Source organism: Coffea arabica, chromosome 8c (assembly GCF_036785885.1).
Source record: "Coffea arabica cultivar ET-39 chromosome 8c, Coffea Arabica ET-39 HiFi, whole genome shotgun sequence".
NCBI lineage: Eukaryota > Viridiplantae > Streptophyta > Magnoliopsida > Gentianales > Rubiaceae > Coffea > Coffea arabica.
The window spans coordinates 3,814,142-3,885,967 of NC_092325.1; the positions used below are offsets into that span (position 1 = coordinate 3,814,142).

At 34.0% G+C, this 71,826-nt stretch overlaps 5 protein-coding genes and 2 non-coding genes across 10 annotated transcripts in view; 4 read left to right on the forward strand and 3 right to left on the reverse strand.

The window, feature by feature from the left end:
* Window positions 1-17,047: 17,047 nt before the first annotated feature.
* On the forward strand, window positions 17,048-22,657 carry LOC113706921 (uncharacterized). 4 transcript variants are annotated; one of them, XM_027228988.2, is made up of 5 exons: window positions 17,048-17,434; window positions 17,725-17,783; window positions 18,595-19,196; window positions 20,544-20,658; window positions 22,311-22,657. In XM_027228988.2, exons 1-5 carry the CDS (start codon window positions 17,354-17,356, stop codon window positions 22,351-22,353), a joined length of 900 nt encoding a protein of 299 aa, XP_027084789.1. In that variant the 5' UTR covers window positions 17,048-17,353; the 3' UTR covers window positions 22,354-22,657. The 4 variants fall into 4 exon arrangements, with proteins under 4 accessions (XP_027084789.1, XP_027084788.1, XP_027084790.1 ...); XM_027228987.2 differs by lacking the exon at window positions 22,311-22,657 and adding an exon at window positions 21,720-22,183; XM_027228989.2 differs by lacking the exon at window positions 22,311-22,657 and adding an exon at window positions 21,774-22,183.
* Window positions 22,658-22,944: 287 nt separating this feature from the next.
* LOC113706920 (uncharacterized protein At1g32220, chloroplastic-like) lies at window positions 22,945-28,462 on the reverse strand. The gene is made up of 7 exons (XM_027228986.2): window positions 28,126-28,462; window positions 26,401-26,503; window positions 26,217-26,305; window positions 25,986-26,041; window positions 25,010-25,156; window positions 23,597-23,722; window positions 22,945-23,448 (listed from the first exon to the last, which is right to left on the reverse strand). Exons 1-7 carry the CDS (start codon window positions 28,263-28,265, stop codon window positions 23,168-23,170), a joined length of 942 nt encoding a protein of 313 aa, XP_027084787.1. The 5' UTR covers window positions 28,266-28,462; the 3' UTR covers window positions 22,945-23,167.
* A 4,528-nt stretch (window positions 28,463-32,990) lies between these two features.
* On the reverse strand, window positions 32,991-33,064 carry TRNAI-AAU (transfer RNA isoleucine (anticodon AAU)). Its single transcript has one exon. It is a non-coding gene; the product is annotated as a tRNA-Ile (tRNA).
* A 116-nt stretch (window positions 33,065-33,180) lies between these two features.
* TRNAI-AAU (transfer RNA isoleucine (anticodon AAU)) lies at window positions 33,181-33,254 on the reverse strand. Its single transcript has one exon. It is a non-coding gene; the product is annotated as a tRNA-Ile (tRNA).
* An 84-nt stretch (window positions 33,255-33,338) lies between these two features.
* On the forward strand, window positions 33,339-36,151 carry LOC113706400 (dolichyl-diphosphooligosaccharide--protein glycosyltransferase subunit DAD1). The gene is made up of 5 exons (XM_072063969.1): window positions 33,339-33,530; window positions 33,630-33,677; window positions 35,106-35,193; window positions 35,458-35,501; window positions 35,914-36,151. The coding sequence occupies exons 1-5, from the start codon at window positions 33,444-33,446 to the stop codon at window positions 35,995-35,997; spliced, it is 351 nt and encodes a 116-aa protein (XP_071920070.1). The 5' UTR covers window positions 33,339-33,443; the 3' UTR covers window positions 35,998-36,151.
* Window positions 36,152-40,058: 3,907 nt separating this feature from the next.
* On the forward strand, window positions 40,059-54,921 carry LOC113706399 (glycerol-3-phosphate acyltransferase ATS12, chloroplastic). Its single transcript, XM_027228305.2, has 14 exons — window positions 40,059-40,192; window positions 43,429-43,718; window positions 45,917-46,014; window positions 46,861-46,947; window positions 47,031-47,128; window positions 49,208-49,265; window positions 50,772-50,873; window positions 50,973-51,034; window positions 51,128-51,238; window positions 52,179-52,257; window positions 53,157-53,276; window positions 53,348-53,455; window positions 54,129-54,305; window positions 54,531-54,921. The coding sequence occupies exons 2-13, from the start codon at window positions 43,574-43,576 to the stop codon at window positions 54,261-54,263; spliced, it is 1,203 nt and encodes a 400-aa protein (XP_027084106.1). The 5' UTR covers window positions 40,059-40,192; window positions 43,429-43,573; the 3' UTR covers window positions 54,264-54,305; window positions 54,531-54,921.
* Window positions 54,922-69,096: 14,175 nt separating this feature from the next.
* LOC113705292 (uncharacterized) overlaps window positions 69,097-71,826 on the forward strand; it is a 7,099-nt gene continuing 4,369 nt past the window's right edge. The window contains exons 1-2 of the mRNA XM_027227098.2: window positions 69,097-70,091; window positions 71,512-71,548. Of these exons, the coding sequence (XP_027082899.1) occupies window positions 69,766-70,091; window positions 71,512-71,548 (363 nt within the window). The 5' untranslated portion in view covers window positions 69,097-69,765. The remainder of the gene's footprint in view (window positions 70,092-71,511; window positions 71,549-71,826) is intronic.

The following is a 71,826-nucleotide window of genomic DNA, read 5'->3' on the forward strand; positions in this document are numbered from 1 at the left end:
ATAACTCCTTATGATTTTCAAAATATACACATAATCTCCTTGTGATTAATAAATAATTTTCAACTTTAGATAGGGATATTTTTGATATTTTAGATGACTCTGTTATGGATTGCAAATTTCGTTATTTTGACACTTTAATTCAAACCATGAGAGGGTTATGTATAGCTTTTAAAATTATAGGGGAGTTATGTACAAAAATACAAAATATAGGGGGGTAAAGTGTAATTTATCCAAAAAGTTATCCTTAAAACAATGCAGTGAAAAATTGTGTGCTAAATCTGTTCTTTGTCCCTTGAAAATATGGACGCGGGGCTGGGGCGAACTGCCTGGGAGAGAGACAACCGTCCAGGCCCCTCGTCCTGAAAATATTCGTGGTTGCTGAAAAGGTTCTGCGCCTGGTAGTTCCTAATGATCTGAGACAACCGTCCAGGACGAGGGTCCTGAAAATATTCGTGGTTGCTGAAAAGGTTCTGCGCCTAGTAGTTCCTAAGGATCTGAGACAACCGTCAGGCCCCTCGTCCTGATGTGTAACTAGCAGTAGCCATTAATAAAATTGGTATACCAAAATTCATTTTTCGAAGTTAGTTAGCTGATGTGGCAAAGTCGCGGTGAGTTTGAAACTCACAACCGCCTGTACTATTGGTTCTTTAATATTGAAAAAGTATATTGCAGTGTCATACATTACAAAGTGATCCAAACCTCATAAGCAGCTATTACCACTGTTTTTAAACTCGGATCGGACCGTCAGATTCAACCGATCGAATTAGAAACTAGCCAATTATCCAGTTCAAATCGTCTTAAAAAATCGCATATAAAAAATTTGATCAAATCCGATCAAAAATCAAGTTATTGGATTTGACTAGAAAACAAGTAAGACCAGTAAAACTCGATTTTATACATTTTTTTGGTTGTATTTTTTCCTGTTGCTGATTTCTTTTTCTTTTTCCAAAAATTTTCTTCATCTTTAAAGCCTTAATTTGATCCCTCCAACAATCTGGTAATATGTATTGGAAATCACAAGCAAAAAGTTCAAAGAGAAAATAACAAAAAAGGAAGAGAGAAGAAAGATCTATGACTGTATCTTCATTATCATCTTCTAAGGATTTAGATCTAAATGAAAAAGAAGAAAGAAAGAAATTAACAAAAAGAATGAAAATAAAGGAAGAGAGAAGGAATCTTGCCTATTTGAAGAAAAGAAACAAAAAAGAAAATCATAAAAATGAAAGGAAAAAAAAAGAATGCAGAGAATGAAACCTTCTAGTAATTTGGTGATGATGCATGCTGGTGATCTGATGATGTCGTGTTTTTTCTTTTTCCTTTTTAATTTGGAGAATTTCTGTTTTCTAATAACATTGGTTGAAGTTGATTGGAAAAAGCAAAAAAAAAAAAAAAAATGGAAATACTGATTGAAGGTTGAAGAGAAGAAGAAAAAGAAGAAAGACGCCTGGTGCATGAGGAGGAATTAATGGAGTCAAAGTATGGGGGATAGGTGTTTGGACCGAATGAAGAGCAGTAAAACAAAAGATAAGGCCACAACTGCCTTCCAAGTCTAAAACTTTTCTAATTGTGTGTTTTGACCCTTTTATGTTTGGAACAATTACAATTATGCTTGCAAATTTCTTTTATAATTCTTGTGTGCAACTTTAGCTTTTGCTCTTTGTACAAATAAGTTTCAATTTTGTCTAAAACTTATCATGAATTGCATTTGAACATTATAAACATTAACAAATTAATTTAAAATTTGATTGTTCAATTTTTATTTAAATTTCGTATTAAGTATTTGGTATTGATTTGTCATTTTGTTCAATTTGTAACTCAATTGTGTTTTAAAAATTTGATGTGATGCAAGGACTATGAGGTGAAAGCGTACCTAATTAATATATTAATTGTATTTTCTATATTTTTTATTTTAAAAAATTAATATATATTTATGGCATCATAATGATATCATCTAATTTTTAATACTGCTCCAACCCTATCGAACCCATTAATCCCTAATCTCTGAGTTCAACCCAATCGCTTGCCGGTCCGAGTTTCAAAACATAGACTATTACCCCCTACTTCTTCGATTCTTCCTAAACCCCCTTTCATATCCAACGCCTCCATCTTCTTCTCCAACCGAGCAACCTCTATTTCTCCTTTCGACCATACATGAACAATAAACCAAGAGATCGGATCAGATGAAGGGAAAAGAGTTCATAAGAAAACTCACCCGCTCTGATGAATCTACCAACAATGAAACCCAACTTCAAAAAATAATCCGATCACTCCTACCCACTCAAGCTTAATGCATGTCAGCAGAAATTCACAATCATCATCCTTTTGTTTTCTTTTCTTTTTTGGTCATCCTTTCTTTATGTTGTTCAGATATAGTAAAAAATTATGAATTTTTTAAAGAAAAATAAAGATGAAAAAAAATCAACCAAGGACCAACAAATTACAAGCATGATCCTGGACTATGGAGTCAATGGAACATCCAGCTGGGTTGTGGACTTGTGGTGGTATTGGTAAAAAGGTATATCGAGAATTGTAAAAGAAAGTATTGAAGTAGAAGTACTAAGGACCGGTGTAAAAGAAAGTTGAGTTACTTTGGGTCGAAAATGAAAATTACTTAAATTTAACTAGCTCATACGCTGCCCATTTTGCTCAAAATACTTTGGACTGTAGTGATTAGTCCGTGATCCCTCTCAGAACTAGTATTAGGGATGGCAATGGGACGGGGTTGGGGTGGGGGAGGGGTTGCCTATTAATTCCCCCCGACCCCCGCCCCGTCCCCCACCTCCCACTCCCTCCGCCTCGTCCCGCTTCCCCCGCGGGGGCACCCGCACGGTTAATAAAATTTTATTATAGTTAAATTTTAATAAATAATCAAATACTAAAAATCAACACATCATCAAGTTATTATTCATTGTAATTTTACAATTGAAACTCATAAAAACAATCAAACAAAAGTTATTTGAATACAATCCAATATGATGAAATAAATACAACTAAAATAGTTAAGTTTTCACTTTTGGTACAAATACAATCACTAATTCATTATTGTGTTTGTGTTTTTTTTTTTTTTGAGAAAAAAGTGTTATTCTATTAAGTGTAATTAGAAATTAGTATAAATGTATTAGTAAATTTAGTATAACTAATTAATAAATTCTATTAGTAGACATGTCTAATTATTCGTATAATTGATAATATCAATTATATTACATACACTAATATACATTATATAATACATCTAACTAATAATATCATTATCATAAGTTTATAACTAATTAAATTACATATTATATATAATTATATATATAATTTTTTTTTGCAGGTGGCGGGGCGGGGGATGGGACGGGGGTATACTCCCCCGCTACCCCCGCCCCCGCCCCTTTTCTAAACGGGGGGAAAAAATTTCCCCCCGCCCCCGCCCCATCCCCGACCCCAACCCCCGTCCCGAGAGCCCCCCGTGCGGGCAACCGCCCCCATTGCCACCCCTAACTAGTATTGCAACCCGTGCTAATGCACGGATTTACATTTAATATAATAACAATAGTAAATAAATTATTTATATTAATTACATAAAAAAAGGTTTAAAAAATTAAAAGAGTGATATTTTAGTGCCTAATTTATATTATATTTATGTACATTATCTAAAACTTTAGCGTATACTAAAAATATGAACAAAGGTCACAAAAATATTTAAAGAAATAGTAAAAGCACACCAAACAAAAATTGTTACCCTTTCCTTTCATATTTTCCCTTTTTGCGTCACTTTCTGTCAACATTCCCCTACTTTTCATTACCCTTTTCCACACCTTTCTAGTCCAAACTTCCCATATCCCTCCAACTCTTCTCTCTCCCACAAACTCTACTTTTCTTTCACCCTATCCTACTTCTATTAAATTGTGTAATTTCTTACCCAATTTCGCAACATTTTTTCCTCCTATCCTGTTACTCTTTTCACCCATATATAATTGTAAATAATGACCAATTTTTCAACTTGTTCTTCAACAAATGAGTATGGGTATGCAATTTTATTAACTTCAAATGGATAAGCTAATTAAACTCATTAATTAGTGGCTATTAAATAGATAGATTGAGACTGCCTATTTAGGCCTAATTAAATTAGACATAGATTCAAGTTAATTAGTAAGTAAATTTAAATAACTACAAATTCAATAATTATATTCTACATTTTGCAAAGGCATATTTAATGTTCTTTTCCTATTCTTTAATTTTTTTTAATTTTTGTTAAATTTTATCTTACTTCCTTCCTCCATTTCATCAAAGTTTCAATTAACTCATTAAGTGTTAATTGATCTCTTACATTCACACCTAAATTATTTTTAAATTTTTATAGAGTGATAAAATTGAAACTCCTTAGGATCATTATTGTTGGTTCTTTTGTGTAATTTTTTTTATTTTTAGGTAAAAATTTATTTATTAATGTAATGTGTTCTTATTTTTGTTGATTGCAATGATATTTTATTTTGTTGCTCAAAGAATATGGGAGAAAAATAAAAATAAATAAAATTTGTAGTGGATTGTAAAGATAACCAAAACCATGTAAAACTATATCAGTTTAACCCATATAAATCGCCTATTTTGATAGTTTTATCCCAACCTACAACTACAGCTTCCCAACCCTATACTCCTATCTTTATATTCCTTTTATTATTTAGGATTCATTACCTTACTTTTACCCTTCCTAACCCTACACTCAAATTTTTATATTCCTTTTATTATTTAGAATTCATTACCTCAATTTTCAAGTGTTTTTTTTCAAATAAAGAGTTAGAATTATAGTCATCAAGAAAAAGTAATTGGGTATAATTTTGATGAAATACTACAATTTTTTGTGACGATCACCCAAGATAATTGTTTAAACAAATATTTATTTTAAAATTTTTGATAAACACTCCAAAAACAGCAATCTAAATGCCCCTTTCATTAATTTAAAATTCATATAAAATTTTGTTTAATGTGCACTTTCATTATATGCAAAATTATCCAGATGAAGTTTTGCGCATATCAAAAATTATCTAGATGACGTTGTATGTTAGAATGTTTATTTCATTGGTTGGAATAATCATCTAATTGGATAAGTTTAAGGCCAAAAATTAATTTAGTTGCAATAGGTAAAATGGTTAAAAAATGGTTATAATTGGATATGTTATCTAAATGTTTGACAAATCTTCATATATACTTGGAAGGAAAGTGCTAAAAATATTACTATATAAATGATTAATAAATGGGACTAATCACATTATTCCTCAGATTTGACAAATCAATCTTTATTAATCAAGGAATAAAATGGGTTCAAGTGATAAAGTTGTAATGGGATGAATGATTTTAATATGGGACTTATGAAATTATCCAAATTTATTTTCTTTACTTATGGAAGGAAAAAGGGGTTAAAGTTTGAAAATAAACTATGAACGATTTATTAAGCACTCATTTGAAGTGGGATTTTTTTTAAAAAAAATTTTAAATTTGAATTGTCATAGGATTAGTTGTAAACCACTATTTCAAACTTTTTAATTGAATTTATGTATTAAAATAAATGAAAAATCTAGAAAAAAAAGTATAGGAGATTTGGAAACCATTCAAGAGACCTTCACCAAAACCTCCCATGCAATACATATAGATATAGATTACGGACCGTCATGTATGTATTTTCCTTTCCCTTTTGTAATCTTTCTGCTACTCTCTGAAATAATCCAATGTGTTCAGCCATTTCCTTCGACATTTGTTCTTCACCAATAATTCAACTTTCTGGGAAATTGGCTTTTGAGGCCCTTACTGCCTTCCTGCTGATCAGGTTCTATGTCCCTCAAGGATAATATCAGTTCTTGCATCAGGTTGTGCACCACTGATGATTGTCAATCTTCTTTCTTAATATGATTTTCTAATAAAATCCTCAATGATTGAAATTTTAATTCTACATGTTTTACAGTGGATTTGAAATGTGATACTCTTAATCAGTTTCTCTTCCACTATGCAATTAAGGATCTCTTCTTCTTTCCTTGTTGTTTCCGGGACACAAAGCCCATTTAGTCAAAATAAAAAAACAGCTTTGGTCAGAACTTTCGTATATTTGTCTTTATGAAGCTCCATAAAATCAAATTGCTCCCTTCTTTTCAACACCTTCGCCACTTTCGGCACCAAGCATGCCATTGTCCCTTTAAACTTGGTCGGCCACTGCAGAGAAAAATTATCAGAATATTGCATCACCAGATATTCGGACTTTCTTTCACCAGCTATTTTTTGGATATAGTAGTAAAATGTTAGTTTTTAATCATTTTGTATTGGAACAATTATCACATATATGTGTCAATATGTGTGTGTATACGTGTGTGTGTGTGTGTGTTTGTTGAGTTTCGAGTTTCGAAATTTTAGGATTCTTTTACCAAATCTTATCGAATTATCCGTTAGTTACTCCTCATCATTAATATCAAGCCCTAATTGATTATTCATCGATCGTCTAATCAAATTAATCATCGGATCGAATACCTATGGGTATTGAATTTTACCCTATCCATTGTCATCCCTAAATTCTTATGTTGAAAAACTATGAACTCTACGTGACACTTTGGTTGTCTTATTCCCAGGGTAAGGGCTCACGGCTAAGACCAACTCCAGAATCTGCGATTGCTGCTTGCCATTCTTATCTATCGCTGCTTCCTATGCTTGAAAGCGTGTGGACTAGTTTTTCTCTATAGGAATCAGAGGAATGATCGAACCATTAGCTTGCTTTTTATTATTATTATTTTTTCAAATGGTGAGCGGGTGATTCGAAGATCCCATCGTGCAGTGTCCAATTCATCAACCGATCATTCCTGTGATGGTATGGTGGCTGTCTAGTGATGCCTAAGGCTAATGGTGATCCGGTGATCGAACGGCGACTGTCGTACAGAACAGGAAAAAGGTTAACATTTTTGAACAAGCTACCTAGTGATGGCATAGTCTTAAATTATTGTAAAGTCTACAGCGAGCCCTTTGCTTTGACTTTCAAGTTTTTTTTGTCTTCAGAACATTTTAATTTTAGGAGGACTACAGTAGTACACATGCTTCAACCATCCTGATGGTGATGATGATCTGGCGATGGCTGATCTCAAGTATTTAAATATGTTCTTGGATATATCCAAAATGGTTTGGGATGACGATCAGGCGATGGCTAATCTCAGGTGTTTAAATATGTGCTTGGATCCAAAATGGTTTACCTCAATCAAGTTGAACTCGAGGACAATTGCAGTTGATAAAGCCAAAATCCATCATATATATTTTGTTCTTTATTAAACTGTAGGAACCTGCTATTCACATAGAGAAAATGAAGACAAAGCAGAAATGACTCAAAATCGTGGTAACAATCAAGAATGACGAAACTACTGCCTACATCATGTTTGTTTTAATCAACGAGCAACACAAAACGGCAGACCACTCCAAATGGTCAGTTCAGTCTCAAATCTGCCATGGAGTTAATCTGCTCAAGTAGAGATCCGGAAAGTATCGGCTAGTAACAGGGGCGGGACACTTTCTTTGGCTGGAAGGCAATCTTTTCAAGAAAACAATAGTACAGGATGAGTCTCCTCCTTTCTGTGAATACATTTTAAGGAAGACACTTAAATTTGGTTTCGGGCTTTTTACTATAAATTTTTCTTATATTGTAATTCTTTTGCATTAAAGTGCTCTTATTTTTTTTTATTTTCAAAATTGTATTTAAAAGTTATTTTTTTGCAAATACAACATTATTTAACTCAGACATCTAACAATCTTAATAAAAATAATCCAAAAAAACATAAACACGCTTTACCTTCAATGTTTATGGGATGTAGAACATGATGCAATTAAAATTACTTTAATCTAGTTATTAAAAATATGGACACATATTGACGTTAAGATTGACATAATAATTGAACAACTCATGATTTACTCCTATGCAAGCAACAAGTCACAAGACTTACAGATGTTCTATAATTGAACCCAAATTCAAAGTAATACAAAACCTAAAAGGAAAAAAATTTATACAGAATCGATAATCTGATAGTACTGGAGTGAATTGCAAAAAAACAAAACAAAACAAAACGTACAATATTGCTATAATTGCAACAAAAATTACGTGAAAGATGAGAACTTGAATCTCATTGTATCCCAAATTTAATCAAAGTTTATGATCACTCCAAAAACTGTAAGCAAAGATTATTTGATATAAAACATAATGGAAAAAAAACCAGGAAAAGAAAAGAAAAAAGCAGGAAAAAACTTATTGGTAGTGATGAAGAAATGGCAAAAGCGACACAGAGAAGAATATTATACAAAAGGTTTTGAACCACATTCTGCAAAGGTCTCAAGAAAATGAAGAGAAATTATAAAATAAGAAAGATGTAGAGAGAACCGAATGCGGGAATTGGAGGGGAAATGAGAGAGAAAAAAACTCATTAATAAGAAAAAGGAAGAAAAAGAGTAATCAATGGACAATGGACCCCAACAAAATTAATGGGAATATATAAGGTTCACTAATTGAGAGTAATGTTGGTATTTAAATAAAAATTGTTTTGGCATAAAAATAGCTCTGGCAGCATCCCAGCCTTTCTATATCCCACGAATTTTTTGCCATTTGCGGGCCAAAATCTTTGCACTTTGCTAAATCAAATTTGTTCAATTTCTGCTTCAACACCCTTTTGTAATCAGCCCTAGGGTTCCATAATGGCCTTTGATTGTTGGTTGTTATGGAAGGAAAGAAACAAGCTCCTGTTTGACCCCTAAGTCCATTCAAACAACTTAACTCGAGTCACAATGCCCGAACTCGGCCCGTTTGGCCCAAAAAGCTCACTGAGTCCAAGTTTTAATTGGGCTGAACAGAATTTGGATTTAAATATTAAGTTCGAACTAAATATGAACCGAGTTTGAATCATACTAAATTCAGGCTCAATTAAAGCTTAGCCCATATATGAGTATAATTATATATGTAAAAAATGTATAATAATATCTATAATTTATGATTATATATATTACAGCATAAAATGTTAATAATTTATATTAAATTTGTATTAATTCATAATTATAAAAAATATATTATGTATTTATTATGAGTTTGAGTTAAGCCCGACTTGAGCCCGAAACTTATATAATAGTGTGAGCTAAGTTTAAGTCTTTTAATATGAGTTAAATCCCAAAAGGTCAAAAGTCCAAAAATTCATATAATTTGTGAGCCAAGTTTGAGATTATGAAAGCTCGATTCAAAAAGCCCAATTGACATCACTAACTGTAACTAAATTTCTAAACTTGGGTTCTACCGATGGAAGGATCTTTTGGCACAAAGAGCATGTTTCAGTATTTAGGGAACCCCTTCCATTTTCCTTCAAGCTCAACACTGATGGAGCTTCTTTTGGGAATCTGGCCCAGAAGGAGCAGGAGTCATTCGAAATCGTCGTGGGGAAGGGACAAGCGGTTGTAGTAGAAGGCTGGACTTGGCTACAAATACTGTTGCTGTACCATTGGCACTATGGGCAGTAAGAGAAGGGCTTCAGCTGGCTGAGTCCCTAAATATCAGCCAGCTCCATCTATTGATGGTTGCAAAAGTTATTGTTGACATGCTTTCTAATGGATTTTGTGAAGCTCACACGAACCTTCTTATTCTAAATGATGGCAGGACTGTACGCAGAGTTTCCCAGCAACTACCCGTGTCTTCGGAAGCTATGCAGACTTTTTGGCCAAAATTGGGCGCAGAAGCTGTAGAAGACTTTCTTTTATTTCCTTGTAAACCTGTGGCCATTTCCAAACTTGTTGAAAATGGTTCTAGGGGCTTTTGCATGCCTCTTTTTGTAAACTGTCTTTAATTTAAGGTAATGCTTAATCTTTTGTACCAAAAAAAAAAAAAAGCAAGTACAACAGGGGAAATGTGCAATAGTAACACATGTTTTTGCGCACTTTTCCCCTATGTAGGTAGTGATTTCATGGTAAAAGTTTGAATATCGAACATATAGATAGACTATTAGGTGAGAGGGGAAAAAATTAATGCATTGAATTTTGTTGAAAAATTTTGCAGATTGCATCAAATACTTGAAAAATACCATAATCAAAATAATGATTGTGTATGGTCTCATGGAACAAGTTGATGGAGTCGATACTTGGATCCGATCCTATTATTTGAGAGGGAGCATTGTTTACATGGCAAGAAAAGATGTAATACTTAGACTCTTTAAGTGGTTATGTATGTAATAGATCATCTCAATATCAAGGTAATATAGTTCGGAGGGAACAACTTTTCGACTTCATTTGTCTTGAAGATCAAGACTGCAATTCTTTGCAAGATTGTCAGAAAGAACTAATATACCTGTGCAAGATTGTCAGCCCCAACTCAAATTGAATCTGAGAACCAGAAAACTGGATTTATTCTTTCTTGTCCTCGTCCAGCCATCATCTTATAAGCAATGCAAAAGAAGTGCAAGTGATCAAATAGTTTTCAAATCTTCATAATATTACATGTCATGGTTAAGTAAATCGACAAAATAAACTTCTATGGAGATGATGGTCGTTGTAGCATCCTTGGTAGCCAGTATCATCCTCAAAGGCTTCGCTAGGGCAGTGGCAGAGCTAGAAACCGATAACGAGTGAGGGCAATAACCAATAAAGTAAATGACACAAAGTTGAATGGAAAACAACTGTTTGCCCAAAGATTATTTTTAATTAGTTTTCAAGTCTTCGGAGTTCCTTCTTCTTCATGTGGTGTTTTTACTATTAAAAAAAGGATGAAGCTGAGTGATTTTCATTTGTTAGGGGAGGCAACATTGAGGTTGAGTTCGAATTTGATAAAATTGAGTCGTGACCGAGTTCAATTAATTCAAAGTTCGACTCAATTCGACTCGCTTGCTGTGATAGTTTAGATAGTGCAAATGTGAGTTATTCTTGGGACCAACTTACAGCTCGACTTAAATGAGATGTAATGTTAAGGGTCCCTTTGATTATTGGACAAGGTATGCTTAAACAAATTTATCAGGTAATAGCGTTGATAAATGACCTCTCCATTTTCATCATTAAAGGTCGAAAACTGTAATCAATCCAGATTCTATCCAGAAGAAGAAGATACAAATGATGCTGGGATACCTTCCCAAGAAATTGTTTACGTACATACTTAACTTATTTAGCTAAGCAATGAGCAACTCAATTTGTCTATTCCTAAAACCAATCAAAGCGCTTCTCTGATAATATGCAAATATTATCATGGTACAATGGGAGGGAATATAAATAGAGTAAATCTTATATATATTGACAGTGTATACACTATTACTGTTAGGTTCATGACATGTATGTAAAACTTGAATTTTAAATTCAAAATTTGCATAATTATCGTCCATTCAACACTGACAGTGTGTACACTGTAGATATAAAAAAAAATTAATCCTTATAAATAGAAAATTTTGGATTAAAAAAAAAATTCGTGTGTCAAGAGGCGGCTCAGTAACAGGCTAACAGCAGTACCTTATTTAAAACTAATAATCCTATCGGACTGGGACTTTTAGACTCAGAAAGTAGCTTCTTTTGCTGCCAAAATTTGGGCCAACGGAGGATTTGTAATGAACTTAATCAATTATGGTACCATAAAAAAAATGACCGAAGGTAATTAAAATTGAGCACAGGGCAAGTCAAATTTTACTGCCTTCCCCACTCGTCCTCGGGCATGCGATCCCTCTGAATTGCCTTGTGAAAAGCCTCCAAAAAATTTCAATTATAGATTAAAACTCATTGTTGGATCAAAATATACTTCAAACATTTCAATGAAAAAGCTAATGGGTTTGTCTACAAGAAATTGACAAAATATTTTCAAAAAAAAGTTTTAAGAAGTGAAAATATTCACGAAGCTATTATAAAAAATTCAAAAAAAATCCTCAAATTAATAAGACAAAAAATAGGTAAAGGGGAAAAAGTTTATAGTAGTAATAGTTTAGAGGAACCTTAGGTAATTTACCAAAAGTGTAATCGACTAATTTATGCCCCTTTCCTAAAAAAAAAAGAAAAGACTAATTTATACACTTCGTTAGCTGCCAAATAGAGCGCAAAAATTTTCTATACGATATTTACATCCTATAATTTATTATAGCCAAAAAGTCATGAAGAAAAAGAAAATCAAAAAACAAATTGACATATGAATGACCACTTAACTTTTGTACACTTTTGCAAGAAATTAAAAAAAAATTTCTTGGAATAATAATTTTTCTTGAAAAAACTTTTGTATTCTCTTCCTTGACAAAAAATGACTGTGGCAACATAATATGAGATGGTGCAAGTTTAATAAAAGATAACTTGGAACACTGCTTAATAGTAAGTTTACAATCAGTTGCTATGCCTAGGCAATATTATGGCATGGGAAAATTGTTCAAAACGTCTGTCACATTTTACAAGATGATTTTTTTCGTCCCTTACTTTTAAAAGTGTAATTTTATATCCCTTACAAATTCACATTGATCAAATTTAATCCCTATTTAGGTTTCGACTAATTTTTAACCGGAATCTACCACGTACCTTGCATGTGATCATTTTTTAAGAGCAAAATTGTCAAATCAAATTTTACATAATCCTATTCATAATCCCTCATATTTCACAAGATGAATTTTTTCGTCCATAACATTTTACAAAATAAATTATTTCGTCCCTTACATTTCACAAAATTAATTTTTTCATCTCTCATATTTTTCAAAAGGGATAATTGCAGAAACCTCCCCTGAGATTTCTGATATTTGCACTGACCTCCCCTCTAGGTTTTGAAATTGCATTCACCTCCCTGAACAGTAACAATTCGTTGCAGAAACCTCCCTGACAGCTTTTGTAGAAGTGAGATAAGAAATTTCTTCCAATTTTGCCCTCTTCTTGCTTGACAATTATTATTTGTTTGACAATTGCTTAACTAATTATCTGATTAATTATTAACTAATTAACTAATTATCTAATTAATTAATTAACTAATTAACTAATTTCTATTTATCTAATTAACTGCTTAACTAATTAATTAATTAACTAAAGCTGTTGTCTGTCCGAAACTAACAAACTATTTGCATGTTAAACTAATTAACTAATTAATTGCTTAACTAATCAACTAATTAACTAACTAACTAATTAACAGACTATTTGCATGTTAAACTATATGCAGTATGCATTACCTATTTAAAGTATCGGCTCTTTATAGGTATTTTACTTTCAAACATTTAATTTATGATAAAAACATCAATGTTTGTAAGTAAAATTCAAAAAGTGTTACAGTAATATTCTTACAAAAAGGGAGGGGCATAAGGCCATAAATTAAATATTTGAAAGTAAGAATATTGATATTTTTTGTAACACTTTTTGAATTTTACTTACAAACATTGATATTTTTATCATAAATTAGATGTTTGAAAGTAAAACACCTATAAAGAGCCGATGTTTTAAATAGGTAATGCGTACTGCATATAGTTTAACATGCAAATAATTTGTTAATTAGTTAAGCAGTTAATTAGTTAATTAGTTTAACATGCAAATAGTTTGTTAGTTTCGGACAAACAATAGCTTTAGTTAATTAGATAAATAGAAATTAGTTAATTAGTTAAGCAGTTAATTAGTTAATTAGTTTAACATGCAAATAATTTGTTAGTTTCGGATAGACAACAGCTTTAGTTAATTAGATAATTAGTTAATTAGTTAATTAGATAAACAGAAATTAGTTAATTAGATAATTAGTTAGTTAATTAGTTAAGTAGTTAATTAGTTAATTAGTTTAACATGCAAATAGTTTGTTAGTTTCGGACAGACAACAGCTTTAGTTAATTAGTTAATTAGTTTAACATGCAAATAGTTTGTTAGTTTCGGATAGACAACAGTTTTAGTTAATTAGTTAATTAGATAATTAGATAATTAGTTAATTAGATAGATAAAAATTAGTTAATTAATTAATTGGATAATTAGTTAGTTAATTAGTTAAGCAGTTAATTAGTTAATTAGTTTAACATGCAAATAGTTTGTTAGTTTAGGATAGACAATAGCTTTAGTTAATTAGTTAAGCAGTTAATTAGTTAATTAGTTTAACATGAAAATAGTTTATTAGTTTTGGATAGACAACAACTTTAGTTAATTAGATAATTAGTTAATTAGATAAACAAAAATTAGTTAATTAGTTAATTAATTAATTAGATAATTAGGTAGTTAATTAGTTAATTAGTTAATTAGATAAATAGAGATTAGTTAATTAGATAAACAAAAATTAGTTAATTAGTTAATTAATTAATTAGATAATTAGTTAATAGTTAATTAGTTTAATTATGCAGAAATAGTTTGATTAGTTAATAACTATTAACAATTAGATAATTAGATAATTAGATAATTAGTTATTAATTAATTAGATTATTAGTTATTTAGTTAATTAGTTAAACTATGCAGAAATAGTTAATTTAGTGTAATTTTTATTAACAAATGTTTTGTTGGGTTTGATGAAAGTACTCATCACATTCATTTGGTAAAATTAAATCATGTCAGGGGTACTTTAGTAAATTGACCCACTTTTGCCTATTAAATTGCCTCCAACTTTTGATAGGGGAGGTCAGTGCTATTTCAAAATTGATAGGGGAGGTCAATGCTATTACTATAAAAGTCAGGGGAGGTTTCTGCAATTATCCCTTTTCAAAATGATTTTTTTCATCTCTCATTGATCATGTGTATGAATAGTTTTTTTCTTTAAATCCATGTATATATCTATTTGATTTCACCTGAACAATACGAATAGCATAAAATATATATTTATTTGATTTCATTTAAACAGGTTAATCGTAATTGTACATATGCTATTCAACATATATATACAGGGGTTTAAAACTAATAATTTTGTTTTAAACCACATATATATATATATATATATATATATATATATATATATATATATATATATATATTTCTAGATGATTTCACCATATGAACCTATTCAATATTTGTGACCTTTCTCTTTTGGTAATAATTTATTTATTGAGTTGTATAATAACGTCATCTAATTAATGGATCCTAACTTAAATTCTATAGTCATGCTAATAAATTGTAATTTAAATTTGAAATTTTTACTCACCACCTTTAAGACCAACAGTTGAATTATTTGCCTTGTGATTGTCTTCAAATTTGAAAGTGTCAAGCACTTACTTTTTTTTTATCATACTTTTCCTTTGTTTATTTTTTCTGTCCAAATTTAATTCGATATAAACGCTCGCTAATGTTTAAGATTAAATGTTTTCTTTGTTTTCAATTTTCGAGTAAGGAAATGAATATAAGTGAAAAACTAATAATTTTTTTTTAAAATTCATGTATATATCTATTTGATTTCACCTGAATAATATGAATAGCATATAATATATCTCTATTTGATTTCAAATAAAGATATATTATGTGCTATTCGTACTATTTAGGTGAAATCAAACATATATATACATGTGTTTAAAAAAATTATTCGCACACAAGATCAATAGGGATGAAAAAATCCAATTTGAAAAATGTGAAGCATGAAAAAATTCATTTTGTAAAATATAAGGGACTATGAATCGAATTATGTAAAATTTGATTTGACAATTTTGCTCTTAAAAAATGATCACATGCAAGGCACGTGGTGGATTCCAATAAAAAATTAGTCGGAAACCTAGATAGAGATCAAATATGACCAATGTAACTTTGTAAGGGACGTAAAATTACACTTTTAAAAGTGAGGGACGAAAAAAGTTATTTTGTAAAATGTAAATGACGTTTTGAACGATTTTCCCTTATGGCATATTCACCAAATTACAAACACAATTATTAGTTTACAAAAACATGCAAAATAAATAGGTTATACGTGCAAAATTGGGCTGAAAGATAGATAGACCTAACTTGGTATTCTACTGTCTATACTAAAAATTTTGGATTAAAAATTTAAGAGTTAAGTATAAACTTTTTTAGGATTAGTGTCACTTACTGCTATTAAAAAGTGGTTGAAAACCAAAATTTAAATCTTTAAACTGAGAGAGAAAAAAATCCTTCCATTCGACTTTGATAGTTTTATTTTCCTTTTTCATCCGTTCCAAATTATAGTTCACTTTTCAAATATAATTAATTTGTAATTTCTCTAAAAATACCCTTATTTAATATACTTTATTATCAGTTATAATTTACTTTATTCTTTAATTGTTTGGATTTATTCCTTGAATGGTGCAACTTTCCATTGTGTTATTGTTGTAATTAATGTATAGGTATAGTTATTAGTCATACTTCTAATACTAATGTAAGAGTATTTTATGAAACTAGTAAGCTAAATTTACTCTTCAACAAAGTTAATTAATTTTTTTTAAATTGTGTGAAAAAAAACCAATACTATCAAAATGAGATGAAGGAGTATAAATTGTGGTTCTTCAATCGAACTCTATCCATATTTTAAAATATGCATTTATGCCTCTGACTGACCCATCAAATATCAAAATTTGGATGACGTTTAGGAATGGCAACGAGGTGAGGGACCTCTCCCTAGCCCCCTACGCGGGGCACCTACAGGATTTATAAAAATTTTTCATATAATTTAATTGTAGTCAAATTTTAGCAAATAATTAAGTACTAAAATATCAACACATCACCAAGTCATTATCCATTGTAATTTTACAATTGAAATCCATAAAAATAATCAAACAAAAACTATTTGAATACAATCCAACATGATGAAACAAATACAACTAAGGTAATTAAGGTTTCACTTTTGAAATAAATACAATCACTAAGTTATTATTGTATTTTTTGAGAAAAAAGTATTATTGTGTTAAGTGTAATTAGGAATTTAGTATAAATGTATTAGTTAATTTAGTATAACTAATTAATAATTTCTATTAATAGACATGTATAATTATTAGTATAATTGACAATATCAATTATATTATATTACATATATTAATATACATTATATAATACTTATAACTAATGATATCATTATTATAAGTTTATAATTAATTAAATTAAATATTATATATATATATATATATATATATATATATATATATATACACTCCCCTGCCTCCCACCCCGTTCCTCCCCCTCCACCCCAACCCCCACTCCATTAGTCCGCAAGTACCCGCCTCAATTGCCATCCCTAATGAAGTTGGATGGAAGGACCAAATTAGAACAATTGTTTCAATTTGGATAAAATCAGAACGTTTCTAATTTAGAGGGCCAAAATTTGATTTTTACATACTTTAGAGGGTCGGATTGGCATAAACGTTCCACCAAAAAACCCCTATTTCTCGGGTTGGAACTGGAAACAGAGAGATTCTGCAACTGTAATAAACTGGCTTGATAACTCTCTATTTGAAAAAAAAAAAAAAAAAAAAAAAAGGTAATCAAGATGAGGAAAAATAAGCAAGATGAACTGTGGGACGATTCTGCCCTGATTAACGCCTTCAATGATGCCATCTCCAAGTACAAGGTATGTCAACTCCTCTTCCTCCTTTAAACCTTTCTGGGTTTTGTTCTTTCTGCACCAATATTCTTTTTTTTGTCTTTTGGAACTCAGTTTTTTTTGTTGTCTTTTTGGATAACTATACCAATAGTAAAAGAAAAGAAAGGAGTCAAGGAGCTTTAACTTTTGTTTTCGATAGTGTACTGAAATACTTCATTTTCATTAGGTGGTTCCGTGGTTGTTTTTGAGACAGATATGTTGATTTATCATAATCATATATTCATGCTCATGTTTCTTTCAATCTTGATGATTTCCAGAAAATGCATATTCAAGGAAGCCAAGTCAGCTCAGCTGATGGTCAAGAACATGCTGGAAGGTGTGTTCATAACTAACTGGAAAGCAATCCCTTTTCTTACTCTTATTTGTCTCATTTTTCGTTTATTTTGTCTAGGGGTTAGGGAAACTTGGTGGCCTGTGTAGAACGCAGTACTAGAATTAGGAGGAATGTCTGATTATCCAGCTCATTACTAGTTGATATTTCGTTGAGAATTTTATAACTTGACAGCTAGACAGTTCAAATATTGTCGAGTTGTTTCTTTCTTGCGAGTCTTCGGTTGATGGTTGAATATTGGGACAGCATGTGTTTGATTTTTGTGATCTAAAGATGTATTGAAATCCTTGTTGTGACGCAGAAGAAAAATTAAAAAACAGAAGTCTGTAAATGTTGGTTCAGTAAATTGCATTTTGGAGCAGTTATAGCGCTTCAAAGTAGTATAATCAACTCTCAGCGTGTGGGTGGTGTTGTGTGTGTGTTCGGGATGGGGGAGGGTTTCTTCTGTCTGGTCAAAGATTCATAAAGGGGAGAAAATAGTTGGAGTTTTAACAATTAACGTGAATGAGAATTGGACGGCTTCTTCACACTTTGTATCATGAACCAAGACTGGACCAAAATGAATTTCATTTAGGAAGAGTTATTTGCATATACTCGTAATGTGTGATAGGGAAATAAAAACTGTAGTGACAGGAGTTTGGCAACTATAATTGTTGAGCCAATCTTTTTTTGGGTGTCTGTATGGTGCTTGATTGTTGATATTTTTCATGTTTTGTGGAAGAACTCCAATGTATTTGTAATTGTTGGGCTGATAATCTTCATCATAAGTCTGATTTCTTCTTCTTTGTTGATGAAGAGTTGATGAGATAAGTGATGACAACAAGGTTCCATCAAACAGCGCTGCTGAAACAGAAGAAAATGGTAATGTGCCAACTGTCAAAGAATCATCTTTTTTGGAATCAGAAGCTCCTGAAGACCATGTAGTTTCATCTACTGGGCAAGGCATCCATCAAGAGCCTGTGGGTTATCTAAACTTGCAGACTACTGAACACTACAATCAGTTGGTAAACAAATATTATGAGCTTGAGGATCAGAGGCAAAAGATTCTGCAGCAACTTAACCAGTTTGGTTATTGGAATTATGATTCTGGTTTAACTGCTTCCGTGTCTCAAGAGCCTGAAACCTCTACTTCCCAAGCTTATCCAACAGTTCCAAGTTCTTTCTGTCCTTATGGGTGTCAAAGTTGGGTAGCTCCATGCACTTCAGTACCTTGTTATTTCTCTGGTGGAGCTTGTGCTGGAAACTCTTGCAATGCTTCTGCAAAAGGTGCTACTACTAAAAACTTAACATCTCCAGGAGAAACTGATTCTGTTAAAACAGCAATGTTTGCTGCAGAACAAGCACTGTCTTCCTTGAAGGAACAAGCTTGCGCTAATTGTGATGCTTCTGTAAATGAAGGTAAAGATGGCTTTCTTGCTTATAACCTCAAACAATGTATATACCACCCTCTTTGGGCACAAACCTGCATCACCATGACATAAATGTTAGAGAAATATAACTCAAATGTTCTTGTAGTTAACATGGCATGTATCAGGAATGTCCTCAATTGTCAAATCTGCTGTGTTTAGTAATCTAATGAGCATTGTTGCTCTGCTCCTGATGGGTCCACTGGGTTGTGACAAGGGGGAAACGAAGGACTGATGGTTCTAAAAAGTACTACTGAATATACCAGTACATCATCTCTATTTAATTGGTGGTAACTTGATACTTACATATTGTAGAAATACAAATACTCCACAAAGCCTAAAGATAAAATCAACAAAAAGGAGGCAATGGGATTCTTCAAAATTTTTGCAGGCTGTGGATCTTCGTCTTGCTTCTGTATCAGATATTTGCTGATTAGGCTGATTTTGGAGCGTCTAGTTGAACTACTGTATTACAGCATTTAGATTTGATTAATAGCTTTTAGCTATCATGTCATGGTATGTTCGATGATGAATCAAATTTCTGCATATGACTTAATAAACACAGAAGTGATTGTTGTAGTTGCCTTATTGAACAACTGATTGCTATTTACTCTCGCAATAGTCAAACCCTTACTGATGCATATTGCCAAATCATAATAAACATTGCATTTGGTTTAGCTTTTCTTGTAATAAGTTATTACACAAATTGACATTATCAAGTAGTTTTACGATGACTGGCAGACTTTTTGGACATTAGCAAACCGCAATGTCAGAACTAAATATTGTTCGTCTATTCAGCACACTAGATTTTTCATAATTCTTTTCCTTTTCTACTCTTTGGAGATTACGATGTGAAAAGTTTTTGGGCTTTTATCTTTAATTGTTAGGCAGTTTTGAGCTTGAATTATTGCTTTATAATTAGTGCTATAAAGTAACCTTTTCCGACATTTGTATTCACTGATAAATTTACTGGGAGAAAAGATTTTACAGTGACCAATGTACTGATCCTTAATCTGTAGAACAGAACGTTTGTTTCTTCTAAGAGAATTTTTACCGGACTTCAAAGTATAACAACATAACACTACATCTCTTATTGGTGCAAAATTCTTCATCTTGTGATAGTTGTCTAAGATTTAATTATCCTATGTATTTGACTACTGTGTTTTAATATTTGCAAGTTTGACATATACGTAGGTTGCTATGCCTGCACCTTGCGGATTTATGTTATTCAATTATTTAGTATGTTGGTGCCATAATATGGTGAAACAATCATATTTTGGATCTACATCTGAGGACTTTACTCATTACTGCCTCCTCTACTTTTGTAATTGAATTGCAGGGAAAGAGAAACAGTCACAGAAAAATTTGTGTCATTTGGAGAAAAGTACCAGTTCGGAAACAGATCTTACTGTTGTTTTGAATGCTTGGTATTCTGCTGGTTTCTACACTGGCAAGTAAGTATGGGAGAGTCTCCTGTTTCGATACCGTAAATTATGCTGCATTCAGAGAGAAATAATTCTAAACCTGATATTGGCACTTAAAATCAATTGTGGCAAATTATATTCTTGTTTTGGTTTGAAGTAAGCTCTTGTGGTGGTCTAGTTCACTTGGAAGTAGCACTCAGCGAAAAAAAATAACATACAAAGGTAACTTCATGTTGGGGTAACCTCGACAAAATCCCATAGGAAATAGTGCTCATTACCGGAATAGCACAAAAATGGAACTTGATAACTCTGTGCTAAGTGATTACAATATCTGCCCAAGAGGCTTATCAGCAGGCGATAAAATCTGTTAAAACATTTTTTAGATGTATGTCTGGAACTTACGACTTGGTTCCCAAGGTATGTACATGACTAGCTTATCTGCTTTGTCTCATGTTGGGTCTGGCTCTTTGAGGGTAACACTTGAGACTACAATCTGAAATCTGCATCTAAACTCCTTTGGGTTTCTTCCATGAAATTGTAGTTTTTATTTTTTTTAATCAAATTTCAAAAATTATTGCACCTTTATTTTGCCTTCCAAAACAATGGAAGTCGACTTAAAGGAAATAACCACGTTGTTCACTGTTTTGCCTCTCATTCCTGCTTTGTGCTTTTTAATTTGACTTCTCCTCCTCCTCTCTCTCTCTCTCTTCCCTTCCTCCCAGCATCTATGTCTTGGACATCAACCATTTTCCTTCAGCATCTATCTCCTCCAACAACAACCAGTTTAAGATGCACAGACATAGTCTAAAGCCTCCCTGACACCATTTTATGATTAAAGATCCAAACACGAACAACACATGCAAATAACATGAAGTAAAATATTTTAACCGCTTAAAAAGCTGAACTCCAACACAAATGACATCCAGTTGCCCAGATGATGAAGTAAAATATTTTAACCTTTCTAACCTGAAGTTGTGGTCAACCAACTGCAAGATTAAATAATTACATTCATTGTATGCCTTAAATCATCAGCAATTTAAATGCAACCCACATAGTTGAGTATCTTCATTATATATTTGAACTTTTTCTAGAAACCTCCATCCAAATCAGTGGGATTATGGGAGTGTTCTTTCATTCTCTTCAAGTGCAGAGGGGCTTGAGGGTGAACAAACGTGAGTTGCTGCCGCGGTAGCAATGGTAGTTGCTGTCACAGAAGAAATGTTAGTTGCTGCCGCATTTTGAAGGGAGGAGTTGGGGGGTCTCTCTGAGCGGTGTTGGTGGTTTTGCCGGGGATTGCCATTGAAGTATTAAAAGGAGCATGATGAGGGAGAGATCATATAGTGAGGATTATTGGTGGTTTCACTCTTAAAAGTCAAAGTTCTGATTATCGACTTCAAAGTTGTTATGGTTGAAGTTGATTTTCAAGATATCGACTTCTATAATTTTGGAAATTGCAAAAGCCCAATATTTCTTTAAATTGATTAAGAAATATCTATGTAAATACTCCCATTACGTGTTGATACTAATCATCCCTTCCCTCTGAGGGTTTATCTTCCACGGTTGAGTTCTGTATTGCTAGCCCATTTTTTTTTTTCCAAATATTATCTGTTGTAATGTTGTTATTTCAGTTCATGATAAATTTGATGTCTTCGATCTAATAACACTTCCACATTGTGATCCAGGTATCTTACCGAGCAGTCTTCTGCTAGGCACGGACATGACTAAGCCTCGCATGTTTCAGCAAAGAAAATTTGATTCTTCAAGAACTTGTATCCGTCATGTGTGCAATGAAGATCTTGCTCTATTAACATCTAATGGCAAACGAGAAGTGGGATTATGGTACCCATGCCATGACCAGGCAGCAATGCAAGCTCGTCTCAAAACTCTGGACTCCTTTGTTAGACAGCTATGTGTGTAGTTTCTTCTCTGTACCAGGGGATATTTGAGGAAGTATCAACGGATCCTTGTAAAGTCGCAATATTGGCCATTGGCATCTTATAAGAGAGCTAATATTCGGTAGGTAGAAAAATTGTCTTCTACAATTGCGAATCTGGAAGCGAAGATAATGAACCAAGCAACTTTCCGTCGGCAGTAATTTGATGCCACAAGCCAAAATCTAACGTTGCCAGCCAAGCTTGACGAGCTGGATCTCACGTACAAAATCTTTCTCTTTCAGTTAATGCTGATCTGAGACTTTATTCTGACAGGCATTTAAATGGCTGAACCTACTGCCAGCACCAATGTCATGCCTTGGAATTCTCTCTTAGAAGTTAAAAAGTTCGACTTAAAAATGAGAGAACTCAGGCCAGAAGCGCAGAAATTGTAACTGTTGGTGCTATATTTGATTCAGCTGAATGTCTGATCCAGCAGTGATTAGAAAAGAAAATGTCGCGATTCTTTTGCTAACATATGATTCTCTCTAAGCGTAGAAGACAAAAGTAACAAACGTTGTTTGCTTAAAGAAACAGTAACATATTACTTGAATTGAAGCAATTCAAGGGTTGTCGGAAGTATGGTGAATCATGTATCAGGATGTTTTTCAGCTTCTAATTGCAGCCGCTGCTTCCTTTATTTGCTCAATAGTGAATACTCCAAAAAAGCCGTCATCTCCGATAGCATTTATCACTGCATAGGCGACATCGTCTACACTGACTGGTGGAGCCAAGAGCAAATCAGAGCCAGGCAGAGAGCTCAAAGGTTTAATAAAGTTTTCCGTAGCACTCAGAAATCTGTCAAGTGGTTCCCCTATAACATCTAGAGGTATCTCAAAGCCATCAACCTTCCTCTTTCCATAGATGAAAGCAGGTCTCAACACAACACCTGTTGCACTCAAATCTAAGATAATGAATACCATTTCTTGGAACACATTCTGCTGGCTATATTATTTTTGTCAAGTTGTTGATGCTTGGACTAATGTGACGGAGAAGTATCTGAGTTTCGAAAACGAAGAAGGGGTGGATAGAAGTACCTGAGTTTGGATACTTTGAGAGAACCTCAGACTCTGCTTTCCTCTTTCCAGTGAAGTATCCCGAATTAAGTAGGAAGGATGGCAGATTATAATCATGCACCGATATTAAGATGAACTTAGAGATCCCTGCAATTGACAGAGGAAAGGAAGAATCGTTGTTGCAAATGGGAGAAAACCGTCCAAATCATGTTCCATTATAAATTAGCTGAAGACAGACACTTGCATGTAACACATATATATTTTTTCTAGAACATACGAATGACAAACATCGAGAGGGCTCGTTGGCATAGGTGATATCAATTTTTTTGAGGTTTCACCCCATTAGGTTTTCAGTCAAAATAGATAATGTCTTCATACAGCGCATTGTTTGATTTTTCCTTCATATTTGCGGTTTTTTGGTTTCCTCAACATGTGCTTCGTATGTCTTATGGTTGTAACACCAATTGACATACACAATAAACAGGCATTTGGCAACAATCTGTGGAGCATCATGCAAGCAAGCATGAAAGAGAAAATCTTATACTTTAGCTTTCCAAGACTCATTACAATCCCGGCTGTGTATGTGAATACATTTAGTTTCTTAGGATGAAAAAGATGATGCTAGGCCAAATAATCCTCATCGTAACTGTAAACATCCTCACTCGTATTCACTAAGGTCCAGCCAAAATTGATGCTTGCAATCATAAATATACAACCTTCTCTTAACAAATCAATGCTGTATGATTTACATAGTGCAGATACCGTCTTAAATTGACTAAGTATGACATGTACAAAAGCTCCAGTTCTTAGAAAGAAGTAAATTCTTCCATCTGTAGGCTCTAAGGGATGCCACCTGACACATAACGTGAACTTATTTTTATCACTTTATGGGCCATGCATGTGCAAGGTTTGTGACATCTCACTGAGTTGAACCTAACCTGACCAAACTTTATTTTGTGTTACATACAATTTTTCTGGAAAGATGTTAGTGACTACTTTCTGAAGTTTTTATCTTTGTTTATCATCAACATACTCAAACATTAGTAATAAATCAGCATGTGCTGACATAACACAAGCAATACTAGCATTGCTGGCAGATGATACAAATGCAAAGGTTTGGGATCAATCTTGGTTTTTTGATGTGACGTTGTTGACAATGCATTGCATATTTGCCAGTATGATACCTAAAGCCTCTTGCAGTTGATAACTAGTTTTCGACTAATCTGGGCAGCAGTAAGTAGTTTAAAACTGAAGTATTTATGACAAATAACTGCAATAAAATTAGCATTGATAGAGTTTTGATTATTAATATCAACAGAAAGAATGACAAACATAATACTTAGCTAAATTTGAAAGAGAGAGCGTTAAATGAGAAATTCAATCCATTTACATTACGATTGCAAACTCATAAGCAAAACGATTCACAAGTCTTACCAAAATCTTTAGCAGCATTAACTGCCACGACATTAGCCTCGCCATTAATTCTTAGCATTTGTTCCTCACTGCCAAAGCCACCAAGAGTTGAAACAACTGTAGTGGCCCCAACAAGCACTTCATCCCAGTTAACGTAAAAAACATCCCCTGCAGGAAGAAGAATGACTAAAACAATCTGCCCATGTGGGTGAAAGTACAGGTCATAGAGCTGATATAAGGCCTCCAGAGAAAAATTAAAACCCAAAATCCCAAGAGAGATCTGCATTTAAAGTTAACAGTGGAAAAGTTTCAAGTTCATGTCATAAAGCATCCGTGCTTTAGCTGAATAACTAGTTTCGCCTATTTTTCCTTGCCCATTGACTGTAGCACGGAATGAAGCCCAGAGTCATAAAAAGTTGCATTGCATTGACAAAGTAGGTTGTCATGTTCCATAACATCATGAAAATTTGTACTTTAGTCTAAATTCCCAAGGCAGTGGGACCAGAAACACAATGGGCATTCCTATATGTGCAGACATCCTTTTTCTACAGATTTACACAGTCAAGGGGTTCTTGGCTCCATACCACATATTCTGCAGAGGATGCCTATTCTTGGTTTCCATTTCCTATGAACAAAGATAATCCAAGAAATACATGCAGCAAGCATACATACACAATCTGTAAGGAGTATAAGCTTGAGTTATTACATCATCTGGAGCAAATCATCCGATAAAAGTAGCAGTCAATTTACAGGAGTCCGATGGTACTACAAAATTCCCAGTTTTGAGTTCTTTCCAATACCATGAGAAGGTATATTAGGGGAGCACAGAACCAAAGGCTATACTAGCCAAGGTAAAGGTAAGGCTAAATGCTACGAACTGCATAAAATGGCCAGTAAATTTGGAACCCTTTTGAGCATGATACTTCCAGTCAAGTTACAAAAACATAAGCCACAAAATGGAAAGCCTCGATGAGGTATGACAGAGTTATGAACCTGCCTGACTTCCATGTGACCTGATCTACCCATGACCCTGTGTAAGAAGGGCGTCCTGACCTGCAAAATGTTGTTTTTTCTTTTTCAAAATCCAGTACATGATAGTCCATGGTATCCAAGAGAAGAACAAATTGATTAAGAAAACCCAAAAGTCATGCAATTTAATGCAGAAATTGAGTAAATGAACGAGTAAAAGAAATTGAATCAAATTGCCAAATTTTGGATAAACTTACACCTGCTAAGACTTATGACCTCTATACCCTTGGATACAGCAGCTTTGCATATTGCAGAACCAACAAAACCGCTACCTCCTAATACTACAATCTGGTATAATAGAATGCACAATTGATAAACTTGATAAAAGGAAACAGAGTTGTAAGAAACTTCATCTGAGACAAAGAAGAAGTTGTTAGTCATACTCGCTCAGTCTTGACATCAGCCACAACATCAATAGTGCCAGGATTGACGTTCTCTTTTATGCCAGCACCTGCATACCTACATCTAATTCCAGCCCTATGTGAGCTTGGAAAAAGAAGAACAGCTAGATGTCAGCATCAGCTCAAGCCTCAAATAACTAACAAAACACCAAGAACAGGAATACAAAATACAAAAGAGATAAATCCCCAGTTGGCATACTGTTTGATGAAATGTAAAACTTCCGCCCTCTCGCCCAGCCACAGAAATATATATGTGCTGATATCAGATAACATCATGTAAATTCGCTTATTGTACACTCAAATAACATATAAGCATAAGCAGAGGTCTTCTTTTAACTTAAAAGGCTTTCAAGGTGCATGCCTTTCCAATGAAGGTCATAAACTTGTGTTCTAAGAGTTTTCATTGAGTTGAGCATTTCCCAGTCTGTAGATATGCAGTAATGCCATATATGCTGACAAAACCTGTCAAATTTGTGTTATTTACTCAAATTTTACCTCTTCTATCAAAAATCAAGAAACTAGTGTCGGTTTCAATGGTTTTTTAAAATTTTATTTAGTTTAAAATGTATATTTCTCCTGCCCTCCACCAAAATTCATCTAACTCTAACTCTGCTCCTTCAAGCTACAGATGATGCTCCTGTCCGTCACAGCACTAACAGTGTTTAACGTGTAAGCACCGCTGACAATGACTTTGCTAGTCTTTGAATCCCCTCTTTCCCTTTAACCCCATGCTTCCCAACTATACTCACCTTCTTAGTTCTCTTAGTGTTGATGAAGGACTGGGAAAATTCACTGAATGGACAAAGGTGTTGAAGGATGGAGCCACAAAAACCCCAGACTTCCTCTATAGCCATGTAAGAATTGCTCTTCATAGAAAAACAGCCACCTAGTATACTTCAACTTTCAGAAAGGAAGGGAAGACTAAGTAAATCGAAGGAAAAAATCCAAGAAGTTGACTTCTGTATCTCTGGAAGTCCATTAAAATCAACAATATATATATTTTAACTTACAATCAGAAAGGCAATACTTGAGTAAATATCCCTGTCAAATTACATTCAGGTTGGATACTTTACATTTATAAAAGCCAACTTATTCACGATCATCGACTTTTTTCCTGTACTAAACTTTTCTCCTTACTACCCTTTTGTAACGTTGAACTTTATGCAAATCCAATACTCGATGTGCTTTCGGCACTGTATACGTAACTTCAAACTAGTTTTTTGTAAGTCTTGGTTAATGCTATAATGGTGCCCTTCATCGTGGACACATAAAGCCATATCCTTTGGGAGTTTGCTGAAGCTATACAAGTATACAACTCTATTGCAAAACAAGGGAAAAACCCAAGCTACCATCCTATCAACCAGAGTTCAGAAAACTTATGGGAGGTTTTTGTTTGTCCTTTTTATCTTTACGAAATCAAACAAAAGGCCTAGATTTATTAATGAAATTTTATTTCTGTGAGCTGATCATCTTTAAAAGTTAAAACCCCCAAACAAAAACAAAAGAAACGGCCAAATCTCTCTATTTTAAAAGGGTCTTGATAGATACACATATCCAACAAGATTTCATACCACAAGGACCCTTTTCTCTCTATTTTAACAACAAACCAATAAAAAAAAAAAAAGAACTACTATTCCAATCACAAGAGCTGATGATTAAATCAAGAGTAATACTAATTAAGTGGATTAAAAAAGAAAAAAATCTTACCCAGAGTGGCAAATGCGGGGAAAATGAGAGGTACGAGAAGTGGGAAGAAGAGCCCTGCTGCTAGCAAGACAAGAAGAGGAAGAAGATGATGGAGCTGTGGATATGGCAGCAGGAGGAGCGTATGAAAGCGACATCACCATTTCTCCCTGTCCAGAAATTCACGACTCCACTTAGTAGAGAGCAAAGTTTTGGAACCGAGCCAAAGAAAGAAAGCTCTATTAAACACTGAGAGAGGGGAAATGGGGAATGTGTGCGAAACTGCGAATGTGGGATTCCTTTGTTGCGAGTGAAATGAGTTGCCAGACAAGTGGTGCGCGTGAATTGTGAAGGCAGTGGCAAATAGACTCGCCAATTAGTTGTACATTTGTCCTGACTTGTGAAGGCATTGGTGGAGCCATGTTCTTCTGTTTCACCATTTTGTTTGAGTATAGGGGTAAAATTTTCAAGCATCAAGGCTACTATTTGGTGTCATGGAAAATCATTTGATTTACCATATATACATTATCACCGTTAGATGCATGATATATGTATAAAATATGGAGTTCAAATTTAAATTTTACATAATTATTGTTCATACAAAACTGACCATGTATAGCAATGATTAATCCAAATCATTATAGCAGTTTTTCACATATTTGCTATACCCCCATAATTATTTACCAGAAAAAAAGAAGGAAAAAAAAAAGAGGAAACGAAAAAGATAGAAGATGCACTTATCTCTAAGCTTTGACAAATTGTATATTTTTTAAATCTCAAAATTTCTCGTTCTAATTGCTATTTTTTGAAATTTTTGTAGAAAAGTATACTGTAATAGTTTGATGGACAAGAGATAAAAGGTTAATTGAAAAATGCATTCACAGAAAATGTAAATTTTTTTAAAGAAAAATTACAATCGAAACAATAGTTCGAATTTTTACATAGGGAAACTACATAGAAATTTTCACATATTCTTATTCTATAGTTAGAATTTTATATAGATAAATTATGCTACTACAACGTATTATCCTATAGGCTTTTACACGGTAGAATTATAAGTTATAGAGATTTTCTTTTAACGTCTAAGCGTCTTTGATTACCCTGAGGTTCAACTTGCAAAGAATGGAAAACGGAATGCAAATGCACATTAGAGTTAGACTAATTTCTTATAAACGTGTTACTTCCTTCATGCTCTATTTTAAAATTTATATTAAAGAAAAAAATATGAAAAAAAAGGATAGATGAAGCTACGTTATTATGGATACAAGTTACTAGTATTTTTTTTTTTAAATTAAGATTTTAGAAGTTCTTAAAAATAGATCCATGCATGTTGATCATCAACAATAGAAAAAACCAGAAGAAAATCATGGGAGATAATCTCTGACCATGCCTTGGGTCTAGATTTTTTTCTATAATGATTTGAGTATCTTCTTATAACATCCTCTTCTTCCCTTGACAACCAATTTTTCACAAAAATGGAAATTTTAGCATCTCAATCAAGAAAGTCATTGTATAAGAAGCAACCCCAGAGGATTTATGGCCAATGAATCGCTTCCAATCTGGGAAACAAAGAACATGATCCGGTCCACTCCCCTCAAATCTTGTTGGATCAAACTCCTCAGGATCAGGAAATACTTGGGATTTTTGTGAGTTGTGTTTACGTTCCAAGATACCTACCAAAATTATTGGTAGCAGTGTTGTAACTATTATAATTGATCAGGACAAAGGTGACTGCATTACTGGTTGATTCATAGTTGGCCAACAACAAACCCATTATGTTGATTCAGATCTCTATTTTACTCATAAATTGGCCATCTTCGTATGTATTGTTAGGTTCACGAGTAAAGGATTATGTCTCACGTTAGTCCGAAAAATAGAGAAAGAGTAGTTAATATACAAGTAAGTGTCCAAGACCTAATAGCTTAAACTTTTGGCTCAGAATTGGGTTTCGGACTTATATATTGGGCTCTTTGGTAAATTCTCTCTAGGTGTTTCTCCCTATCAAATTGGTATCAGAGATTCAGGTTGCGAGACTGACCTACTTATGGGCAAATGGATTTTTCTCTGAGTTGGACCGGTGAAAATTCTCTTCTTGATAGTAGATCGAAGTGCTAAGGAGTTCGATTGGTGTTGGACCAAGTGTGCCATGGATTTGGCAGGGTTTCGACTGGTGTTAGACAAAGGAGCTAAAAGTTGGCAGGGGTCCAGAATGCAGTTTGAATGTTGAAGAAAAGTGGGTTCTATTTGGGAAAAAATGTGACTTTAACTGATAAATTGGGCTTTTGTTGAGTATTAAAGTGGAATCGAAAAAGAGCCTGTAATTAAGGACCCAAAACCTAATAATTTAACCTTTTGAGTCAGAATTGGATTTTTGACTTAAATATTATGCTCTTTGATAGACTATTATCTCGAGGTGTTTCTCCCAATCATCTATAAAGAAGCATTTGTGTCAAACCGTCTGGTTGGACTTCTTTTTCTTTGTTCTCCATTAGCTCCTTCTTTCTCTCCCGCATGATCTTCACCAGCTCTTCACGCACCACTTTTGCAGCTTTGATTGCGCCCTTGAAAGCAAACCCAGGCAAAGTAATTGGCAATGATAGACGAAGTCCCTTGCTGACAATATCGAAAGGATCAGCCAACTTCTTAATTTTCTCAGCTTCTGCAATATTCATGAATATAAAACATGCCAAACTGAATGTGTACTTTTTCATCGGAGGCAGTACTTTGACTTCTTGATCTGGAGCCCATTCTTTTTCAATATGTTCGCGAGCAGTTTGATCCATGACTGTTATACTGAAATCTACGCCTTGGAGTGGATAATTTCCTTGAGCTATTCTCGAAAAATTCAGCAAATAATACCAATGCTAGTGATGTAGGGAACCATGTGAATACAAGTTTGTTGTCATTCGTGAAGATGAACTTGTTCCCTTCTGCACCACAAAACATTGCCGTTTGTTCTCCCAATAATGAGGTTTGGAATACGTCTTCTGAGTACTTTTCCATGCGATTGTTTATGAATTTCTGGGGGCCTAACAATCTAAATTCTAGGCTTTCTCCCAGCAATGGCCATCCGGATGTTCCAGGTGGAAGTTTCACCCTGTTGGAGCAACCCTTCATTAGGAAAAAAGGGAAGATACACAGCAATAGAGGAATCATGAGAACAAAAGGCAAAAGGATGAAGGCCTCCATTAATTGGAATGATCAAGCAAGTACTGATTTATGGCCAATGAATCGCTTCCAATCTGAGAAACAAAGAACATGATCAGGTAATATGGTACGTACTTTTGACGGGAGGAAATTATCATTTCATTACTCGTAGAACAGGGTTAAAAGAAAGTAAACTACTTAATCTGAGACAAGAATATACATATATACATTACCTAATGCAATTCCATTAACTTGACCAATGAAGATGCAAAATAAGTTTGCACATACATAATTTGAAATATATACTTCAATAAACAACTCATTAGATACTTGGAGATTAATTTCCATGAGGTCATTCACAGGAACAAAACTTGCACGATGTGCTATCTTTTCATTTGGGATAGCCTTTTCCAGCTTGAATCTCTTCACCACATTATACATGAAAACTTGTGTTTCCATCTTAGCATATTCCCTTCCTGGGCAAATTCTTGGCCCCCCTCCAAAGGGCACGAATGTGTATGGTGCAGTTCCGCTCCCCTCAAATCTTGTTGGGTCAAATTTCTCAGGATCGGGAAAATACTTGGGATTCTTGTGTGTTGTGTTTACATTCCAAAATATCTGCCAAAATTACTATTCAATCTAATCAATCAGGAGGATAATATATTTCATGCGAGGTGCTTTACGTGAGAAATTGATACTATTCAAGATTTCATGCATAATGTTTTATCCAGGTTTCTTAATCTACCATCCACCCTTTCGGGATAGTAAACCTGCATAAGCGAAATCCACCAATGATTCTCTAAAAGATCCTTGATTAGTTGGTGTTACACGAAAAGATTCACGGGCAACACTCCAGGAGTACTTCATCTTCTCAATATCATCCCAATTTAGCAACTCATCAGGACCTTTTGTCTTTGCAATTGCCATCATTTCTATGCTTAACAATCAATGATTTAGAATATGATTAATCTATAACGTGACCTTTGCATGATGAAAAAATAAATGATTCGCCTGAACTACTCTGATGAAATCAGGTTTCGTACCTTTGAAGACTTCTTCATAGATATGGGGAAGCTCAGCAAGGCGTTTCAAGACAAAAAGTGACTGCATTACCGGCTGATTCGTAGCTGGCCAGCAAAAGAGCTAATGTGTTGTTTTCAATCTCCATTTCACTCATGAACTGGCCATCTTCATCTGTGAAAAGAAGCATTTGCGTCAGACTGTCTCGTTTTTCTGTTGCCCCTTTGTTCTCCATTACCTCCTCCTTTCTTTCCCTAATGATTTTCATCACTTCTTTTCGCAACGCTTTCCCTGCTTTGATTGCACCATTGTAAGCAAAGCCAGGCAAATCAATTGGCAAAGATAGAAGTCTCTCGCTAACAAGATCGAAAGGATCAGCCAACTTCCTTATTTGCTCTTCATCTTGAATAGTCAGATGCCAAACTGAAGGTGAACTTTTTCAGTAGCGGGAAAACTCTTAACTTCTTGATTTGGAGCCCAGTGCTTTTCAACATGTTTGCGAGCAGCTTGATCCATGACGGGGATGCAGCTTATGTTTCCCAAAAGAAGAAATTGATAAAGGACAAAATTTTAGAACTAAACACGTATTAATCATGGAAAGATTTAAAGAGACCAAGAAGTATTCCAAATCTACTCCAAAAACACATATAGAAAAGAACAGAATGAAGATGCTTTACAAAAGTAGCGGCCCGTGACAAAATGGCAAAATCATAGCTGCAGAATGGCCCATGCAGGTCTCGAACCTGCGACCTTCGCGTTATTAGCACGACGCTCTAACCAACTGAGCTAATAGGCCGTTGTGAAAAGAAAAGCATGATAACGCTTTAGAAAAGTAGTGAGCTGGCCCGCTACATGGCAATCAAAAAAAGTAGCGGGCCGGTGACAAAATGGCAAAATCAATAGCACATGATGTGGCCCATGCAGGTCTCGAACCTGCGACCTTCGCGTTATTAGCACGACGCTCTAACCAACTGAGCTAATAGGCCGTTGTGAGTTTGACCAAAGAAAAAAAAAAAAAGGCGGTTGTGAAACTTTTCGGAAATTTAACTACTGATCATAAAATTTCTCTGTTGTTTAGGAATCGGGTTATCTAACTATCTAAGGGTTTTTGTACTCTAGCTTGACTAGACATCTGGCAAGTCGACGGCTAAGAGAGAGCAAGAGTGGGTGAAGAAATGGCGAGATCGTCGACGGCGAAGGACGCTCAGGCTCTTATCCAATCTCTCCGATCTGCTTATGCCGCCACTCCGACCAATCTCAAGGTCAATCCACCTCTCTTACTATCTCGATTTCTTTGCAAATTAATCAATGCAGCGGAGCAGTTTTTGAAATCCTAACGAAATTTCCTTTGTTTCTCTCAGATCATCGATCTTTATATCATTTTTGCCGTCTCCACTGCCCTAATTCAGGTGCTTCATTTAAATTCTTATGTGTATAACTTCTCAATATGTGGAGTGAACTTGTAGATTCCGCTGACCTTTATTTTTTTTTTGGACTGTCTGGATGTGACTCGATTGGCCGAGCAATTTGATGGAATTAATATGTGATGTTTGAGATGAAATTCTACTTGTTTGATTGCTTGAAGCTTTTGTATTCCTGCAAAATATGGCATTTTGAACTATTTTATTTGAATTTTATGTTATTTGATTTATTCAATCTGTTTGAGTGTTCCTGTGGCATAATTCGGAATAAATGCTGTTTCGTAAGACAGTTCAATGATCATTTGGAACTTGTGGATATTCGAATGTTTAAATGTGTCCTAGGAATTTAAGCTTCCACAGTAGATCTTAGTTGTGCGGCATAGTTGGAGCAATCGGTTCAATATAGGCTTTAATTGAGTATGCAGATTCTACCATATTATAGAATTGTTGCTTAAGCTTGGGAATGCAAAGGAAGTGGGGAGAGCATTGTTGTAGATGAAGTTTAAGGAATGCAGTTTGTACATTTGTGGAGTTGAGGGATGAAAATTGTATTTCATATGTGAACTCTGCTACATGTGAGCAAAATGTACATTGATTCTTAAGGCATTAAAGATTGTTGAATGTGCATGTCGAATATTATTGGTTGCTGACGGTTAAGGTCAAAAGATATAGGTAGCTAATAGCTACTGTATATGGTCTGTTACAGAATTATTGTATTTATTCCAGCTTTGATTGGAGAAGAGGGAAATGGAGTGGATGGGGTCTGTGGATGAGAGTTGAGTTTTACCTTCTGTCCATTGCAAAGGGATGTATAATGGATCTGAATTGCGTCCGACATATAATAACTCTATATTGGTACTAAAGGCCCTGTGTGAGGCCCTGACAAAGGAAGGTTGTGTTTAAGAGTCGGTGTGGGAAGAGGGATTAAAATTTTCAGGTTTCCTGATTTCAGCATGCCAACATGTTCAATAGTCCCTCTTAAAGTTAATCTATTAGATTTTGGTTGATTTGGGGATACAGCCATCACTGCAATGGTGGCCTCAAAGATGGAGTATGTGGTTATTGTAAAGAACTTTGGACATTTTATAGAAATGGGCAAAAAATGAGTCTATCTTTGGATTTAAAACACTCACATGCTGGAGTAGCTGGGAAAACCTAACTGGCACATATTATGTGTTTCTCCACATTGTGGTTTCCTCATGGCTTGACAAGTAAAGTCTATATAAGTTCCATCTGAACTAGAGTTGCTTCTCTGTATATTCACTAGCATTCTTCAAGATTTTCAGCCAACACCAATGATTAAAAGTTGTTAGTTTGGTGGTTGAGGAAATACATTTAACCTTTATCATAGGTGCTTGTGTGACTATTTAGCCCAAAATGTTTTTAACATTTCATTATGCTTTGGCTGATAATCAGGTAGTATACATGGCTCTTGTTGGATCATTTCCCTTCAACTCATTCCTCTCAGGAGTCCTTTCTTGCGTTGGAACTGCAGTTCTTGCTGGTAAACATAATTGGGGATTTTTATATTATCTGCATGTAATTATTATTATATGAAAGGCTAAGGTTTGCAACATAGTATTGTTTGTCAAGTTTTAACTTGTTATTATTGTTCTTGCGTTGGAACTGCAGTTCTTGCTGGTAAACATAATTGGGGATTTTTATATTATCTGCATGTAATTATTATTATATGAAAGGCTAAGGTTTGCAACATAGTATTGTTTGTCAAGTTTTAACTTGTTATTATTGCTGATTTGCTGGTCTGCAGTTTGTCTTCGCATCCAAGTAAACAAAGAAAATAAGGAGTTTAAGGTAAGCATTTTTTGGTGCTGTGTATATGCTGTCATTGATCTCTGTTGTTTCATCAAGTAGAGAGTTCCAAATCTGTGGTGGACATACTGAAAAGCTACACACACACGCGCACACACACACGCGCACACACACACACACACACACACACAGAGGGTTGTGATTGGTAATATTTTACACCCACCTTGAACATGTATATATGGGATGACCCATTTTTCCCTGCTTACACGAAGATAATAGCAGTCATGAGTTTAAGCTTATTTTGAGTGAAAAAAGGAGACATATATAGAATTGGTATGAGAAATACCAACACCATTCATTGTTCATTGTGATGGGTGCCAGTAGGATCTGATATTCCTGTAACAAGTTTGGTAATTTGGATCTCATTAATTGACAATTGGCTATTATGTTGCAGGATTTACCACCAGAGCGTGCTTTTGCAGATTTCGTTCTCTGTAACCTAGTACTTCATTTGGTGATCATGAATTTCCTTGGATAAGCTGGTGCCGTGCCCTTTGACTAGAAGTGACTGCGCCTGTTACAATTTTTGTTTGATATGTAACGTGACTATAATGCCTAATTACTGAACTGAGCAAGTAGGCATATGACATTCTAAGTTCTAACTCCTTAATATTTTCATGAGTAAGTTCTTACTTGTTTTCCCAATTAAAAGGTATTTTTTGATAAGTAAGAACATTTTGTCCTAATAACACCACTCTTCTAAGTTCTAACTTAAACTTATCGCATCCAACAATCTCCAAGGCTACATGTTTTATTTTCCCAGCCATAGAACACAGAGAAAAGGTTTAAGTTTCAAGGAGAACATTTACAGTAACGGAGGAAATAGCTAAGAGAGGCGCATTTCCTCGAGTGGCAACCGATTTTTTGGCTGCTAAGGAGACTGGTGCTTGAAAAGAAGAAAGTGCTCTTGTTGTATGAAAGGTTTATTTCGAAATAAACATGATAGTTGAGGATATTTTGTATGAAGTGCAACTGCAAATTGTAGATTGTGTCTGTCATTTAAGTCAACAACCTCGACAATTCCAGTTTTAGGCTATACAACATGATACTTTGGTCAGCTTATACCTAAACTGTACATTGATCTTGTGGGTTAACGGGGCATCGAAGGATTGTTTCGAAGTACAAATTAGGACCAAGGATTCAAACTTAGGTACCATCCTCTAGGAAATATTTTTTTTGTTTGCCAAAGCTGTTGTTGATGGAAAATCAGTAGATGGATGCAATGCAACCTTTCCAATTTAATGAACATCTCTTTGCCCCCGTGCTGGTGTTGATGGAATCTATACGAGTGTTAAAAGTAACAGCATCACTCGTTATCATCGCCACTGGGGTACCATTGTTGCCTTTGGGCACTCGACCTTATGGAAGCAAAGAAATAAAACTATCTTTGAGCCTCATACTAAGCTTCCAGACGCAGTCTCTATGACCTTAGCCTCGTTTTCAGAATTTGTATGCCTAGGTCCATCCAATGGATCAGCCATCAGGAAAAAAGAGAATATCCCCTCTTACCTCTGACTGCAGGATACTTGTGCAGACCTTACCAGCATGCTCTTTTAAGCATATCTACAGAGAAGCGAATAGAAGCGCGTATATTTTTTGGCAAGAATGGGAGCAAAGCAGGAGCAAGATTTTGTATCTTTTTCTTTGGCCCCTAATTGTATTTTGAAACTCCTAGAGGATAAGTGTAGAGGCTTCAGTTTGCCTCGTTCTGTAAACGCTAGCTACTTATTAATTAATCTATCTCTCTTTCTTACCAACAAAAAAAAAAGAAAAAAAAAACTACCTCGTATTATGACCACAAAATCTACACCTAATTGACAGTTTGAAGGCACGACATTGATGATATACAGGTTTTGGCCATCTGAGACACTTAGAAGCAAAAGATATCTATCCTATATATTTAACTGCAAAAAGAGAACGTGCAAACTCAGAAAACTGTCTTCCGTGTAATGTAGCTAAGGTGCAACTTCAAGAAGGGTTGTGACTTGTGAGCAGTTGAGGCCAGCTAACAGGCAATAAGCAGTCCCAAGACAGACTGACATTTCACTGCAGTTAATTACCTCGTATCATGACCACAAAAGCTACAGCTGATTGACAGTTTGAAGGCACCACCACATTCACAACGTAGAGCAAAAGAGAGGTGCCACCCTATATGTTTGTCTCCCATTTGAAACATGGTGTCGTTCGAGAATGAATCAGAGGATGTTCATAGGTAGAGGCAGTAACTAAGGGCCATTGAGGTCTCCGATGAGCTTTGAGCCTAATACCACTGCAAACAAGAAAAACTTGGGACAATGTATAGAAGATCATAAAGCTAACAAGAAATTCCACATAATTGCATGACATTTCTGTTCAACAAAAATCTTACAGAAAGCTGAAGAAATGTTTTTGTCATTGTTTCCTAACCTAAATTAGTAAGCAGATATGGAATCTTTCTGCTCAGTCTACAGATAGTAGTAGTGTTTTCATAAAACTATGACACTGCAGTAAGGCTTAAACTTTAGACTTAAATTTTGGTAAAGGATAATCTACCGAGTCTCTGCAGCTTCATGGCAAGAGCAATACTATCTTCCTTGGCAACCTCAACAAACGACTTGAGGTGAAGTGAAGTTGATATATTTTCAAAAACTCTCACTGCCTGTTCTCCAGTTGAGATCCTCCAAGGTAACGAACCTAAGTATTTTTGTCTACTAAACCAGTCTCCAAGTTAATGACTAGTAGACATTGACATTGATTTGGCAAGGTCATGCAGTAGATCTTGCATCTTATAACATGTTTGCAAATAAGCTCTTGTTTCTTCCAACAAAGAACTCTGCAATAAATTTCTCAAATAATTCATTCCAATTTTCTCAATCGCTATTTCATTTTTTGAGATCTGGTTGAAGGAAACCTTCTGCCGTCCAAAGTTCAAGTATCTTAGGAAATGTAGAACAATATGCAAAACATTTCTTGATGGATGGAAATGCTAAATAATCAAAATTCAAGTATTTGCATCAGACCATCTTCATCTTCACTCAAATTCAAAAGCCTATTCTCCAAAACGGATCGCCAGTCCTCTTTTCTCTTTATTCATAACAGACCTCCAATTACACACTTGCAGCCAATGGTAGACCGTGACATCTTCTTATAAGTCTGTCCTTAAATACTTCCAATTCATCTGGTACTTCTTCCCCTGCAGTTGTTTTTCCTTTAGAATAGACCAACAACCATCATCAGATAGTCTTCCTACGAAATAGGCATCATTATCCATCATCAGAACTCCCAACACGATACGTGCCACTTGACTCAAGCGAGTGGTAATAAAGCAGCAGCTTCCATTGGTTAGATCGAGTCCTTTCATAGTTTCATAGTGGTGAAAAAGTCATTCCACCCATGATTAAGAACTAAAAAATATCTTTTTTTTCCCTAATCAATTCCAAATTTTTCGATACACAAACCCAGAACTTTACCTCAAAATGCCATGAATTTGTTTGTTGTTGTATATCGATTTAGCCAAAGTTGTTTTTCCCAAACCTCCCATACCAATTATTGGAAGAACAAAAACAACCTTCTCAGATGGGCTCAACAGCATCTCAACCATCTTTGATTCGGTTCTTCCAAAAATTGGAGCAACATCAGAGTCGGTCTGCTGACTTCTTGTGCCTCCAGCAGCAGCAGGGAGGTCAGCTGTCACGACTGCCCTACTGACCAGTCCCAATTCACTGGCTTCTTGATTGATCTCCTTCAACTTAAGTCTGATCTCCGTAACCCTAGAAGCCATCCTCCAACGGAAAGCAATACAGTTAGAGCAGAAGAAGAAGCAACATACCATTCTTTTGAGTTGGTTTTGGGACCCCATCACCTTGTGACGAAGAGATTCATAGTTGAGCTCATCCAAAACATTGTTAGCATCATAAGCAACTTCCTCCAGACCCTTCAACCATTCTTGCACTGCCCGATCCTGGTTTTGCCTTTCTTCAGCATCAGCCAAGAGAGCACTGATAAAGCAAAGAGATCGTGTCATGCTGGCCACACCCTTCTCGAATGGTGACCTGAATCGTGGCACTAATCAAGATGGATTTTTTTTTTTTTTTTTTTTTTGGCAGCCGGGAATTGATAAGCTTATCTAGATTGGTACAAGTGGCTAAGAAGAAAAGAGAGTTTGAGAAATTACCAGGTAAGTTAGGTGTTAAGAACTTCTAATACTAAATCTTCAATGATATATAATAATTAATTAAACCTACACCAATAATATGTTCTTGCGTGGAATCTTCAAAGCAGGATGAAATGTTAAGTTGGTGGTGAATTTTTTTAAGTCTTCCAAATGGGCTTCGTGGATGAGAATCCGAAGACCAAATTGCCACAGGATAATGGCACCCCGTGGTGCCACGTTTTGCTTGATTTTTTTTTTTTTTAAATCCTCAAGAATATTTTCTGGCCTTACATGATGAGTCCCATTTTATCTGTGTATTTCTTCTTCACTAAGCTCCTACCTGATCTTCCTCAGATTTTCTGAATCCTCATTGGTCAAGATTTCAAGCCCTAAGATTTCCTATATAAATTCGAGTTGCAATCTTTCGCCTCAAATCCACTCTGCCTTATCCTTTGAAACCTATATTTCTCTGTAATAAACTACTATCAGTACGTGGGCTGAGGTTCTATCGCTGGTTGTGCTTCTATCACTGGTTGTGCTGGTAAGTGTCCATCTTCCAAATTCCTTATCAACCATTCAACACCATGTTTCAACACCATGTTTCAAATGGTGTAGTTCCATTTTCCTTTTCTAGGGGAACGTACATCTGGAAACTAAAGAAATTGGCATGGACGATAAAATATAAAATTAAAAAAAATCCAGTCCTTATAAACTAACTAGAAGGGTTGTTGTTTCACTTCTGAAGTTTGATTCTTCATGAGGGCTTTCTGTAAAAGAATTTTTTTTTCCAGGGATTATTATGCAAATCCTAAATCACAAGTCAGGAGAGCCTTGAAAAGTCGACAAATTAACAAAAGTTAATAGTATAAAGTATAAACTAGTAACATGTTGGGTTGTTTGATAGTTTATTATTTGCACAATTTTATTTACTTGTTTTATAAATATTTTTTTTATTTTATATATATCATATAAAAAAAAAGTGTTAAGGTGATGTAATATGAGGTTTTGAAAGGGTTCATACGTCAAATCACAAGGATAATGTTAAACAAGTTGTTACTATAAACTAAATCTAAATTAATTCCCGGTGGTTTGGTGCATGACAAAAATAGTTTGGACACTTTGAGAGTTGAGATCAACTTGCACTTTTGTCTGGAGGATCACTTGTTGGAATGTTGCTCCAGACGTATCTAATCAAGACTGCGTCACCACTATTAAATTATTTATTTTTCTATGCTTATCCACATCCTATTTTAGTTCTTGATAAACTTAGAACTATTGCTAATTTGCTTTTGGTGGGCAATAAAATTAATTATGGTTCTAAATTACATCCTTTCTCATGTATCCAACATATTTGTTTGATGCCAAATGGAAAAATGAATCCAACATATTCAAAACCTAAGGTTAGGCTCCTTATGAATTAGGTATTTTTAGAAGTGCTTTTCAAAAATTTTATTGTAGCAATTATATGTGAAAAAACTTTTATTATAAATGATTAGTTGTTTTGGGATGTATTTGAGGGTGAATTTGAGAGTGTATTTAAGAATGTATTTTGGAATATTTTTAGAATTTAAAATTTTTGAGATATTTTTTAAAAATTGAAAATAATGCTAGGTACAATCGCCATCCATCACTCTCTCCTCCCTCTCCCTCTTTCTCTCTTTCCTCACTCCTTCCTTCCTCGTCCTCCCTCCTACCCTTCCCTCCCCTGCCTCTACCCTTCTCTCGCACAACCTTCTAGTTGTAGCCAAATGCCACTTCTGGTCGCGGCCAAAAATTGCGACTAGATCGTGACTTCTGACTATGACTAGAAGGTTTGTCTGATCGTGGCCTAGGAAGCTGAGAGGCAAGGGAAGGGGATGAGAAGGAACAAAAAGGAAGGAGAGGGAGGAGGCAGAGAAGAGAGGAGGAAGGAGAGGGACGATGGTGGTGGGTGAAAAAAGATAGAGGCGATGGGTTTTTTCTCATTAATTATTTATTTTTTTAGTTGAATTTGAGATTTGCATATGTTAGGTGTTCTTGAGAGTGTGTTATTGTAACATTTGTATTGGAAAAACTTGTTTGTGAAAAAGTCACTAATCCAAAGAGAGCCATGGTTCAATAATTAGACAATAATATGCGTTTATAAATATTGAACTTTTTGGTGAGATCGGTTCCAAAATGATATAATGACAAACCAATATGTGGTAAATTATTTGATAAATAGTACTAAATGCTAGTATTAACAAATTTAGCATCACTAAACAAGATATGTGGTAATATAGGATAAAATGATTAAATTTATCTCTTTATTTAGTTCATAATATAAGATGAAATGATTAAATTTGATATTTTATTTTTTAAATCACAAAACTACTCTAAAAATAAAAAGTTTGAGTTTTTGTTAAAAGTACTTTTAACATCAAAAGATCTACTCCTAATTTTATGGGTCGAAGTTGATCAAATACTTTTAACATCTAAATATAATTTTCGACTAAAAACACTCCAATCCCAAATAGGTCTGAAGTCTCAATTAGTCAACGTCAAGTTGGCCTTCATTTGTTTGTGCTTCTTTACTCCCGTCATCTTTTAGGACTTGTTTGAACACAATTTATTTATGCACATTGCCATCTTAATTACGCAATCTCAAATAGATAAATACTTAGTATAGTTCAACATCATTGATGTTAGCCTTTTGTAATGTTGTAATCACAAAAGTAGATGGGACCTTGATAGCCACAGCACATAATTTGGCCACTAATGTAAGAAGAGTATTAATTGTTTTCTTCTTAACTTCATGCTTACAAAATTTGTGGTTATTTAAGACTTACCCATATACTTCTTAGCAAGTACATTTTGTATTTTAGAGCTCCACAAGCTTAAAAAATAATTACTCTCACCAATGAAAAGCGTTATCAAATCTAAACTAAATTAGTCAATTAAAATTGATTCAAGTACTATTTCGTGTTAAGTCAGAAAAAAAAAAACTATAGTCACAGTTGAATCGAGAGAGTCATAATAAACTTTGATAACTTGAATTACTCTTAAAAGTTTTAATTTTGGTCGAAAAATTTTCTCGAGGTTTTGCTTGAATTAAATAGGAACAACATAATCTATTGAATCTTTGCGGCATAATTAAACCTTTTTGTCCAACTTTGAAACTTCTTGTTAAACACATAATTCCAAAAAAGAAGTCATCAAAATGTATCCATAATTCCATTTATGTGCTAGCTTCTTTTCTTATGATTTTCCAGATAATTTTCAATTGAACAATTAATTGCACACTAAAGTTTTTAATATTATTTGCAAATTCCAAAACTGAAAGGACTACTTCATAAAATTTCAAAATCAAGAACTGAAAAAACCGCTCTAGAGCTGTGCTGCTCTTCCCAGGAAAAAGAAATGGAAAAAAAATGGATAGTGTAAAGAGGATATACATCGATCAGACCTATATTTCCCTCATCAATGCCACGTGTCACGATAAGACCTCACCAAGCTCTACTCCCCTCAAAATCAATCACCATCGGATTTTTCCACGTCCTTATTGGGAGATAAAAAGCACGTGCGTCTACCATCAATCACCACGCACTCACCCCTACCCAATTATTCCCCTTCCCCCACCATCCTACTCCGACCCCACGCGGACCCCACCCCCTCCATATCAAGCTTTCAACAATAAGAACCACACTATCTCTTATATGGCATAATCTTTCCCTTCTCTCTCTAAAACTGTCTCAGTCTCTCTATCTCTACTCTTTACTCTGTCTCCATGGTGATCCTCTCTGCTCCTCCTCCATGTAGCCTCTTCACTTCGGGAGCGGCGGCGGCTGCGGGGGCAGCTCGAGCTTCTTCTCCGGCCTGTTCAAGTTGGAGAGCAGCTTCAATTTTTTCAGTAAAGGTTTCCAGTTCTGTAGAGTTCTGCCCTTCGGCTAAGTCGGTGAGAGGAATGGCGGAGATTTTTGGTGGCGATAAGACGAAAGGTTCCGCCACGGCAGCTGCGGAGGCGTTGGCTGCTTCCGGTTCTAGTTCCAGCTGCTCCGTCTCGGAGCTCTCGCTCTCGCTGAATTTCGTGGATTTCCGAACTGAAGAAGGTCCGCTTCTGGTCCATACACTTTCGCTCTTTCTTTCTTTTTATTCTTCCTGCGTGAGTGTCTTAATGCATTTATCTGCATATATATTAACAAATTGACATATGTGTAATTTGTTAATCAATCTAATTTGTGTGTTGACGAACTTAATTTGTATGTGCACCTGCTTATACCAGCGAATACGTTGCTTGTATTTCAGTTGCTGTGTATATCACGAGATACATAATTCAAATGAATAAAATAAAGATGTGTGTGTGTGAAACACACGAACTCACTCTTGCATGTGTAATTATCAAGTTTAGCCACTTCCTATAGGTAAAATGTGTTTCTTGTACATTTTAAAATTTTTATCGTTGAAAGTGGAAATGATTGATTGCAGTTATTGAATTTTTACAATTTGCTAAAAATTCAGTTTTGGTTGTATGCATTGTGCACATGACGTTACATTTCTTCGTAAATGTGTTTGTAAATATGTTTGTTTGAGTTTCTTTTTTTTTTTTTCCTTTGCCTTTGTAGTTGAATGATCCCATGTTTGGTTGCTATGACGGTCTAGAGGTATCCTGGCTCTTAATTTGTTGGTCGTGCTGATTTCTTGTAAATTCTTGATGAGCTGCAGTTTTTCCTTCATTCTAATCAAGATGCTTTATGAATTTGGACTGAATAGTGCTGTAATAATACCCAGGGCTTGCAGTTTTGAGACATCTAAGTTACGTTGGATAGTTGTCCATAGTCAATTAGTGGAAGACAGTGTTCTGTGCCCTTCTATGTCACGTGGCAGTTTGTTAGGACTGAGAAATATAATACTCAACTATTCTTGTTTTTTTTCCATTTTGTTTCTGGTTGATACTCTACTTGTTATTAGGGTTCTATTTTTCTTTTTCAATCTTCTAGTCCAAAAAATTTTAAAGTACAATGATGACCATAGCCATTGCTTTCAGAATGTATTTAAAGTTTTTACATGGGGTGCTTATTTCAATTTCTTTATTCTTTCCTATGTGAAGAAGATTTCAGCTATGATCATGTGTGGGTATTTTTCAGATCAAGAGAAGCTTAACCGTATTCTTTTTTTTTTTTTTGGCCTAATGAAATTTGTAAGTTTTGCTATTGTTTTTCCAGCAAAATTAAAAAGTAGGAGTTCTACACCTAATCTACAATTTATGTGTTGTTTTTCTGCATGCAAATTCTGTATTATTCGTGACTTTCTGCATAATCTGCCACCTTGCACTTCTTCTGCCACCCAAGAAAGTAGGAAGGGGCTGTCCTTTTCTGTATCTTGAACTTAGTTCCCTTCACCATACCCAGTTTGGATGAAAAACGCGTGGAGTGAGATAACTCTAGACGAATGAGTTGCCAACTGCTTCATATTCTTGAGAGTATGCAAAGGTGGCATGAAACATTGGCTGTTGTATGGCAAGATGATAGCTTCATATACTAGCAAGGGGAAAGAAGATTCACTAATGTCTCAAATTGCATACTGTTGTATAGTTGCATTTAACCATGGGATCTGATTTTGCATATCCAAAGTCTAACTACAATAGATTTGGATACAGGATGAGCTATATAATTTTGTTTTATAAAATGTCAAAAGTTTTTACTTCAGTAGAATGGGTATAACAGTAAGGAAAGACGAAACTAGTTAAAGCGCATTCCTTTGAAACACTTATTTAAGGCTGAAAACATTGTTAAACATCCAAAGTACTTCCATACATGCTTTACCTGTAAGGAGTTGTGGTTTATTCATGAAGCATAAATGTAAGCAACTGATGCAGCTGCTTTACACGAAGTGTGTTATAACAATGGAATCATCTTGGATTCAATACAGCCTCCCTAAAACTAATCTTTTTGCCAAAATGTGAGTGTCATATCTGAAATTGACAAGGGCATTTACTATTTACAACTGAAAATAATTACATCAATTAATCATAAATGCTGTATATTGTTTCCCCCCATGGCCATGATGGGGTTTTTTTTGGGGGGGGGGGGGGATGTCGTATTGTAATGGCCTGATTCTCCTACCTCAAAAATGAAACCTTTGATATTAGATTGCAACTGTGGAAACCTGTGATTTTAGACTGGAACTATGGTTGGTGTTATCTGATGTTTTCCTGGTATTTACCTGTCAGAGTAATAGAAGTTGAGAATGAAAATGCTTTTGTACAATAGTGGTTCATGCTGAACTTTTTCCATTTCTTGCTTTACAGATCTACTTTCTGGGATTAGAAAAGCAGCAGAATCTGGAAGGTTGCCTCTGAATGTTACTCAAGGCATGGAGGAGTTGTATCAGAACTACCGGAATGCTGTAAATGCATCTTCTTGTACTTGCAATTTGATCTTTCATTTGGGTGTAGAATATTTTATCAAATATGACAATGGTTTCTATGATACTTTTTACTCGTTGCACATTTGTGAAGGTGTTCAATCCAGCTGACTTTTTTCTTCACTGTTGGTTGTTGATATTTCTCCATTTCTGGATACTTGTGATGTTAATCTACAACAACTTTAAAGCATATGATCCAAAATGGTTTATATGAGATTTGAATAACTCCAAGTCTTGGAAAGCAATTTATCATTTCATTTTTGGGCTCATTTGCCTGGTTGTAGGGCTGTTTCTTGATTTAAATGATGTCTTTCAAGGCATTCCACATTGTATCCTGTGAAACTTCGATTAATTGATTTCTAGGCAGTTCTACCTACGTCTGATTTCATGTCAAATATATACATTGATGTTCTTACAAGCATTGCATGAGATTATGGCCTTATTATTCCCTTGAACAATCTTTTTTTCCAATCATTTGAATGGGATACTATTTGCAGCATGCTTATACGCTTCATTAGTGAAAACTCTCTTTTTCCTGGCAAATTAGCAATCAATGGTAGTATGAGTTCTTCAAAGACTGGCTATTTTTCCAATAATATCTGTAATGTTTCTAAATTTAAGTGCATGCACACCTTTTACATTGATAACAATTTTGTTTATGCTTAATTTGATTTTGTGCAATATTGAGTGGAAAATGGTGGTTAACCATGCTGACTATCATTTAAGTACAGTCTATTCAAGTATAGTCTTGTGCTTTTCTTTTGTTTGGTTCATAACTATCTCGAATGTTTGCTATTTCGTGATTCATATATGATACTTTCACTCCAGGTTTACCAAAGTGGAGATCCCAAAGCTCGTGAGATTGTATTATCTAATATGGCTTTGGCATTTGATCGCATCTTCATGGATGTCAAGGTAAGAACGGTATCATCTAATGCTGTACTATTTGCAATTTTAGGATTTCCTTGTTATAATTGTTGATTGGCATCCACTTTCAGGATCCTTTTGAATTTTCATCCTATCACAAAGCTATTCGAGAACCTTTTGACTACTACATGTTTGGTCAAAATTATATCCGTCCCTTGATTGACTTCAGGCGAGTCTTTTATTTCTTTTATTTGTCATTTTACTGAGGATGTCTGGTTTACTGTAATTCAGGAGTGAGTAGAGTGGCTGTACTTCTCTTTGTTGGGTTAGGAAAAATCTCCATATATGGGAATGTGCTTAGGCTATGCCAAATAAAATTTGAGTGCAGCCTGAAATTCAAATCCCATAGCTGGTGTACCCCAGTTTAGGTCAAATTTGCTTTTTTAATGCTTTCTGTCTGCAAATGACTACCAGCAACTGGGGTTAAAACTTTGAAATTCTGAACTTACGGGCTTATTTTTCTTTCTTTCTTTCTTTCTTTCTCTGTTTAAAGTCTTTAACCGTATGCTTTGTGTTTGTAAGTTTTTTTTTTTTTGCTTTATGCTAGATTCTGTCCAACTTTTGAAATAGCTCTGAGAATAAACTGTTATCTGAATTGAGTATGCAGTCTGAATTGAGTATGCAGTTGGATGCCTGTAATCTCTTGTATAACTTCATCTCAACCAAGTGACCTGGCTGGTTGCCTTCCCCCCCCCCCTTTAACTTGATAATTCCGTGTAATCCCACTTGACATCAAACTTTGAGATAAAGTTTGGTACATGAAACCAACTGAGCTTTCATTGCTTGTCATCTCCTGATATTCCATGGCTGATTACTTATATGATTCCTAATGTGGGCCCCCCCTTCTCTCTCCTTTGGGGCTGTTATGGGTAAGGATAAGAAGGTACATGTAGGCGTATGTAAACACCGAGGTCAGTTAGTTATCACCTGGTTTGGTCAATAACACTTGACAACGTGAGGTGAGATCGAGAGCATTTACCAGTAAGCAAGAGAGAAAAGCACTAGTTGTTAGACATTGGTGTTGCGTATTTTAGATGAATTGGTAGATGATTTCCATCATGGGAGTGGCTTTCGAGTTTGGGTAAGAAGGATGTAAGATCCTTCCACCTGAGAGCTTTAGATCTTTCTCTTAAGGAGGAGATGGGATGTCAGATTTGTGTCAAGCTTTTCTCTCAGTAGATCAAGCAAGCTTTTGTTTAGTGGGTTCATTGAGGGGAAGCAAGAAACAGTACATAGGGAGATTTATTGGCATCTCAGCCATTACCTTCTGTCAAATTGGAATATCATTTTGTTTTTCAGTTATCTTACATATTTCCTTTCAGCCTTCTTTTCTGGAAGAATGAGGGCTTAAGTTTTTATCACGAAGATTTTAACCTACAAATGCTATATTTTCATATGTATTTTACAGCCATTTTATCCTGCTCATCTCCATAAGAAAGCTACATAGGAAAAGATTGCTTAAAAGTAAAGGTAAAACAAGAAAAGAAATTTTCAAAAGAAGATAAAGAAGCAGGCATTTAGTTTTCTCCTTTCCCCCTCCCTGCTTTTAAAACCCACCTTCCCTGCATAACAACAACAACAATAGCCTGCCAAAAAAATCATTTATTTAATTTATTTGTGTAACAGTTCCTGCTGCCTTTTTGCTTGGCTTTTTCAGTAATGGAAACCGTAAAGCATCCTTCATAAAGAAAGAAAAAGAAGTAGACATGTGATTTTTGTTCAGTGGTTGAAAAAGTGATTGTGTGCTTGTGTGGGATTGGGTAAAAAGTTATATTTGTAATCATGAATATCTAGTGCATATGTTTTGAACAGGAGCTTTGATCTGATAGATCAGTTACTGATAGGAGATGGTGTAGGCTAAGTGCTAGAAAAAAGGAGGTGGAGGCTAGTTCAAAGTGGATATTTAAGGACTAACAAGATTCAACTATATATTTTTGTTTTGGAAGGACACTTTGTCTATTCCCTCTAGGTGAAAGAGGATAGTTGATCCTGTTTGGTTATTGGTCTCTTTAGGCTGTATTTTGGGACAAGTATCTTATTTGTTGAGTTGTCAATTTTCAAGATTAATTGCCAAGTGACATATCTTGTGCGGTTTCCTCTTCTGCAATAACCCTCAGTTGTACAGTTTCCTATATAATTCTGATTTATTTCTAGGACTCGCATGAAGTCTCTGCCACCTTATTCATTTTTTTTTCTTTTTTTTAGAGGTCCATGCAATAAGCAAAATCACTAATTTATCCCTTTACAGGAACTCTTATGTTGGAAACATTTCTCTTTTCAATGAAATTGGAGACAAGCTTCTTCAGGTGCATTTGATTTTTATTTTTCCTCCTTTTTATGGTTGGTGAGGATTTATTATTCAAATTCCATCTTTAGAGTCACTTCATGTCTCCAGATCTCTGTCTCTCTCTCTCCCTCTCTCTCTGTCTCTCTCTCTCTCTCTCTCTCTCTCTCTCTCTCTCTCTCTATCTGGTTTGTGTATGGGTGCTTGCGTGTGCATTTTTCATTCTTTATGCTTCTGATTGTCATCCCTCAGTTGGATCCATAACTGTTAAAGAGTTAAAATAATTGGAAAGCAGTGAAAATGAAATTCCATATTTTCTCGAGTTTCCTTGCTTGTAATAGAAGGAAATTTAAGCATTTAGATCTAGCTTTACTTTCCGTCCTTCTCTTTTGCATTTCACCCAACTGTAGCATAAGAGTAACATGTAGGAGAAACAGTAGAAGAAACTTTTCATGAAAAATAAGATGATAAAAAGAAAAAAAAAAAGATGTAACAGAATAGATTGTTTTTGGAGAGAAAATTGTAAAAGTACTTGGTAAGAGTGTAACTGTTTCTCCCTCCATCCCACTGAGGTGTCATACTTTCTATTTTGGTCTGTCCAAATACAGCCACTCTATAATATGATAAAAATTTCTCATCTAATTTCCATTCCTACCCTTCATTTAAAATGAGCTGCTGGCCCATCATAATTCTTTTGACTTTTGCTAAGAAATTGTGCATGAAACTCACCAGCTTGGAACATGTGATGGCAAACAGAGTGTGTTTCCGTGCATTCCTTTTCATTTGATGGTGATCTGATAAAGAATTGCATGGAATGCACATGGTCCCCATGAATTACACTAGCTCTAATATCAGTCGAGTGTGCAACTACGCTTGGTTCATTGGTAGCTTGTTAATTAACACAGGAAATTCATTTGACCTAGGTCATTTCTTACAATGTTCTGAAGGGTAAGTATAGAAAACAAAGCAACATTTCAGTACTGTTGAAAAAAAATGATTCTCTAGACACGACGAAAAATTTGGGATGAAGTAATATTTTTGTTTTCGGGGGCTTTAGATACTGCTTTTACTTTTGATTCTGTAGTTCATTTTGATTTGTTGATATAGAATGAAAAATTACAACATTACTGGATGATGCTACCTGTGCCAAGAATGAAAGTTAGGTTGTAAAATTGCTGGCTTAAAGAAGCTGGATGGGAATCATTGATAGTTTATATGTTCTAGTTTGCTAATGGTTGAGATATCATATTAACATGGGGATAGGGAACAAGGTTCCATTTGCCCTTTTTTTCCCCGTTTGTTTTTTCACGTGGTTTGAGATTAAGTGCAGGAGATGGCTGCTTAACCTAAAGTTGGAGTGCTGTAGTCTTATCTCCCTTAACCTTTCTTTTGGCCTGTGTTTTTTGTGGACGTGTAACTAAGAACGTATTTGATTATTATTTATCTATTAATTATATGATAAATAGTATTCTGCAGCTTTCTGTCCTAAATAAAAATTAAAATTCTGTATTTTGGATTGTATTTTCAGGGTGACAACATTGTCTTGATGTCTAACCACCAGACTGAAGCAGATCCAGCTGTTATTGCATTGCTGCTGGAATCAACAAATCCTAATCTTGCTGAGAACATGGTGAAATAATCTATCTATAATCTGAGACTAAAAGTAAAAGCCTTTTCATATCTGCTATGAGTAATCTGTTAAAACCAACGTTTTTATGGTGCATCACAGATCTATGTGGCTGGGGATAGAGTTATTACTGATCCTCTTTGCAAGCCCTTTAGCATGGGAAGGTGCATTTATATTTACTTTAAAGAAGCTTGTATTGATAAATGTGCTTGTTCCTTCTGAAATGATTTAAAGTTGGTTGGCTTTCTACATTTCAGGAATCTGTTATGTGTTTATTCAAAAAAGCACATGAATGATGATCCTGAGCTGGTTGAGATGAAACGTAGAGCAAACACAAAAAGCTTAAAAGAGATGGCTTTGCTTCTGAGGTATACTGGCTTATTCATTAAGAAGCAATTATCTGAATTATGTGAAGTTCCAAATTCATTTAAAAGTTGCCTTTAATCTTTAAGTCCAGTTGTCAATTGTCCGTCTTCCTAGTGTATGTGACAACATTGTCAAATGCCTTGGCTATGATACCATTGCGTGTCCCATTTAAACTCAGACTCCCCATTGTCGTATTTAATCCATTATTCTAGTAAGGGTGTTCTTTGTTGTGGAACAATATAGATGTGACGTTATTGGTTTAGTGACACCCAGCATCCTCTTTTTGGCTTCATCAATTGCCAGTTGTTTACCAAGTAAAAAGGGTACAGATATGTGGTATTTGTTCCACAGAATGATTTGTTTAGTATTAAAACTTACAGGTTCTAAATTCCTATAATGATCTTGCATATATAGCAAATTTATGTATTATATGCTACTTTTAAATTGCTCCCTTTGCCATTTTGGTTTTGATTAGTTCAGTCAGATATAGGACTGGCAACATCTTTCTGGTCATTTTATGATCTTAGAACAGGTGAACTGGGCATGCAGATTACACTATCTTAGCCTTGGACTGAACATCAATAGTTCGTTTTTGAAGTTCTAATGACGTTAAAGGATTTCAAAGCTTAAGCATTTCTATTGTTGTATATCACGACCACGTTCTAATGTCAATCATTGGACCCTATGTTTCCACTTAAAATCATTTGACTGTAGTTTCACCAGTTCTGGACCTTTAGGAGGCAAAATCTGAAACTATTCTGAGCTTCTTTATCCTGATATACAATTAGTAGTATTGACTTCATTTGTTTTGCCCCTGAAATTTTTCTCCTCACTCTGGTAATTGCACTTTTAATTTCTTAGTTCCTTTGCACAGTTAGGCCTAATTCTGATTTCTTAATCTAGCACTATGTCTGCACAAAGACTAACTTTATTTGATCCCAGGGGTGGATCAACAATAATCTGGATTGCACCAAGTGGTGGCAGGGACCGCCCAGATCCTGTCTCAGGAGAGTGGTATCCAGTAAGGAGATTCCATCACTCATTTACTTTTGACTCAAAACTTGACACCTCCAAGGGATTCCTGTAGACTTGATAAACTGCTTGTTGGTTAAGTCATTTGGAAGAGTCAATTCATGAGGGTATACTTGGTTTCTGAACCCTACAATTTGCTGATGAGCTTAGTATTTCAATGGCACTTAGTGATAACAAAAACTCAAGTTACTTGGAATGAAGTCTTTGCATTAAAAACCAACTTGCCGGTGCAAAAAGAAGATTTGATATCCTTGATTAATATACTTTTGTGTATGTCCGCATAGAAAAGAAGAACTAGGATATCGGTGTTATTATCACGCATATTTAAAAAGTTTGTTAAGTTGACTAAGTGACACATAAGAAGCATATATAGCTTCTTCGCAAAGTTTCTACAGAAAAAAGGTATTTTTGTCAAGTTTTTTTGGTCTTTGTTTGCTATTAATTTCTTTATTGACAATCTCATTGGCAGTGCTTTTAACAGTTGATTTCAACAATTTATTTGACATAAATATATCCCAACCATATTTAATGACGTTTAACCCTGGTTATCTCTCATGATTTATACTTTCCATGAGTTACCAAACAATTGTCTTGTGTAAGAGTTGCAATTGGTTTTTCATTTTGGCATTACTTCCCTTGAAGGTCTTTGTCAAGAGTTGTATAGGTTTTCTTTTTACTCTTTATGTAATCAAGGACCAACTATGTACAAAATTAAGCTCAAATATGAATATATTGAAAAGAGGGAAAAGTAATCATGCTTTGCAATTTTTACATTTCATCCTCATCCTGCGTGCTTTCATTAAGCAGATTCCAACCTACAATAACCTGAGTCATCTGCACCAGCTTCTTCCAATCACACTTTTCTAATAGTTACATGTCACTTTTTAGGCACCCTTTGACGTTTCCTCAGTGGACAACATGAGAAGGCTTGTGGAACATGCTGGTATTCCTGGTCACATATATCCCTTGGCAATATTATGTCATGATATCATGCCCCCTCCACCAAAGGTAACTTTTTATTTTGCATTTGATATTTTGTTGTTGATGATTTCATCTGACTTAAAAGTTTCTTTTTGCAGGTGGAAAAAGAAATTGGGGAGAAAAGAATGATATCATTCCATGGGGTTGGATTGTCAGTGGCACCAGAAATCGGTTTCCATGCCGCTTCCTTGGAAGACCCTGAAAAGGTTAGTTGCACCAAGTATGACTGAAGTTCATTAGGTCAGTTGAATTCTGTTTGTCCCTGGACGTTTGTTTGCCATGTTTCTTTTTTAGCGTAAATCTTAACTGCCAGCCTTTTCCTTTGTTAATTCGTGTCTGTCAAATGAGTTTGCTTGTAGATTTTATGTATAAGAAATTTAAATGCACTGCATAGACACAGTCTCTCTTGTATCCTTCAGACTGGTCTGTTTGGAAATTGATCTCTCTCTCTCTCTCTCTGCACTTCATTAAGGCAAAATAACAGTCTTCATATTTATCCCGCATTTCTTCTCCAATACCTCAGACCTTGTAAGTCAATAACCGTTTTTAAGAAAGACTTGTACATATTCTAAATCATGCATTAGAGTGAGCACTGCAATATTTTCCATCTTAACTTGGCATGACTATCTACTGGAAAGGAAAAGTCAAAGAGTTGTTAGAAGCATAGAACTTAGAGCAGAACAGAAAAGAAGATGATAAAGGGGGTCTCAATGGCTATTATGTAATTCTTTCACCGCAATGTATGATTTTACTTGATCTCGTTTCCCAATATTTGAGTAGAATCCTGAGGTTCAGATATTCTCTGGATCCTATGTTATGTCAGTTTAGCACTCCCAATCTTTGAATTTTTAATAACAGATCATCTTATTGTTATTGCAGACTAAGACAGCTTATACGCAGGCATTGTATGATTCTGTGAACGAACAGTATAACGTGCTTAAGTCTGCTATACATGGTAAACAAGGTCTAAATGCATCAACACCTACTGTCTCATTGTCCCAGCCATGGCAATAGCTAACTCGTAATCTTTTTGACCTCCATATGCTCAAAAATCAGGTAAATTACCTGTATCCTTGGCTCAGTTTTTCTTAAAATAATAAGCATCTGCTATTGTTTGTTTCACTTTCCGATGTATCCTAAGTATTTACTCGTGCTTAACAGTCCAAAACATCAAAATCTTGAAATGCTTATTTTTGTACAATTATGAACTTGAGCTTTTTAAAGTGAATCATCGTTGAGTTGATTAGTAGGGGGAGCTGATTTTTCTCGTTTCTGTCGCAGGCTAATACAATTCTTTTGATCAAACTGTATAGCTCCTCAACCCGAAGTCTCTTCATAGTTATAAGACAGCAGGATCAACGAGCACATATGCTCCGTGCAATATACTCACAATAGTTTACCATCTTTACTTCTCTCGATTTGGTGCTTCTTATAGCAGACAGACTTGCCTAACACGAACAGTTTGAAGTTCTGCAAGTTGAGCTCTGTAAAGTTTTGTGGTGCCAAAAGGTTCATAGTTTAGTAGTAGCAGGCAAGTGGGGTTACACGTATATTTTACATAGCCTCATGAATGTATCAAATTTTGTGAAACTCAGAGAATTTATAGGTTCGACCAAAAAAAAAAGAAAGAATTTATAGGTTATATGTATATATTCTCTACCTAGAATCCAAATTTTCTCCTCTTTCCTTTCCTGATTTTCCTGCAAAATGTTTGGTTATCCATGTATATTATCAAACCTTCCATTAGGTAGAGACCTGGACTTACAGCCCATGACGTTGTTTTCTAGTGGAATGCATTGTCATGGAGATGGACACAAAGTATTGGGCACTTCTGGCTTGTCAAGCCCAATTGATCATTGGGTATCACTCGGCAATGCCGATAATGTGCCAAATACTTTGCTTTGGAGATAAATGGATTATGACGTCTTCGACTCAATGATTCCGGTGTAGATAATCAAGCAATCAAATGAAACTCATAAGCAGCAACTTTAAGCCTATTAAGGGAAGGGCTATTTTGGTTCATGGAGGATGTTAAAATTCAACTGCTTTGCTAGAAAAGTAACTATTTGCTTAGGAACTGATCTACTTTGGTTAAGGGAGCTCGAGATTTTGATGTACTTGCTCTTAAGGCTCTTCATCAACTAGATGGTGTTTAGATATGGCTTAGTTTCAGAGTATGTTTACCATTATTTGAAAATATATGGAGCACAGAAATCTTATTCTGCCCAACAGTTCTACCCCATTTAATTGTTTCCTACACCTTTGTCTACTATAAATGTTCGGCTTTGGCTGTTTCATTACCTAGACCAGTCCATCTGGCCTCTTGGATCATTGGATCCAAGGACTCTGGCCTTCAACTTACAAGTGCAGTGTACTGTTACAAACGAAGGCTCCTTTGACAAGTAAGTTTTTTTTATGTTTGTCTAAAACTTTACTGTAACTTACTGTAGAAGTATTTAAAAAAAATTTTAAAGTGTGTAAATTTTTGAATATTTTGAAATGTATAGTTTAAAAACTTTAAGAAATTTATTGAGGTTACTGTAGCTAAAGTTTTTTAAAAACTTATAGCAGACAAACTTGACAAAAACTCAAGTGCCGACCAGGGCTGAAGTTTAATGGCTGACCTTGATATGGGCATAGGTGACAATTTCGGCCACATACTAATTCAAGCATGCATAAAATCTTTTTACTCCATGGTTGTATTTCACGGCTTTATTCATTCATTTTTACCATGTAGTTGCATTTTGTCCAACTCTATGCAAATTCCATCTGCTAAAGGTATGGCAAAATTTGTAAGAAGATATGTAATTGTAATGGATTAACAGTAGTGTCTCCAAATGTGACGACTCAGTCAGAACAAAAACTAGCAAATGATATCAAATGATGAAACCTGAAATCACTGATGCTTCTCAAACTTTATTTAGCATATATTGGTGCAAATAATCATTTCGAAAAGCAAGTGGATTTGCTGGTGGTGATTGAAACCTGAAGAGGGCTCCCTTCGTTAGCACAAGAGTCCAATTTGGACTTTGAGGCAAAGAGATTTATGGAGCAGAAAAATTATTCACAATAATCAATTCTTAGTTTCAGTTTCTTGGTTCGATTACATGAATATAGTTACTTTTTCTTCTTTTTTAAAAGCAATAATGACTATATATATTCTTTTTTTTTTTCTGACGGAGTGGATGTCCGAGTCAATCCTTACGGGGTCCAACTAATCTCACTCCAACCCAGATAGAGAGGCCCCATCTCCCGAACGCATTAACAGCAGAGACTCGAATCCTGGTTGCCAGGAAGGTCGCCATATCCTAAAGAGGGGGAGCGGACCGCTCGAACTACCCCGTGAGGCGGGCGACTATATATATTCAGTCTGGAAATTAAAACAGCATATGGTTTCCATTTATGAGATATCAACTTCAAATATCACGTTGCTAAGCCCAAATATCGAACAAGTTTAAGGATTTGTGCAAAACTTTAAAATTTGCGATCCTCCCAATTTTGATCCTTCAAAATCTTCTTCTTGTATTGCATGCAAGATGCTAGAGTGGGCCTCACGTGTGTCCATAGAAACACGAGATGCTGTACTTAGAACCTGCTCCAAGCTTTATAACTCCTCGAAAGTTGAATGTATATTAATCAAGAAACCATGTCCTGGCAATTCCCCTTCTGTTCCTTTTAATTTTTATTCGTGTTTGTTTTCATACGCGAGGGGAAAGATCAGCAGCACACTAACCACTGCATGTGTGAGGATAAACAAAGTTGTTTATACTTTATTGTTTGTCTTTGTGGTAGATAACAAGAAGAGAAAAGCTAATACCAAAGACAAACTTATAAATGGTAGGTACTACTATATGTAATAATATATATAAACACATCAAATCTCTGGTTCCCGTGTAGGGTTAAGATTGAGACAATTGCTAGCTCTCTCTCCATTCTCAAGTTACCTATGGCGTTGTTTATTCAAATGTACTGATTTTGTTTGTGTTGCATGCACGAGGATGTAGAATCATTTCACATTCTAATGTAACGGAACAATCAATAGCGTATTCTCAAATTCCCATAAACCGACATTATGCCAATATTCAATTGATAGTATAGTAGTAGTATGTTATTATGTTTTTTTTTTTTTCTATTATGTTGTCTAAGGTACAGAATAAGCATACAAAATATAGGGATGGATTTATTGTAAATTTTAAACATTATCACTTACCCTTAAATTAAAGAAGCTTTAGCAAAATAGATTAAACTTTTACAGATATCTAACGAGTAAATCTTATATACACTGATAGTACATACACTATCACCGTTGAATCTACGACACATGTGATTCAAATTTTGCATAGTTGTCATTCATCTAACGCTGACAGTGTATACACTATCAGTATAGGAAAAATTAATCCATAACTAAATATTGGGTCTGCTTTTTATTTTTTTTTTTATGCTTGAGCCTGTGTCTTTAAAGCATTAAATAGAAGAACCTTTATTATTTTAAAAGCAAAGGAAAAAACCAAGGAGAGTGATGGTGTAGTTCTAAGACGGCATTTATGGGATTTATACTCGAGTTCATTAGACAGAACTTATAAGTTCAACTACTTTTATCAACCTTTGTGATTTTATGAAAATTGTGTGAGGAAAATGAATGAGATAAATTTGTAGATGAATTTCACGACAATCGTGGTTTATTTTCTTAGTTTCACAACATTTTGTTATATTTACACTCTAAAATTGTGATGAATATGGTTCAGGATACCACATTCCTAAATGGGAAAATAAATAAATTTTTTCCCACAAAACATAGGGAGTGAGTCCACTATAAAATTTAAACATTATCATTCATCCCTTGAATTGAGGAAATTTTAACGAAAAAAATATTTTAATTTTTATAAACAACTAAACGTCAAGATTCTCTCTTATTTTATGCCCTTAGAACACATAATTGAGTAATCCTAGTAATAATATGTAGAATTTCATAATATTACAATGTCGCAGCACAACCGAATCATATCTGGCCTAGGAAATGAACAATGATTAATGAGTTTGTTGCTTGATCACTTCAGCAGCAAGAAATCAACAATATTTTATAACCAATCATATCCTTCTACTTGTGAAGAGCAACTTCAATCTCAGCAATTACAAATTTTCTTCTAGGAAATGTCTAAGTGGCAATTGCGAACAAAATGATTGCATGCTGCATATTTTTTTTGGATTAATCTTTTATATACTGACAGTGTACACACCTTCACCATTAGATGCATGACATATAATCCGAATTTAAATTTAAAACTCAAAATTTGCATATGTGTCGTATATCCAACAAAATGATCGCATGCTACATATTTTTTTTTAGTAATAACAAACAAGAAATATTTTGAAGATTATGTACTATATATTCCTTGTCATAACAATATAATAAAATAGTAAATTATCAAACTAGTCCTTAAACAACTTTAACAATCTCAACTTAGTGCATGCTTAAAGTTTATTTCGTAGATATTTAGGTCTTTGAAGTTTCCCTTTTTTCTTTTACTGCTTTAGTCCTACTAAAAGTTCTTTTTGACGTCACTGTGGTGCAATCATTTAAAGTGTAAAATATTTTGTTTTTAGTTTAGTGTTGGAGCATATCTCATTACTGTTAGGATAATTTGATTTGAAAATGTTGTTTGATGCATTAATTTTCATTTGATATTGAAAATTTTATAATTTTTTAGGGAATATATATATATATATAATTTTCATCATTTCTGACATTTGGTTCAATAATTTTCCTAAATGTAAGGACCCCAAGATATTTAAGCAAATGACCGAATAGAGTTCCCTGCCACTCATATATGTCCAAATGAATCTTCAATAAAATTGGTCAAATGTAGTAGCAGCAAAATGCCACATTTAAGTGGTTTGCTTCAAAAAAAAATTCAGGTGGGTGTGTTTTGCACCCGTTTGGTCCGGTGGTGGTTCAATCCCCTTCGGGTGATTCCTGGACCTCCTTAGGTCCGCCCCCTCTTTCTTAATGTAGAATAGATTAGCTTATACAACTGTTATCGTCTCCGAAAAAAAAAATAGTAGCAGCAAAAGCCTTGGCTTCAACAAAACTTGACCATATATAGACACATTTATAAGGGGAAAAAAAACACAACTTTTCTGCTCTCATAGCAAGAGGGAATCATTTAACTCAGGACTTTAGAGCAACTGCATTTGACAGTGAAGTACATTTATGGTCCTACTTTTGACGTTGCAGCCTTGAATGATTGAAGGAGAAAAAGAAAACAAGAGCAGAAGACCTGGGCATTTTCCACTGCCCTATGACTAAAAGAACCCATATTAGATAAAAACCAAAAAAGAACAGAACCAAGTGTAGCTCTCTAATCAAGAAATTTTTTCCGATTTTATTGGAGCAGCATAGTAAGGACTGCTACTGCTTTCACGCTTCTGTTTTTTTCTGTCTTTTTGATCTCTTATTGAAGAAAATTCACACTTTCATGTAAAAACAGGAGGGAAAAAAATGATGCAAGTACATACCAAAATTTTTTTTTAACCAAATGGAAACTTTAATTTCCTCTAGGCAGGCAAATTGCAGTTGATTACTTGTGATTACATCCTCTCTGTGGACCACTTGAGAATTTTTTGTTGTAAGTTTTAATGGTAAAATGTAAACGTGCACGTTTTGGAGTCAATCACCTCTTTTGGCTTTAAAGGTAGATAGAAGATAAAAGGAGAAGTCCAATGAATTAAAGATGTTGAAAGGCAATTTGTTCATTTTAACCACATTTTAACAAGACGTGTTTTATTAATGTTGAACAAAATGTTAGTACATTGTTACACAAGTGGAAGAAAGCTGCCACAATATAGGTTTTGGTAGTGGTTTCTTATGATAAGATGAGCTAGTAATTACCGGCTAAATTGAATGGTATACTGAATCACTCCATACTAGGGGTGTGCAAAATCGAAAAATTTCAATTTATCGACCGAATTCGAATTCTTCTAATTGAATTCGGAATTTTCGAAATCGATAATTCGGAATTCGGCACTGAAATCGGAATTTTCGATTTCAATTTTGTTTTATAATATATATATTAATATTTATTTATATATAATAATATTTTTTATTTCAATGTCATTTTATAATATGTATATTAATATATATTTATGTATCTAATAATATTTTAATAATATATTTATATATAATAATATTTTTTATAATATATGTAATATAAAATTTATATTATATAACAATACATCTAACAAAAAAGAAAAAAAAAGAGAAAAAGGTACCCAAATTCGGTGAATTCGGAATTTACCGAATTCCGAATTGAATTCGGAATCGGAATCGAAATCGAAATCGGAACTGGTGAATTCAAAATCGAAATCCATCGGTAATTCCTATACCAAAATTCCAAAAAATTCCGAATTATCAAATTCGAATTCGATGCACACCCCTGCTCCATACTCAAAAGCATAATCGAGGAAGTTTTGATCTAATAGCCAAGTTTGAAACCGTAAAAATGGGAAGTTTTGGGTTCAAATCTTTATTTTGCATCTCTGTTTTTTAAACAACCCTCCTCGTCCGTTAAAATGAAAATTTGAAAAAAAAATCAATTGAAAAGGATAAAAGTAACATTAATGATGCACACTCAACCATCATTAATGGAAAATGCACCAAGGTCCAAATGATTATTTTCTTCTTCCCCATGTAGAAGTACAATCAAAACCCTTGTTATGATCATTAGCTTGTGTTGCAACTTGCAAATGAGCAATCTCTAATGCTTAATAATAAAACATTCGACAACTAATTTTATCATATGCTGCGAGTTAAAATAAATATTTCTAAGGCTCAATAAGTATAATTTTGACTTCAAAATGACTTGGTGCAAACGTGAAGCTGTAGGGTCAAGGCACAACTAGTGGATCAAGACAACTTGGAGTTAGTCCACGTGTGAAAATTCAACCATTTCCATTCGGTTCTTCTGACCTGAACGAAGCATGTCCCTCACCACTCCACCACAATTTTAGCCCGTGGCCCAAAAGCCAGCAACATCATATATTCTTGTAGATGTTTCTTTTTCTCATCCCCCAGGTGGATAAAATAAAGGGTTTGTCTAACAATTACCAATTCGACGCTCGTTAAAATATACTTCAGATATAAAATTTTTAAAAATTTAAAATTAATTAGAGAAAATATACAAATTTAAAAGAGAATAATAATTATCAGTGAGTGGACGTGTATAAAATGATAGATTAAATAAAATTTAAATGTATTAAGAAATGCGCAATAAACATCCGTTTAGAAATATCTTAAAATAAATAGCTTTGACAAACAAAAGCAAATTACCAAATTTACAATCCCTTCATCCCTGCTCCCTACACGCGTCACAATACTAGAATATCAAGCATAATAGCCGTCAGATGAAGATAAGTCTCCGTGGGTAAAATTAAATCCAATCACAACCGTTGATCCGGTGAAATTAAAGCCATATGGGCCCCACGCATAGTGATGAATGAGGCCCCACAGGTCACTAAGATTTTCTAGAGTCAAAGCCAAATCATTGTGATTTAACACGTCAATATACAGAAATCAATGAAGGGAAGGGTATTATGACCTGACGAGGAAGTTGGGGGCCCACGTGCTTCTCACGTGGTGAACCAAGGTGATATTTCACCGTTAAAAGGCTGGGCCTTCAGATGCATGAGAAGGGAGACATACACTACTTGGGTCAGTAAGTTGGGTGTGGCCCGCCCCGTCGAAGTGGAAGCCCAGCCTGCTGGAGTTTTTTGAAGCAGGTTCAGGTTGGGCCCTACTCCTTCTCCTTCTGGATTAGATTAGCCTGTGTGACGTGGCGGGGGAGGTTTCTTGGTTGGAACTTGGAAGAAATCTAGTGGGGGACCTCTTTTATTTTACCCACCCAAAATACGGGGAATAGTTGCAAAAAATTTTTACACTTTGTACAAAAGAATTTTTTCTAAGGGTTACTAAATAGGCAGTTAGGCACTCATTAGCAATACCTAAATGATACTAACTTATTATGTCGGTGCAAACGATCACAATTATTACACCGAAAATTGATTATTGTCGCAAATCGCATACTTACCTGAATTAATTAGGCTTTTTTCAAAAATCTAACACTGGAAATCCCCCTTAACTCCAGAATAATTTATAATAGCGGAACATGTTATTTCTAAGGATAAAATTATATATATATATATATATATATATATATTGTCAGTATAAAGATTTTTTTATTACATAGATAGGTTTAGATCATGATACATAATATGAATTCAAATTTAAAATTCAAATCCTATACATGTGGCACGCATCCAAAGCTGCAATAGGGGTGCAAACGAATCGAACCGCTCGAGAACGGATCAATTCAACCTCAACTCGAACTCAATCAATAATATCGAGCTCGAATTCAAAATATTAAACTCGTTAACTTGCAAGCTCGAGTATATATATATATATATATTTTTTTTATTTGAATAATAAAATTACATATATATCCCTAATATTTTATTATTTATTAAGAAAAAATATTATTTTATTTATTTTTAAAAATATAAAATAATTTATTTTTATTTTTTCGAAGCTCGAACTTCAAAATTGTTAGCTCATCGAGCTCGAGTTCGAGTTCAATAAAATTAATTCAAGGCTCAATTCGATTAGACAAAAGCTCGACTCGTTTGCAACTCTAAACTACTAGTGTTAAAAAAAAAATTGCTACACCGTCAGTGCATAAAAAGATTAATTCTTTTGTCAATTCAACGCTCAAAACGATATTTTGCACTGGTACAGAAGATCATAGAGGATGGACACTAGGATATTGAATGTAAACATTAAGTCAACAAATGAATTGTTACCAAACTTGGATATGGGCATAGTGGATACATACAGTTCAAATGTGGGACGTAGTACATCTTTAAATTTCTATTCACTTTTTAAACAGACAGAATCTCCATCACGAATTGCCCTCAGTTGTTGAGTGAGAAATCTTTCGCACTTATTTCTGTTCACTTATTTCGATCAGAGTAATTGATTTTTGACCAATTTTTTTTTTGCAAATGAGTACAAAGATTTGTGTCATGTGACAAAAATACACGTTTGGTAATGCTGGCTACAAATTACCACAAAATTATATTAGGAGCACTAAAATTCTCAAGGACACTGAATTTGGCATATGCTATCCATGAAATGTGTCCTCTAGCATTTAGTCTCACGCGAAAACGTGGTACGATTCTTTCTTGTCTGTTATATTATAGTGGCAGAAAAACTTCTTCATCTACTTTCCGCTCTCCCGTGAATGCAAGCAGTATTTTTCTTGGGTCCTAATAGCTTTAAGCTTTTGAATCAAGAATATTTTTGTATGCAAGACAATTTGATAGTTTATATTTGATGATATTTTCTGCTTGATGAATTCTGAACCTGATCTTTTTTCCATAGACAGAATAAACACGCACACACACACAATTAGATTAGAAATGCTCAGAAGTCATCGCTAAATTGGGTCCAAAGACCAATCTAAGGGCAACCCACAAACTAACATCATCCAGTCAATTGATGACAGGAGATGCGGCCGAGAACCTTAAATCCAGAATAACTACCCCACAATCTTTCAATGTGGGATGGGATGTGGGATGAATTCTGAACCTGATCTTGAAATGATGTTCTGTGTTTGTACTTTTGTTGACAAAACTAAAGTAAAACTTCGGGTTCAATAAGTGATAATTGCAGAAGAATTAAACTTTGACAAGTTAATATGACAATGATGGGTGATGCGTATAAGATGGCTAACCAAATCTGCAAGTAAGGAAATCCTAAAGAAGGAAAAGAGTTTTTTTTTTTTTTAAATGAAGAAAGAAGGAAAAGAGGTTCAAAGACGAATTAAACGTGCCAATGTATTTGATAACAAACAGCTATGTAAGTCTAATTAACACATCCATGTAAGTCCATTTGAATTGCTATTTTCTGAAATTTTTGTAAAAAAAAATGTGTTAAAACCAATCTTTTTTTTTTTCAAAGACGATGGGTCCGTTTGGATTAGCTGTTTTTGGTGTTGTTTTTTAAAAACAACACTGTAGCATTTCGTTTTTCAAATACAAGTCCGTTTGGATTAGTTATTTTTGGGGTTGTTTTTCAAAAATTATATGAAAAACTTTTATTGTAGATGTTTTATGGATTATTTTTAGATGTATTTTTAAAACATATTTTCAAGTATTTTTATAATTTATAATTTTTATATTTTTATAACAATATATATTTATGCATTTATAATACATTTATAAATATTTATAAATAAATATATTTATATATTTATATAAAAATATATAAATATATAAATTATAAATGTATAAATTATAAATGAATATCATATAAATGTATAAATGTATAAATTATAATTTCCAATTTTTATATTATTATATTTATATAAATTTATGCATTTATAATACATTTATAAATAAATATATTTATATATTTATATAAATATATGTAAATGTATTATAAATGTATTATATTATATATAATACATAATATAAATATTTTTATAAATGTGTAAATGAATATTATATAAATGTATAAATTATAATTTTTATATTTTTATATTTATTTATTAATATATTTATATATTTTTGTAAATACCTTTATAAATATTTATAAATGAATATTTATATATATTTATTAATAAATATTTATATATATATATATAAATGAATATTTACATATATTTATAAATAAATATTTACATATATTTATAAATGAATATTTACATATATTTATAAATAAATATTTACATATATTTATAAATAAATATTTATATATATTTATAAATAAATATATAAATGTATATTATTATAAATATATAAATTATAAGTGAATATTATATAAATGTATAAATTATAAATTATAATTTTTATATTTATATATTTATATACATTTGTGTATTTATAATACATTTATATATATTTATAAATAAATGCATTTATGTATTTATAAATGCATTTATATTATATATAATACATAATATAAATGTATTTATAAATGTATAAATGTATGTTATTATAAATGTGTATAAATTATAAATGTATAAATTAATATATTATAAATATATATTAATATTATGTATAGGTGTATTAATATAATAAATATAAATGTATAAAGGTATTAATATCATGTATAAATGTATAATTAATATTATGTATATTAATATAAATGTATAAATGTATAATATTATATATAATACATAATATAAATGTATATTATAAATATACATAAACATATATATATTATGTATATATTAAATATATAATTTTTAATATTTAATATTCATAAATTTGTATAATTACATATTTATATTATATATAATTTATATAATACATAATATTTGTATAAATATATTATAGAAATATAAAAATATATTTTATATAAAATAAAATATAAATTAATATAATATATATATCCTATACATAATTGAAATATACAAATTGAAATAAACATATTAAATATGTATTTGGAGTTATTTTTGATATATTGTTTGGATATAGTGTTTTTGGAGTTGTTTTTGAAATACACATTACTGTAGCATTTGAAATGTGAAAAACAGTTTTTCAAAAATAGACCCAAAAACAATGAATCCAAACAAACCCGATAACTGTTGTATAACATATTCTATCATAGATTACAGGGGATGAAAAGTCTAAAAAAACTTATGTTAGGGACTAACAGATATACAGATCTTATTAAATTAAAAAAATATTTTGACGTCACTCCTAAATATTTTTTTTGTTACAGGTGAATTTTTTTCGCCGCAGATGACCACTGACCACTGAATCAATCTCAGTGGTTTAACTTTTTCTTGCTTCAATTGTTGGTTTCTAAAGTTTTTAGTCGCAATTGCATCTTTTTCCTCTTCAAGACCATGCGCCATGCTAGGGGATGAGGAGCCTGATAGAGAGGAAAAGAAATTGTCAAAAAGGTGTATGACTGGCTGCATAGGAGCATGGGTGAGTTGTACTACTTCGTTGCAGAAACTATTAAATCCTCAATAAAGCCTTGTACGAGCACATCATAGTCGCAGCATGCTGCAGCAGTAGCCATAGTACGCTATTCTGTAACACTGTACATACATAAGTGGGTGAGGTAGTATGAAAGTGAAAGTGTGGTATTAGGTACGTCATGTGCAGCAACCAAGTCGTTGGCCACGGAGAGTTTTAGATTCCTTGATCTGCATTTTTATCCAAAATGTTTTGAAAATTTCATTAATAGGTGCAAAAGCATCCGTCTGGTTTAATGGCAATTTAATTTCCTATAGATTTTCTATTAATCCTTTTGGATTCGCTCTCTCCTTTTAGTGTAGAGTAAGAGTAAATATAGAATAGAATTTATCGTGTCCAAAAAAAAAAAGTACATCACATGTAGCAAAAAATGTCTTACCAAATAAATTTTAGATATTCGGAAAAAAAAATAAATTTTAGATAAAATTAGAGAGATGTAATCTAAGCAAGTGATATTTTCATTCCCTAGTAACTTCTTGCACTCTAACATATTGCCATCATATTTTTTTTTTTAGTCCATCAATAATATCAACTCTAACTCTATATTAGGATTAATAACACTTTGCCCCCCTGAACTTATAGAATGGTAACACTTTACCACACTAAACTTTAAAAATATATATTTTGCCCCCTCAAGTGAATTGTGTTTGTATTTTTAATTTTGACAAACTCATGTGTATATTTTTTTTCCTTCCCAAATTACCTCCAACCTTCCTACCTTCTCAATGGATTGTAACTTTCCGTCAGAAAATTACGTTATTTTCCGTGATCACATTTCCCTATTATCTTTTTCCCTCACATACATCAAATCGTTACAGTAATTTTTCCATGAAAAATGCAATCCAAACACAACCTAAGATTGTTGCATTTTCTTATTATATATTCATCAAAATATTTTATTACTGCATAATGTGATGTTGGATAGCAATTTAATTAACTTATTATGTAGACTTATGTATAATTTAGCATTGATTTAAACGGGGCTATAACTCCCACCCTATCTCCCGCCTTATGTATAGTATAGTATAGTACTAATATGTATGTATATTTGTAATTTAAAATAAACAATGTGGTATTTTATTGTGATCAAATAATGCACATTTTCTTGGCAATTTATTATGTTTGTGGTAAAAGTGTGATTTTGTAATGCTAATTTACTTGGTTTTTATATGTTGTATATTATTTGTAAAAAAGTCAATAAGTATTGATTTAGATTTTCATGACTTAACATTGAATTTTTGGATAATTCAAACGATTGATAATTGCGATTTTTATTGGTGTTATATATTTTAAAAAATTTAGGCCAAATAAAAAAATAGTAATGGTCACCACAAAAGCACTCGTAGGGGTGGTGGGATAAAGTGGGGATAAGATCGAGGTACAAGAGTTTTTTTTTTATTTAATTAATACTGTAATCCAACATCATAACATACAACAACACAATATTAATATGAATACATAAGAAGAAAATACAATAATCTAAAAGTTGACCATCGAGAAACAAGAAAATTTGGGGATAATCTAGGAAGAAAAATATGCACATGCATTATTCAAAATTGAAAGTACAAATAAAATTCATTTGAAGGGGCAAAATGTATATTTTTTAAGTTCAAAGTGGAAAAGTGTTACCACCTGTAGGTTAAGGGACAAAATGTTATTAACCCTCCATATTATTCATTGCAAGGGAATGGTGCAATTGAGTTAGGGTAATGTTATTTGCACTCCCTTTATATTATTTACACTCCCATTATCCTATTTTCATCTTGATAAAATCATATTACCTCTATCCTAATTTCTTCACCTATCATATCTTTTGTTCACATGCAAGGAAGTTGTGCACAATTGTGGTTCGTGTCCAAAAGGTAAATCTACATAAATTTAACTTTTGCTTCTCCTTTTCTAAATTTACATATCTATTTTTTAACTTATTTTTTTATATTCTTATTTCAATTTCAATTTTGTAAATTTTGAAGAGCACAATTGACGTTCCATTGTATCATTTGGATTGCAAATGCTATTATGCTTTTGTTGAAATATACTAGAAAGTTTTACTCTCTCTATAGTGGCTATATGAGCTATTCTTAGTTGGCTTTTTGAAATATTAGTGCCATATTTACCAGACATTATTGTAGTTATATTCAGTTTTTGGTCATTTTTGAAGCTTGGGATTTATTTATTTATTTATTTATTTTTGGGCTTAAAGTTTGGAATCTGTTTATATTACATTGCTAAATTGATCTTTGGCATCATATAATGTTGTGAAGTTTTATAGAAAAATACATAATACATATTAGTAATAATTTTAAATTAGTCATTATAATGTGTAATGAAATAATTAATCGGTTTTAGAATGTAAGAGAAAATCTAGTAAAATTAACTCATAAACAAGGAGAAGAAATTAGAGAGAAAGTAATATGGTGTTGTCAAAATAAAAATAAAATAGTGAAAGCGCAATAGCGCATGGACAGTGCAAATATTTATTTGCAAATAAACAGTTTGTTTGGATAGTGTATTATTTGAAATATTATTTGGAATAATTACTATAGCACTTTTTGTGATATGATGTATGTGAGATAAAAATGTGATTGAGAATATAAAAAGATAGATTGAGAAATGTGTTTGTGATGCAAATAAAATATTATTTAAAATAATTTTGGTATCCAAACACTACTACTACTACTGTAAGACTGCTGCGTACCGAGTGACGTGCTAGGGTGCATAGAAACCATATAATATAGGATATGTGACACTAGTCTGAGTCGAGTAAGTGATAGATAGATACATTGAACCCCACTGTCAGACTGACACATAATATTAAAGTGTCCCCTTCAAAGAGCTCCAATTCTTTCAACTCATTCGAAAGCAGACACAAAATTGCACCAACTCCGCCCCTTCTGATTTTCTCCCTATTCTGAGCTCTTCTCTTCTGCCACCCCAACCTCCACAGTCCACATATATATCCCCAACAATGCAATAACACACAAGCAGCAACTCCTCACTTATCTCTCGCTATTTGCTGCTTTCTCTCTCCCTCTCTCTCTCTCACACACGCACTAACACTCTCTGCAGTATCAAACCAGATGCCAGTAAGATGCATGATCTCAGCTTTCACAGTTTTATGCAAACAGACTTAGCCAGAGCCCTTAAAAGCCCTGAAATTTACTCTCCCCCTTGACCTCTTCTCTGAAACTACCTGCTCCAAAACCACATCTCACTACTACCATCTCCCGAACTCCTCAAAAACACACACCAGTACAAGACAAAAACACCCAAAAACACATACTAAACGTTATTCAAAACATTTTTTTTTAAAAGCTGTTTTTAAAATTCCAAGACCAACCCAGTTAAGAACACATGCATTCATGAAAAGGGTCTGCAAAAGCCATTCAAAAACTGGGGCGCGGCTGGAGGAATTTCAGGGGAAAACTCTAAAGAAGAAAATAAAAAGACCATCTTGTTCGATTTTTTTCGCAACATGGGTTGTCTTATATCTCAGCTGGCAGCAAAATTTGCATTCTTTCCTCCTTCTCCGGCGACTTATCAGGTGAAGAAGAGAGATGATGGGAAGTTGGTGGCCGTATCTACGACGTCGTCTATGCCCATTTCCGGTGCACCTGATGATCCTAGTCTAGATGTGTTGTTGCTTGACACCAAAAGAGGAAACAAAATTGTAGCTTTTTATTTAAAGAACCCATATGCTAGGCTCACTGTTTTATACTCTCATGGCAATGCAGCTGATCTGGGCCAGCTCTATGACCTCTTTATCCAACTTAAAGCTAATCTCAGAGTCAACCTCATGGGGTATCCCCATTTTTTCCTTTCTTCTTTTCAAATTTTCTGCATTCTCTTTTTGTTGTTCATAAAAATATTTTTTGTGCTTTTCCTATTGATAATCTATATATATTTGGTACACAAACTTCTGGGCTTTGTTTGTTCATCTGGTACATTTTTTTCCTTTTTTATTATTAGTTTTAGCAAATGGGTTCTTTTTTTGGAGCTCATTAATGACTGAAAATCTTGGAGGTGGATATATTGAATATATGTTATGCTGTGTTTCTAGGATATGGGATGTCTTTACATTTAATATTCATGGTTTTGGTAAAGGTCACTTTTTAGGCCTTTTTCTCTTGCACGATTTAATCGCTTTTGGCATTTCTCTTTCTCTTTATTTTTACCCTTTTTTGGGAGAGGTGGGGGGCGGGGCGGTGGTGGTGTTTGTTTCTAGATGGGTTAGAACTAATTTCTTTCTGTCAAATGTTAAATGTCTTTGTAAAGTTTTCGCCTTTTCTTGTTTTCTATGGGGAAAGTTTGCATTTTTGTCTGGCCTTTACTCGGCCAAGACTGTGAAACGGATTTGTTTTGTTGATGAATCGCTACGGTAGCAAAGCCTTGACTCAGATCTTCTGTTTCACTCGGTTGAGTTGTTCCAGTTTTAACAAGTTAAAAAAAGAAAAAGAAAAAAGAGGATCCCTGTTACCGTTTTTTTTTTTTTTCACAGACTTGAAATCAAGTGTCCAAGTTGATGCTTTTCCCTGATAGTTTTTCTCCACAAGGTTGTTGAATGGATTATTTGCTTTTGTTTTTTACAATAAAATATGCTGCATTGAAGTGAGGTAGGGCTGTATTATGGTTTTCTTGTTGTTACATGGTGCACATCCCTTTCCACTTTTACTTGTTTTTCATTTTTCTTGTCCTTTGTGAGTAAAAGTGAATCTGGGAATACTGGTGACTTTCTCCGAATGAAATGTGAAAGTGAAAAAGGAGAATTTAACTGCTGGGTTGTGATAGAGACATTGTGAATTGTGATCTCTTTGGGGATTGTGCTTTTGGGCAGTGAGACTTATCTTTTACTTTTATGTTAACAAATTGCGCTTGTTTTGTCCATATGCTTCCTACTGTCATGTCAGGTATAATGGGGTTTTTTGGAGTTAGAGTGATGCTACCTTGGAAAAGCTTTCAGTGTCCTCTCTGTGTTGTTTGCAGAATCTGTGGCTTAATAGTAGTTTTGGTTTTGTTTGTACATCATGAATTTGAAGGATAAAGTAGTTAAACTGGTTTTCTACTGTCATAGACTCTTTTCAGTTAGGCTAAACATAGCTTTCTGATTGTGGATGTAACCATTGACCTTGATTCATAATTGAAGATTATTGTCAATAATTTACTTATTTTTGTAGATATTTGTTTGTCTTGCGATTAATTGGATTCGTAATTTCTTATGCAGATATGATTATTCTGGCTATGGAGCTTCTACCGGCAAGGTCAGTTGAACTTACCATCATCCATCTATATCTGCTGTCTTGGCCTTGTCAAAAAATAAGGATCATAATGTGCAATTATGACCCATTTCTGTTCATGGTCAAAAATGAGTCCGGGAACAGAGAATATGAGGAATATAACAATTAAAATATCGAGGTGGGGACAGGAGGTTGTTTGATATACGTACAACTTTTGGAATGGTATGGCAGCTTACAAAATGAAATAGCTAATGACTACGGTCATTTCCTGTCACATGAAAGGGGGAGAGGACGTGATATTA

Coding starts and splice junctions, on each gene's coding strand:
- LOC113706400 (XM_072063969.1), top strand. CDS start 33,444: ATGGCGAGATCGTCGACGGCGAAGGACGCTCAGGCTCTTATCCAATCT. Junction 33,531..33,629: donor CCACTCCGACCAATCTCAAG/GTCAATCCACCT, acceptor TGTTTCTCTCAG/ATCATCGATCTTTATATCAT. Junction 35,502..35,913: donor AAGAAAATAAGGAGTTTAAG/GTAAGCATTTTT, acceptor ATTATGTTGCAG/GATTTACCACCAGAGCGTGC.
- LOC113706921 (XM_027228987.2), top strand. CDS start 17,354: ATGAGGAAAAATAAGCAAGATGAACTGTGGGACGATTCTGCCCTGATT. Junction 17,435..17,724: donor ATGCCATCTCCAAGTACAAG/GTATGTCAACTC, acceptor GATGATTTCCAG/AAAATGCATATTCAAGGAAG. Junction 17,784..18,594: donor GGTCAAGAACATGCTGGAAG/GTGTGTTCATAA, acceptor TTGTTGATGAAG/AGTTGATGAGATAAGTGATG.
- LOC113706920 (XM_027228986.2), bottom strand. CDS start 28,265: ATGGTGATGTCGCTTTCATACGCTCCTCCTGCTGCCATATCCACAGCT. Junction 26,504..28,125: donor CCCCGCATTTGCCACTCTGG/GTAAGATTTTTT, acceptor TCTTTTTCCAAG/CTCACATAGGGCTGGAATTA. Junction 25,157..25,985: donor TCAGGTCACATGGAAGTCAG/GCAGGTTCATAA, acceptor TTCTTCCTGCAG/GGGATGTTTTTTACGTTAAC.
- LOC113706399 (XM_027228305.2), top strand. CDS start 43,574: ATGGCGGAGATTTTTGGTGGCGATAAGACGAAAGGTTCCGCCACGGCA. Junction 51,035..51,127: donor AAGCCCTTTAGCATGGGAAG/GTGCATTTATAT, acceptor TCTACATTTCAG/GAATCTGTTATGTGTTTATT. Junction 52,258..53,156: donor TCTCAGGAGAGTGGTATCCA/GTAAGGAGATTC, acceptor GTCACTTTTTAG/GCACCCTTTGACGTTTCCTC.